Source organism: Nycticebus coucang, chromosome 17 (genome assembly GCF_027406575.1).
Source record: "Nycticebus coucang isolate mNycCou1 chromosome 17, mNycCou1.pri, whole genome shotgun sequence".
Taxonomy (NCBI): Eukaryota; Metazoa; Chordata; class Mammalia; order Primates; family Lorisidae; genus Nycticebus; species Nycticebus coucang.
The window spans coordinates 44,533,520-44,605,608 of record NC_069796.1 but is presented as its reverse complement, the minus strand read 5'-3'; the positions used below and the strand labels follow the sequence as shown (position 1 = coordinate 44,605,608).

Sequence of the window (72,089 nt, the reverse complement as noted above, 5' to 3'; positions counted from 1 at the left end):
GACAGAGGAACATGAGAGTATTTTAGGGAGTGCGTAAACAAATACTTTTTAAAATTAAATATTTCTTAAATTAATGTGGGTAAGTGAGATTGCTTTTTCTACCGGTGGTGATGCAGTATTTCTATTTCAAAGTGAATTTACGTAAATTAAAAAGTCATTCAATTTAAGTAGGATACGAAGTATGGAATAATAATGTGGCACACAGATATGGCAAAATAGCCAAGCTGGTTCATGAAAGACTAAGATTTGGGGGTCACTGAGGTGTGCTCTGCTGCTTTTTAGGGGTAACTCAGCCTGCTGTAAGCTGGGGAGGGGGTAGAGGCAGCTGAGAGATGGCCTGGGCTGGGGAGAGCCTGGGAGGCCTTAGAAGAAAACGTGGATCTTCCTGCTAGTTCCTTGCCTTGGTCTCCTGAATATTATTGCACCCTGTGGCAGGGGAACAAGTTTAGTCTGCTTCACTTTTAAATTCTACGTGACTGGCCACAGCCAGTTTAAGTCCCTTCTCCTCCAGGAAGCTTCCCTCTGAATCCTGACTCCCCTACCGCCTGCACCAGACAACTGGACTTTTTGCAGTAATATTTGGTAATGTGCTGTCATAGTGTGTCTTTGACTGTGACCAGAGATGGCAAATATATTTCAAATCATGTACTAACTCTAGAAGATTGATAGCAACTGTGGAAGTGCTGTGTTGGAAAGGACTTTGAGGTTGCATGCGAGCTTAGCAGGATCGGACACTGTGATCAATAGTGATGTCTGTCGCGGTGCAGGGGAGGTGAGGAGAGGCCTGTGTGCCACACATGTGTCATCCCTGGTTGATGCTTTAAGAAAATGATCCATGGCGTCTTCATGTACTGCACTTCCCTCAGCATGTCACATATGTATAGATTTGCTGATGCTGTTTCTCATTTCTCCTGAAGAGCAAATCTGGAATTCCTGGAGACTTAGAAGCCATTCTATTACATTTCACCACAGTTTACAGGTATAGAATCTGCCATTTCTGGCTTAAAGATTGTCTTAGTCTGTTTTCTGTTGCTTAGAGCAGAATACCTGAAACTGGAAAATTTATAAAGAAAAGGAATTTATTCCTCACACTTTTGGAGGCTGAGAAGTTCAAAGTTAAGTGGCTGCCTCTGCGAGGTGCTTTCTTGCTGGTGGAGACGCTATGCAGAGTCCTGCAGTGGTTCAGGGAATCACACGGTGAGGGGTCTAAGCCTGCTCACAGGTCACTCAGGTCTCTCTATTCTTATAAAGCTACCAGTTCTCTTCCATGACAACTGCCTAATCTGCTAATCCATTAATGAGTGTTAAAGACTCCATCTTCCATGTGGGGTTCAAATTTAAGTATGAGTTTTGGAGGAGACATGCAAACCATAGCAAAGATAGCATAGCTGCTTACCAAAGACCAAATGCCCTTTTCTTTCTCCCTACACTTTAACCTAGCAAGTACTGAACAGGATTTAAGGATGTGGGAGAAGAGCCAGAATGGATCAGAAAAGCAATGCCTTTAGGTCAAAATGAGCTTCCAAGATGATGCTGGGAAGAATCATTTTTCTCATATGCTAATTAAATCTTATGTAATCAGTTTTTTTCTTTGATCTCCTTGGTTTTCTCTATGATTCCATTCTATGTTGCTAAAGAGACTATGGCCAGCAATCCCATTACTGGGCATCTACCCAGAAGGAAAAAAATCCTTTTATCATAAGGACACTTGTACTAGACTGTTTATTGCAGCTCAATTTACAATCGCCAAAACGTGGAAACAGCCTAAATGCCCACCAACCCAGGAATGGATTAACAAGCTGTGGTATATGTATACCATGGAATACTATTCAGCCATTAAAAAAAAATGGAGACTTTACATCCTTCATATTAACCTGGATGGAAGTAGAAGACATTATTCTTAGTAAAGCATCACAAGAATGGAGAAGCATGAATCCTATGTACTCAATTTTGATATGAGGACAATTAATGACAATTAAGGTTATGAGGGGGGAAGCAGAAAGAGGGATGGAGGGAGGTGGGTGGGGCCTTGGTGTGTGTCACAAGTTATGGGGGCAAGACATGATTGCAAGAGGGACTTTACCTAACAATTGCAATCAGTGTAACCCTCAATGAATCCCCAACAATAAAAAAAAAAAAAAAAAAAAAAGAGACTATGGCCAATAGACATAGGAATGTTGACTCATTGATCCTCTTTGTTGGATATTTTAGCAGCATGACAGTAAAGAACAGTAGCTGTCAGGATTTATTCACAGTGGAATATTGTTCCAGACAGTGTTTGCATTGGACCCAGAGATATGAAATTGTAGCTGGGGAAAAAAATGATGTGCAAACAGAATCCTGCATATGTATCTGGCTTAGGCACTCTTGGACATAACTACGAAGCAGAGAGAGCCAGTTCATGCTCGCTCATCTCTCCTTTGCTCTGTTCTCTACACTGTTCTGACCTGTTTGTTACTTTCAGGGAAAGGACCCTTTACTTTCCCAGTTCTCTTCCATGACTGGGAAAGGAAATATAAGCTGTTTCTTATATTATTTTTCCCTTTTATAACTCCCCTAGCATCCTAGGTCATGTTCCTTCAGAATCTTTGCTCTGAGTACGTTGAATATATACCATTTAGAGTAGGCTATTCTCAGGCAGCTAATGTGTTTTCTCTTCTAAATGGCACTTGCAGGAATAAAGCTTTGTTTCTGATGGCTTATATATTTTTCATGTCTTGGAATTATGTCCATGGTGTGAATCTCAGGCAGTGTGACAGGCCAGTGGAGGAAGGACTTTTGGTCACAGGGGCTCCCATGGAGTCATACAGTGATGGGGTCCATTCTGTCATCTGAATACTGAACAGAGCCATGGCTCTCAAGTGGCACCCCAGCAGAAATGAGCTGGCTGTCAAATGATGATCAATAATATTGGATGAACTAATTTTTGCTTTAACTGCGGCTTCATGTGGGGTAAGCCATGTCTATTCAAATTAGAGTTAAGTGGGTCATGCAATGCTTTACGGAGTTGGTTAAGACTTGGATAAAATAAAAGATGCACAGCATGCCATCCAACTGGTGCCAAAAGAGACTGTGTATTTACTGAAACATGAGAAAAATCCAGGCCTTGTTTACATATAAGAAAGGCAAAGTTAAGGCGGCAGTAATCTTTTATTTAAACATTTGTTGAAAATCACTGTACTAGAGTTTTTGGTACCTTTTTCAAAAGACTACTAGCACTCAGGAAGGTTTCATAACTTACAGAATAAGATTGAAGTTAGCTCCTGCTATTTACTCTTACCTGCCCCCCAAACAGGGCAATGTAGAGTTAGGTGATCCTGCCTTTTCTTCAAAAAGAATAAGGTTTGAAAAAAGTTTCTAAGTTCAATTGAACATACACACGTCTAAGTCTATAGATGAAATACTTTAGTTACCAATCTATAAAGAATATTTATTTTATATGTATATTGAGAGGCAATATATAATTTGGAGATATTGCCTTTTCCCCCACTTTTATGTTTTTTCAGACAATTTTATTCAAACTGTTCACGTGCATTTTTTATATCACCGTTATTGTGCTTTTGACACTGTTCACCTTTCTCCCATTTCTGGCCCTTCTGAAGATTCACATTGTTCAAAGGAAACTTAGGCTGTTGCCCAAAGATATTTTACACTTGACAGTATAACACTAAAGTGTGCAGAACCCCATTGGCACCAATTGGCCTGATGCTGATTCTGGCATCCATTAATTCTTTATGTTAAGGGTATTTCTGGTGATGTGGAAAGGAGAGCTGTTAGTGTGGGAGTCACTGAGTGAGTACGTATTTTCTCAGTCTTCCCTGTGAGAAATGGGATATAGCAATGAGCTTTCTTCTTTGTCTTAGTCCATAATGTTGTAAGAAAGGAATACCTGAGGCTGGGCATTTTATAAAGAAAATGGTTTATTAGTCTCACCATTCTGATGTCTGGAAAAGCTCATCATTGGATATCCGCATCAGGGTGAGGGCCTCTGGCTGCCTCCACTCATGGCTGAAGGTGAAGGGGAGCCAGTGAGTCCTGAGAGCACCTGGTGAGAGAGGCAGAGGGAAGGTGCCAGGCCCATTTTATTATAACAACCAGCTGTCTAGGGAACTAATAGAGTGAGAACCACTCACCCAGGGGGCGTTAATCCATTCATGAGGGATGCACCCTCGTGACCCAAACACCTCCCACTAGGCCCCCACCTTTAACAATGGCATCAAACTTCAACATGAGGCTTGAGTGCTGGTGGGCACAGGCATCAAAATTATGGTATTCTTGGATTCACTTTGGGGCTTTATTATGTCTGGAGAATTGGGAGAGTGGGCTGGCAGCTAATGTAGGAGGATCAGAACAGGCAGAGCGGTACAGAGCAGTGTGGCCCTGCTGTGGGCTGTCTTGAGACTGTGAAGCCCTGAGTTGGAAGGGGCTGTGGAGATGATGGAATTCAACACCTCCACGAATTAGAAATGGCACACAAAACCTTTAGGGGAGGCATGTTTCCCTGGATGTCTCTGCCATCAACTCCAAAGGGTAATCACTACCCTGTCTTCCAGAGAAATCGGTATCATTCCTGGCCTTTTTTTTTTTTTTTCCTTTTGGGGTAACAAAAAGATTTTATTTAGGAAGATGAAAGAGAAATTGTAGAGCATGTCCAAAGAGATAATTCCTGGTCTTGCTTACTATTAACTATGAATCCATTGGTAAGAGACTCAGCTTCTGCAAGGTTTGACAATTAAGTTCATGAACTCATCCTAGAAAAAATGCTACATACCTCATTGCTGAATATCACTACTCTCATCTTTGAAGTACTCCCCTTGGGAAGCTTTGCACTGATACCGGCACCTAGTCCACCCTTCAAAGCAATTTTTAAACTCTTTTTCTGGATTAGCCATCACAGCTGTCATACACATATTACCCTTGATGTCATGAATGTCATCAAATGTCTTCCCTTCAATATTTTCTTTACCTTTGGGTAAAGAAAAAAGTTACTGGGGACCAGATCAGGTGAGTAGGGAGGGTGTTCCGATACAGTTTTTGTTTACTGGCTCCGAACTCCCTCACAGATAGCACTGTGTGAGAACTGGTCTACTGTGGTAAAGCCAGAGCCATGGATTGTTGGCAAAATGTTCAGGGCATTTTCATATATTTTTTTTTTTTTGCAGTCTTTTTTGGCTGGGGCTGGGTTTGAACCCAGCACCTCCGGCATATGGGGTCGGTGCCCTACTCTGTTGAGCCACAGGCGCCGCCCACATTTTCATGTTTTTTATTCAGCCCTATCAGTGATAACATGGCTGGAAACATTGTCCTGCCTCTTCAAAAGGTCTTGGCAAACTTTTACTCTCCTTTGATTTTGGTCATGGGTGTGTTCCTTTGGGGCTATGTTTGAACACACCTTACTCGTGCTAAGCTTTTCAGTTAAGATTTTCCTGACTATTCCTCTATCAGTGTGTACTTGGTCTGACACCTTACTCATGCTAAACTTTTCAGTTAAGATTTCCCTGACTGTTCCTCTATCAGTGTGTACTTGGTCTGCTGTGCTACTTGCAATCAGCTTTGACTCACAAGTTCACAAATTTTTGTAATGTTTTTGTCAGTTTTGCTTGATACTAGCTGCCCTGACCTCTTTTTATCAGTGATGCTTTCTCTTTCTCAGAAAAAATGTTTAATCCATTTGTATACTGCCATTTTCCTCATGGAATTATGCCTACAAACTTGTACTAACATGTTCCTGATTCCACTTTCACTCTTGCCAAGTTTAACAAGAAATTTAATGTTTGTTCATTGATTTAATTCAAGATCTAATACTTTCAATGGCACACAAAAACAGTAAACAACAATAATGAATACCACTCAGCAAGACAGCAACACACGTCAACATGAACATAACTGTGAGACACTGATATACCAAGGTTATGAAACCTCACTGTGTTGTTTGTACAGTGCCACCATCATAAGTGCATGGTGGCAAGTTTGCAAACTTAATTGTCAGACCTCATATGAACCTGAGTTTCATTATCTGATTGTAAGCAGAGATGAAAATTACACATGTAAAATGCTTGTCACTGTGTCTGCTACAGTAGCTCAATGTACAGCAGCTACTATTACTATTGCTGGAGTCATTTTCATTTTTATTTAGCATTTTGTAGCTCTTTTTTAGACATTAAGTGCCCTCCTGCCACCCTTTTCTATGGCTTCCCACCTGTACCCACTGTACTTTGATACTAAATATACAGCAAAACAAAACTGGTAAGAATTCAGTTACAATGTTACATGCAATTGTATCAGATTATTCAGGACAGCTCCTTTTCTTATCTTCAGGACTCTTGCTATCCTTCAGGAAGTCAGATCAAACATCACCTTTTCAGGAAACTGCCCTAGCCCCACCAGACTGAGATAGATAGTGATGCTCTGAATACTAGAAACAGGTAGAGGTGAGATGGGGTGTGTGTGTCTTTCTGTGTGAGTTAATTCAAATGTGGAGACTAGCACAGTGTTATTGAAACATTGTGATGTAGTTCACTGACAGTTTGACTTGAAACAAAATTGGGATTTTCTTTCTTGCAGTGTGATAGCAGGACATTCCAAAGCCAAAAGTCTTTTATTTTTCTTCCTTCTCTGGGAAAATGAGCCCAGCTCCTGATAAAAACACTAAATGAGAAATTGTTAAAAGCTCCAACCTATAAATAGCTTTTGCAGCTTTCTCGGGATGTGATTGTTAGAGACGCTCCCCAATGCTACTGGAGACACCAGCCTGGCGTTCTCCAAAATATGGCAACTATCATTTTCTCTTCATACCATTACTGAGACACGTAATTTCAAGACACCGTTTTCTTTTTATTTGAATTGCTCTCTATTTAAAAAATCAATAGTGCATTTTCATGAGGCTAGGTGACCAGAGGCCACATTCTGAAGTCTATGTCTCTCCACCAAAGGTTAAGTGAAGTGACTGAAGAGGCAATGTACCCTACCAGTGGCTCCCACTATGCCTCCCCATCCCCTAATTATGAGCGAGGAGAGTCATTTTCCTTTTTTCTCCTGCTAGTCTGCAGTTTTGAATATTCAAACTTTCCAGCTTCACCTTAACTAGCATTTGTTGAATACTTACTGTGTATAAGGCACAGTGGCAGTTTTTGTGGGCTGTGCCTTAAAACAGAATTATAGAGTGGTGTGGTGAGAAAAATGTGCACATAGGTATGGAGGGGTGAGATGGGAATGAGGAAGTTTCTAATTGTGAACCAAGGAGCAAAGGAACCAGTTTCATGGTTCCAGATGGAATCAATGAGATAATAGTGCTGGCTTTCGTTCTGCTCCAGTACCTGGGATCCAGGGAATAACCAAATGTCATTGCCAGGTGGAGAGCCAAATGGGTACCAGCTTGGCAATTGTCAAGTCTGTGCCACATTCCACTTCTCACGTGATCCAGTCCTCCCTGCACTCCAGCCTCCTCTCTTCTGGGCTCCCTCTGCTGTTGCAGGCTCAAGTCCTCGGCATGCCGTGCTCTTTCTACCTCAAGTACTGATGTTTCCCCCTCCAACATCCCATCTTCAACACCATATTTTCACCGAGGCTTTTCAGAAACACATTATCTACACCTCCTCCTCCTGGATATCCTTTATCCCACTTCTCTGCTGTATTTTCTTTTTAGCACTTAATCTGTAAGTATTTGGCTTAATCATTGGTTTACTCATTCTTTTGTACCTCCGTGAAAATGCATGCTGCATGAAGTGTGGAGCTGAGTGTGAATTTCAGGAGGGGGTCACTTAGGAATATGGGGCCACACTTTGACCCCCGCTTCTTTGTCTTAGGATATTGAATTCACTTTTTTTAAACAGTTTTTTTTCTTCAGAGTCCTAACCATTGTCACATCAACATAGTATAATAAAAGGAGTGTTTTTAGAGCATCTAAGTCTCAGGGACATCGTCTCTGTACTTTTCCTCCTTAGCTTGTCCTTTTTGCAGGGACGTGCCTTGTTCACTGCTGTGTAGCCTCAGTGCTGAACACATTGCTGGGTACATAGCAGGTACTCAGCACTGTTAACCAAGCTGCCTGCCGCATACTGGCCATGTGACTTTGGCATGTTGTGTGACATCTACAAGCCTGTTATATGACTTGTAGAATGTATCGCTAGAAGGAGATGAGGGAATAATGGTACCTCGATTATTGAGATTTTACAGAGAGATAATGTATGTAGGGTGTTTAACATATCATAGACATTAGCATAGAAAATTCAAGAGCAAAGAAAAAAAGAACTTTTAAATCTATTTCTCCCTTTTGGAGACATAATCTTGGATGCTCTGTCCCCGAGGCAGAGTCAACATTTTCAGAGTTCAGAGTTTGTGCCTGATGCATCTGCCAGCCCTTAGGACCTCTTTTCATTTTCAGCTCATGTGTCCTTGATGAGGCCAAAAGGTGGAGTTGTCCAGTAATTTCTAGGGTTGAGCTTTCCTTTTTTTTCTTTATTGGGAAGTTTTCCTTTTCACACTGCTTATTTTAACAAAATTCACAATTGGATCCATTTCAAGGGAAAGAATAGCATAGTTATGCACCAGAATTCCTAAACTAAAACTGACCCCTGTCAGGCGTGCTGGACAATTCTATTGAATCAGCCATTATTATTGTCTGTAAGACCCCTTTTCTTCCAGCAGGTCTGACAATAAGCTTTTGTATAGTAAGAAGAATGGTAAATACTCTCTTATTTCTAATAATTATAATTAAACATGTATTTATTGAGTGCCGACCATCGGTCACGTCAATGTGTTGTAATTAATCTTCCAAATTAACCTGTGAGATAGGTAGAGTGGAGCTATTATCCTCATGTTACATAAGGAGATGAAGGGCAGATAGTCCAGGTCATTTTCCTGAGGGTATCATAGCGAATAAGTTACTAAGGCATGATAAATTTCAAGTTCTACACTTTTTCCTGTGAAGAGCCTCTATATCAACATAGATAAAATTAAGTTTCTTTCTATTTGCCTGTTGTATCATGTGAAAATAGCTGAATGAATTTTTACAACTTTCAAATAATATGTTGGGGTTAATCAAGACATAAATTTAAGTTCTTTGATATGCTCGATATTCATCTTAGAGAAATTCTGCTCTGAACCAAGTTGTTTCTGACCAAAATCTGGATAAAGACAACTAAAAACCTGGATAATACATTTAAAATTATGGTTGAAGGCAACAATCCTATCGTCAAAGCATCTTTTATCCTGAGACAACAAAGTGCCCCCCATTATCCCAAACACAGTCATTTTTACCTTATTCCTTTTTTGAAATCAGCCCTCTGTAACTATGGGTTCCACTTCCATGTATTCAACCAACTGCAAAACAAATATATTTGGCTAGGTGCCTGTAGCTCAGGGGCTAGGGGATTGGCCACATGGACTGGGGCTGGCAGGTTCAAACCCAGCCCCGGCCTGCCAAACAACAATGACAACTACAACAACAACAACATAGCTGGGCATTGTTGTGGGCATCTGTAGTCCTAGCTACTTGGGAGGCTGAGGCAAGAGAATTGCTTAAGCCCAAGAGTTTGAAGTTGCTGTGAGCTGTGATGCTACAGCACTCTACTGAGGGAGATATAGTGAGACTGTCTCAAAAAACTAAACAAAACAACCCCCCCAATACATTTGAAAAAATAACAATACAACAATAAAAAGTAACACAAATGAAAAGGTACTACTGTGTAGCAACTTTTATATAGCATTTATATTGTATTAGATATTTTAATACATCTTGAGATGATTTAAAGTATACAGGATGATATTGATATGCAAATACTATACCATTTTGTATAAGGGATTTGAACATCCACAAATTTTAGTATATGTGGGTGATCCTAGAACAATACCCCACAGATACTGAAGGATGACTGAATTCACTAAATTACATGAGATATTCAATACTTTATTATAAAATTGGCTTTTTGTTAGACAACTTTGCTCAACTGCAGGCTAATGGAAGTATTCTGAGCACCTTTAAGGTAGGCTAAGCTGTGATGTTTGAAAAGTGTATTAAATGCATTTTCCACTTTAGGATGTTTTCAGCTTATGATGGGTAAATCAAGATGTAATCTTATCCTACAAGAAGTTGAGGACAATCTGTACTCTCTTCTTTTTCCATTTTTTTCTTTCTCCTTCCTTGAGTGGTTATTTTCTTCCCTCCTATCCTCCAGTTCACTAAGTTGCTTTTAACCTGTCCACTTAATTATTTATTTCAGTTGTTGCATTTTGGGGCCTCCAAATTTTTTTTCTTTTCTTTTTTTTAATAGTTTTCAGTATTTCGTCAAAATTCTCCATCTTTTCTTTTAATTCCTTAAACATATTAATTGTTTTAACTATAATAATCTGGACCTGCTGTGGATTGATTTTCATTATCTGTGTTTATCTCTTGCTTGTTTGTTTATTGCTTTTTTTCTTTTTATTTATTTATTAAATCATAGGTGTGTACATTAAGTTTATTGTTGTTTTGATCAAATCTTGTCTTCTATGCCTAAAATATTTTGCCTGTGCCATTGTGGTAGATACATCATCACATAAAGTAGATGTGCCAGAGTACATCCTAATGTCCATTTAGTGGGCACTCAGCATGCAGCAGCTTAGACCTTACAGGCTTTCACAGCAGTAGTACTAACAGTAATAATACTAGCAATGGGAGGCTGGTAATCTTAAAGTATGTTAAGAACGTTTTCATATCTGAATCAATAAAGTAGCACTGAGACTTTGAAAAAGTCACCTTTCTCCCTCCTGTCTGTTCAAAGAGGTACTTGGAGCTGATGACCTCTCTGCTTCTTTCCATTCTCTTATCAAAAGAAAAATGTACTAAATCCTCTCCTATGCACCTGGGTTTCTCTTCCAATTGGTTATTAATTATTCATTTCATGTTCATAAAGTTTTCTTCATTTCTGTAATATCTAATAATATTAGTACTAATAATTATCATTATTCATTTCATGTTCATAAAGTTTTCTTCATTTCTGTAATAATATCTAGCAGAAAGCAGGTACTAAATAAAAGCTGTTGAATAAAGGAAGAGAGATAAATGAATGAAGCCATTCTTTCAAAAGATATTTTTACAAAAATTATATTTGTATGTTCAAGGCCATCTAGGATTAAACATTATCCCAATGTTCCGGCCTCTTGTGCAACATCCATCAACACTTTGTGGTATCTAGGCAAACTGAGCCAGCCATTATTTCCTACCCATGTGTGATTCAATCCTGGGAACTGCTATTTTATTTATTTTTTATAAAGTCTCACTCTGTTACCTTGGGTTGAGTGGTGTGGTATCATAGCTCCCAGTCACTTCAAGCTCTTGGGCTTGAGTAATCCTCTTGCCTTAACCTCCTGAGTAGCTGGGACTATAGGTGCCCACCGCAATGCCCAGATAGCCTTTTCATTTTTAGTAGAGATGAGGTCTTGTTTTTGGTCAGGCTGGTCTTGAACTCCTGAGCTCAAGCAATCCACCCTCCTCAACCTCCCAGAGTGCTAGGATTATAGGTGTGAGTCTCTGTGCCTGGCCTTAAGAACTGCTTCCTTTGACAGAGAGGCATCCCAATTGTGGGTAAGACCTTGGGACTTTTCAAGGAAAAAACACAGTATTGAAAATGTGTGGACATTGCGTAGTATAGGAATGAGGCAGGGGGGATCTCCTAGAATTGGAGATACTTGGAGTTGAGTCCTAGTCCTAGTTCTACCATTTGCCAGGCCGAGGGCTCTGGAAAAATAGCTTGGCCTTTCTATGGTTCTGTTTGTGCACGTGGAGGGAATAGTAGTATCTACCTCATTGGATTTTTATGGTGTTTTAACAAAATAATGCATGTAAAATGCCTGTTATGTAGTGCCCAATAAATGTTAGTTGCTAATATTATCACTATTTCAGTATATCTGAAGACCTCTAGACCTGATTATTTTTTCATGGTTGGTTTCTGATCTGAATTGAATGTGAAATAATTCTAGCTGAAAAAGTCCTTGGGTCTAATCTCCTTTCTGAGGCTCCTGGCATTTATTTAGACCTCATAAATGATGAAGGTTCATTCTCTGATTATTTTTTTGCCGCGAGTAGTTCACTTTATCCTTCCATTGATAGAATAGCTTTGATGAGATGATAGAATTTGAAAATAGTGGAAATAGCCCAGAAAAGGAGAAAGGATGATTATCTCATCTCCAAAGGAATTATTTGCCTTTTAAAAATGTATTAATTCAATCATGCTTCTCCAAGGCTATAGATCACCAGGTCAATCCTTTAAGAGTGCACATCTTCAAAGTTTGGGACCTTTGCCCACAAAAGAACTCTTAGGCAATTTTCTGTTGTTTAAGTTGTGAAACTCTGAAAGAATATTTCCATTCACTTTAGATATGAATCTAGCCCTTTTGGTGGGTAGAAACAGATGTTTAATGGCTGCCCAGCAATATTGCTCAGTGGCCAAGGACAGACTGTGTGATGGTTTCACCCAGAAGAACACCCAAGGGCAATTAGGAAGACAGTGTAATTACACAAGTTAGAAATAGGTCAGGCTTTAGGATGAACACCCAGATGCTTGGGAAAGTACCTTTGGGATTTGAAGGCCCCTGGAGTGAGAAGTTATTTGGGTTGGTGTGCCTGGGGGGCTGTCTTAGTTTTGTTCTAAGCCCTTATGCAGAAAAAGAACAATTCTGAGCAAACTCTAGATACAAGTTTGGTAATTCTTGTCAGTGTAAGATAGAGACACAGAGAGAAAGGTATTGGAAGTATTGTTATCAGAACGGCCAGGAGGTGTGCCCTGTAGTGAGACAGGTCTGTGTTTGATTTCTGCTTCTCTACTTCTTAGCCGAATGACCTAAGCAATATTAATAACTACTTTAAGAGTCAGTTTTGCCATCTCTACATTGGGTACAAACAATAGCACTTATCATATGTAGTTGTATGGATTAAATGCAATAATGAATGTAAAGTGCCAGGCAATTAACAGATACCTGAACAGGATGGGATAAATTGCTATGCATCACCCCTCCGTTGTTGCCATGGCAGGGTCTACGGCCTTCCCTCTCATTCTCAACTTCCCATTGCAGAGTCTGCCCTCATGGGTCAGCTGCCCTAAGTGTAGAGGCATTTGTTTATCACAGGTATGACGCTGTGGAAGTGTATAAGTCAGATAGAGGGTTGGTGGGGAAGTAGAGACTAATGTTGTCCAGTTGGTGTATTGCCCAGGGGCATTTGTGCTGGAGCCTGAAGCTCTCCCTAAAAGATCAATGATAGCTTGTGGTCTGCAAGCCACAGTAGGCATGACCCTGACTCTGGAAAAAGCTTTGGGAGGAAACTTTGTGGGCTTAGTTCATTTCAGTCACAAAAGGACCTTAGAGAAAAACAAAAACAAAAACGACACATCAAGCCAGCCTTCATTTTAGAGGTCCACACTGGTGAAGTGATACCAACATTTATTGTCATGTTGTACACTCAAAGTGACCGAAGGCAGAGTGTTAGTGGCAGAGGTTCAGGCACTGGGGCCACACAGGCTTGAGTTCAAATCTTAGATCTGTCATTTCATCACTATATGATCTCTTCAGCTGCTATAAATTAATTTTCATTTTCCTCATCTGCAGGTAAAGATGATGTTAATACCTGCCATGTAATTTTGAACAGAAAAGGTAATGATTACAAAATATTTAACAAGAGCTTGGTGCATGATATGCAGTTAATATCTAATAGGTATTATAATTTTATCATTATATTAAACATTATTATTGCTATGATATATTCTTTCATTCTAAAATCACCTTAAAGCTGATAATTATCTTCCATAAAGTGAACTTTACATTATGTAATACTATAAATACTTATCGAGAACCATGTTAGATTTTGTGATGATTAAACCCATTTTAGAGTCTGTGATAAAAGCACATACGGACTGTTGTTTTCCTTAGGGAATTTATATTTCAGTTGAAGAGATGGACACAGACAATCCAAGACCAAACCCCAAAGTGCTGAGCAGAAGGCATAAATACAGGGCCAAGGGGGAAAACAGAAATTAATTCTGCAACAGGGGAACCAGGTGAGTCTTTACAGAGGAAGTGTCTTGACAGCTCTGGAGTGTGGGCGCTCTGGTTGAGGGAGCAGTGTGGACAAAGGCCTAGCGGTGGAACTGTGTGCAGCAGGGGTAGGGAATAGTAAAGCGTTCAGTCTGACTGGCTGCTACACATTGCTGGTGGATGTTGTATAGGACATTAGAATGCTGGGTTAATGTTTGGCCCTGGGGTGGCCTTGAATATGCAAATACAAATTTTGCAAAAATAAGTTTGAAAGAATGACTTCATTCACTTATCCCCCTTTTCCCTTATCCAACAACATTTATTTAGTGCCTGCTTTCTGATAGATACTGTTAGGGAAGTGACTGGACAAAGCCAGTGAGTTTCCAGTCTGGTGAGGAAGAGAGACCCATCAGAGTATGCTGAGTGCTTCAGTAGCCTGGGAGGAAAGGAAGCATCTGGCTCGGTGTCCTAGCCCACCTGGGATGGGCTGGGGTCAAGGAGGGCTTTGGGGGGGAAATCACTCTAAGCTAAGATTTGAGGAAATGACTCAGAGTTAATCAGGTAAAATGGTAGAGGCAGAATATTCTGATTCTGAGTGGAAGCAACAGTTTGCTTGATAGCTTAGAAGTGAGGCTGATTATGGTGAGGCTTGAGGATTGCAAGTTAGTTCAACATCAGTTGAACAGTAAGTGCAGGGATGAGGGGATCATAGAGCACCTTGTAAATCATCTTAAAGAGTCTGGATTTTACCTGGAAGGCTTACAAGAATTTTAAGGCTTACAAGAATGTTTGCTTTGATGTGGAGAGACAGAGTGTTTGCATGACCCAATTACATTTGCATTTAGAAAGACAACTTTCAGCACATTGATTTCAAGGTGGGGATTGCAGAAAGTGGTACTGGTAACAATTTGGGGGCTGTTGTTATGGTCCTAGCAAATGTGTCTGTTTATCTTGCCCCCAAATGTACCACATTCTGGGACCATCTCCTTATCCTGCTGATATGCAGAACATACTCATTACCTGTGGAGGGAGGGGGCACTAGGTTGATACCATGTTAGCCAATATTTCTCTTATAGAAATTGCTGAGAGGGGAATTGAGGTATTTGTGCTATCCCAGTAGGAGAAGGAAAGGATCCTATCTCCTACCATGGAGTTGCCGGGAATTTGGCCTTTGCAACCATGTGGCAGTGTCTGTACCTCACAAAATTACTCTACAAGTGGCTGAATTACTTTCTAAGAGACCCCCATTTGCCTATAGAGGTGACAAGCAGGGAAAACAGTGCCCATTTCTCTAACAAGACCTAAAGCCAGCAGCAGCAGCAGCAGCAGCTCCAGAGAGACAGAAGTAGGGCAGCCTATTTGACAGCAATTGAGTGCACTTGTGAACTTTTTCTTTTTCCCCTAGGAAATCAAAATAGCAAACAACATGGGACTAGAGTGTGCTAATGCAAAGCCTCCCCGCCCCCCCCCCCCCCCGTCTGAGCTCTGATTCTCTGTCAAATGGAGCAGTTTTGTAGACTCATGGGAGATGAGTACTTTTCTTGGTCTTGTAGGACCGCATGTAGCTTATTCTTTGTTGCCGGCTGTTTGCTTCTGCTGTGGTTAAAGAGAGAGGGAGGGGAAAATGTGAATTAGTGTTTGCTATTCATGGTAAGACAGATTTGGGGGAACTCGAGGTGCATGAAACACATTGGACTCGAAAATCAGTCACTAAATGGTAAGGAACTTGATTCTGGAACATGTTTCACTTGTGTATTGCTTTACTTTTTTATTGCTTCACAACAAATTACAAATACTTAATGGCTTAAAAAAACATGAATTTATCTTGTCAACGTGTCTGTGGGTCAGGAGTCCAGGCACAGGCTAACTGGTCGTTTGCTCGGGGTCTTTTCGGCTCAGATCAAGGTCTGAGTCGGCTGTGTTCTCTTCTGGAGTCTTGCCTAGGGGAACCCCTGAGGGTGACTGTAACAGCAATATCTATCCCATACAGTTTTTATGAGAATTAAATTTAGATGATTCCTGTAAAGTATTTAGCAAAGTGCCTGGCACATATCTCTCCCCCATCATTATTTATCATTAGTGATGGTTACATGCTTCAGTTTTCTCCACTCGCTGGGCCACTGAGTGCTGCTGACGGCACAGCAGCAGGTGCATGTGGAAAGCTCCATCCGTCTACCACTCCCCGTCACTGGCATCATGGCCTGAGTCTGCCTCCTGTCAGATAAACCATCCCCATGCCCCATCCATGGAAAGATTGTCTTCCATGAAACTAGTCCCTGGCGCTGAAAGGTAACTGTTGGACACAGTTGGTTTCTAGATCTGCCTGTCACAGCCCTGCCTGTTAAATGGCCCACTTGACCTTCAAATCCCCAGAGGCAGGCATGCTCCTCTCTTCTCTGGGAAGTACAGAAAGGGAGGCAGCACCCAGCACTCCTTATCTGCCATTAAGTGAGAACCCAAAGTACTGACAAAAATGTCAAGATGTCCCTTGAAAAGAGAAAAGGGTTTTTACCAACTTGCCTGTGGGTGGCGTAAATGTGGATGTTCATATCAGACTACTCACACTCCTCTCCTCTAAAGTGCGGCCTTTCTGGTCTAGAATCTCTTCTTGACACTTGTTTCAAGGACTTCTGAGGCTCCATCACAACGCAGTTCTCGCAGAGCGCCTGGGACTAGGGAACAGGTGCGCGGAGCTGTTCCTAAGTGGAGCGAAGGCTGTCATGGCCCGGCTGGCTTAGCATTAGCACTTCTGGTAGATTACACTTGTGAGCACTGATTGTTACTCTTTGGGGACCCGGAATAAACTCCACCCCAGGTGAAGCACATTTCAAGCCACCTTTCTTGTTTGCCCTCCTACCTTTGCCCCTTTTCAGAGTTGCTTTTGACGTTCTATATGTGCTACAGTCTGTGCTGGGCTAAAAATGTCTTTTCTCTTGCTTTCTGGGAAAAAAGTTCACTTATCCTATGACCATTTTACACATGGGTTGAGGTGGGAAATTGTACTGCTTTTTAATACTGTTTTAATTGAGAGGCCAGATCATGATTTAAATCATGGTTCTCCCATCTTCAATTTCCATTTTCTGCCCGTAAACTGCTTGGTCAAAAGCCAGAATCATAGTTCTTCCTGAAAGAACAGGAGGAGCTGGCTGTGATAAAGGGGTTATTTCTTCCAGTTCAAATGGTCATTCAAAATCTCATTAAGAATATATTTCTCAAGAATACTTCACATGTCTTGAGAAAGAAGCATTTAATACAAAAAAATACATTTCTTCATTGTGGGGGTGGGTGAGTGGGCTGGGAATTGGGGGTTAGAGAATGATATATAGTATCTGTGTGCTTAGTCACTGTAGATTGCTTAATGGCTTTGTAGAGAGATTATATTTTGGGCAATTAGATAATTCTGTTTAAAATATAGTATGTAAATAGTTCCCAAGTCATATGTGTAAAATGTTCCCTAAAATTCTTTGAAAGGAAGAAATTACCTCTTCCACGTCAAGTTTGATAGGGTCACAGGTGTGTAGAATTGGATACATCAGAAACGTTGGATCATGGCACACTCTTATCATTTGTTCATTGGGACCCATTATATTTAGTTACCTATTTAACAGTAGGTGCCGAGGCCCTGCTTAGCACATGTAAGGAAACGCAAAGAGGACAGTGTGACTGGAGCAAGTATAAGAAGATGAAGTCGGTGAAGTAGCCTCGGGCCACAAACGTGCGAATCGCCCACATCACAGTCTCAAAGCCCCAGATGCTGGCGTGGATGTGGAGAGAAGGAACACTTTTATACTGCTGGTGGGACTGCAAATTAATACAACCTTTTTGGAAGAAAGTATGTCAAATCCTCAAAGAACTCAAAGGACATTTGCACTAGGCTGATTATCACAGCTCAATTTACAATCGCTAAAATGTGGAAACAGCCTAAATTCCCATTAACCCAGGAATGCATTAACAAGCTGTGCTCTATGTATACCATGGAATACTATTCAGCCACTAAAAAAGATGGAGACTTTACATCCTTCGTATTAACCTGGATGGAAGTGGAAGACATTATTCTTAGTAAAGCATCACAAGAATGGAGAAGCAAGAACCCAATGTACTCAATTCTGATACGAAGGCAGTCGAGCTAATACAACTGGTGGGAGAGGGGAGGAGGAAGTGGGAGGGAGGCTCACGGTGGATGGCTCACCTCTTGGGGGTGGGACACAATTACAAGAGGGACTTTGCCTAATGATCACAATCAGTGTAACCTAATTCTTTGTGACCTCAATGAATCCCAAACAATAAAAAAAAGAAAAAAGAAGATAAGAAGGCACCAGTGGTGCTGCTGCATGGGTAAGGTTGATTAGAGCAGTGATGTAGTAGAAATGACGTTTTCAGAAACCACTGTAACTACTGCTTTGAGAATGGTGTTGGTATGAGGAAGAGGTGATCAGGGTTGATGTAGAGAAATAAGATGATGGACTTTTCCTAAGGTTTGGCTGGGAGATGGCAGTGGTGTGGACTAGGGAGGTAGTACTGGGAGTCTTAAGACATGGCTGAGTCTGGATTTATTTTTCAAGCGGAGTCAACAGGAATGGTTGGGAAGATGAAAGGAAGTCAAGAATGGTGATAAATTTATGGTCCTTTTTAGCTTTGTAATCCATATGTGCTTTTACTAGTAACCATACTTAATATACACGTTTTGAATAACTGAAGTTTTTCAGCTTTTGACAGTGCCAGAGACTCAACAGTGTTGTTCAGAAATTCTTCCTTTAGTGTGATAATTGGGTCACTCTAACGGCTTGCTTAATGAGGCAAGAGAATTGCAGTTATGTACGTTATGTTTTCTGCATACAGTCAATTCCAATAATTCTTATTAGAGAAACAAAAGATGTTGAATATTTGTTGGGTTTTTTTAATTCACTATTTTTTCTAATGTTCATTCATGATGATGTATACAGCTATACTTCACTCATTTTTATTGGTATGTAATAATTAATTGTATAAATATGTAGTAAATAATTCATCCGTTTTCCTGACAGTGGTCACTTGAGCTGTTTGTAGGTTTTTGTTCTTTGAAATAAAACTGTTATGAATGTCTTAATACATGTTTTCTGTTGCAGGGGGTAAGAGATTCTGTATTTTAGACTGGTGATATAACAGCTGGGTAATAGGGTATAGAAATACAAAAAGGTTCTTATTTGAAAGTTCTTAATTAGTGCCAAATTATTCTTTGGAAATAGTTGTATTAATTCATACTCCTGCCAGCTGTATTTAAGACATTTTTAAGCACTTGCCAACACCTGATAGTGTCAATATTGTATTATCAAGTTTTGCTCATCTGGCTGGTGTAAAATATGTTTTTATGCATTTCCTAATTACTATTGAAATTAATTACCATTTAATGCTTATGGGATATTTGCTTTCCTCTTCTATGAAATTCCTGTCAATATATTTTGCCAATTTTCCCCTGTATTGTTAATTTTTTTTATCATTGATTTGTGGAAGCTCTTTAGATACAGTGGCTACTAATTTTTTATTGGTTATATGTGTTGCAAATATCTTTTCTCAGTTTGTGGCTTGATGTTACACATTCTTTCTGGTTTCTTTTAATGAACAGAGGCTATTCATTTTAATGCAATCAAATTTGTATATCTCTTTTAGAAATACTGTTTTTAGTGTGTTCTTTCGAAAAATCCCGACCTTGAATTTATGGACACATTTTATATTTTCTTCTAGAAGCTTGAAAAATTTTGCCTTTTACCTCAAACCTCTGATCTATTTGGAATTTATTTTTATTTGCAGAATGAGAAAAAATATAATTTCATCCCCTCCCCTCCATGGCATAATAAGAACTATATATTTGGTCTTTGTTCCTGGTCCTTGGCATATAGCTCCTAAAACTCTGGGGATCTGTTGGGTGAGTGTCTTTGTGTGCTAATGAGATAACTGGTAGCTAAGACTCCCTAAATAGTTTCAGGATGGGGGCTGGTTACCAGAAAGACTAAGATAGGATTAGAAGGTTGGATCTTTCAGTCTAATCCTCCTCCCTCAACTTCCAGGGAGGTGAGAGGGATTGGAAATTAAGCTAGTCACTCATGGCTGATGGTTTAATCAGTCATGTAATGAAATCTCCATAAAAAACTTCTAACTATGGGGTCTGGAGAGCTGCTGAGTTGGGGCACACATGGAGGTGCTGGGAGGGTGGCGTGCCAGTAGGAGGCACCAGAGATCAGTGCCTGCTCTTTCTTGTCCTGTGTTCCTGAGTTGTATTCTTTATAATAAACTGAAAATAGTAAGTAAAGCACTTCCTTGAGTTCTGTGAACTCTACTAGGTAATTATCAAACAGGGGGTGGGAGAGGTCACAGGAATCCTGAACTTATAGCCAGTTATTGGAAGTACTGATGGTAACTTGGGACCTGTGACTGGCATCTGAAATGAGGGTAGTCTTGTAGGACTGAACTTTTAATCTGTGGGGTCTGATGCAAACTCCAGGTAAATAGTATCAAAATTGAATTGAACTGTAGGATAGCAAGCATCTCCAACACAGAACTGGAAAAATGGTGTTGGAAAACACACTGTGCTTTTGGTGTGAAGATTGTTGTGAGTAAAAACAGTTCAGATCCTCCTCTCCTATCCTCCCATATGGAGAATAATTGATCCTAGCACCATTTTTGAATAGCTCTTTCTTTACACAATGATCCCACAATGTATAGATATAGGTCAGTATATATCTGTCTCTATCCTTTCTACCTCTGTCTCTCTCAAGTTTCCACAGATGCATGGATCAATTTCTTGGCTTTATATACTATTTTGTTGGTCAGTGCATCTAAATCTGTGCTATTACCTTCTTGTTTTAATTACTGTGGCTTCAGTTTAAAAGAGGTCTGACATCTAGTGGTAGAAGTGATTTCTCTCCTGACCAGTTTGCTTGAACTGACTGCTTTGCTTCCGTGTGTAAAGTACGTATTTACTTGGTAGACCATTTTAGGTTGACAATGACTTTACCTTACCACATTGAAGAAATCATTCAAATAGTGTCTCTATTGAGATGTCAGCTATCAGATTATCTTTTACTTCTTTGGAGATAATCATTGTGTGGGTCTAATGTAAATATATATAAATACATATTTGAATATATTTGAATCATTTTGGAGGTCTAATTTAAATATATATGATATATATATTGTTGGGGATTCATTAAGAGTACAAGAAACTGGGTTACGCTGATTGCATTTGTTAGGTAAAGTCTCTTTTATAATTGTGTCTTGCCCCTAAAAGATGTGTTACACACCACGATCCCACTCCCTCCCTCTTTTCCTCTCTCTGTCTCCCTTTTTCCCACCCCCCTTCCTCCTTCCCTGTCTCTGCTCTTCCTTTCTCCCACCCCTTCCCTTCTTCTCTCTCTCTGCTCTTCCCTTCTCCCACTCCTCCCTCCTTCCCTTTCTCTGCTCTTCCTTTCCCTCACCCCTCCCTCCTTCTCTCTCTCTGCTCTCCCCTTCCCCTACTCCCCTCATTAAAAAAAATTTTTTTTGAGACAGGGTCTCACTATGTTGCCTTAAGTAGAGTGCTATGGTGTCACAGCTCACAGCAACCTCCAACTCTTGGGCTTAAGTGATTCTCTTGCCTCAGCCTCTCAAGTAGCTGGGACTACAGGCGCCCGCCATAACGCCTGGCTATTTTTTGTTGCAGTTGTTTAACTGGCCTAGGCCAGGTTTGAACCCGCCACCTTTGGAAGCTGGCGTGGTAACCACTGTGCTACAGGTGCTGAACCTAAATATTTTTCTTTTTGTCTTTTTCTTTTTTTAGTCACTGATGTGATTAAATGTCTATTTAAATTTACTCTATTTAGCTTTTGTTGGTCTCTCTAAATAGGAGCCTTGATGTATTTCATCAATTCTGAAAAGTTCACAAGCATCACAGGCATTATTTTTTTCAGTGGTGTTTCTGTCTGTTTTTTCCTTTTGGGACTCCAGTTATACATATGTTAGGTCTCCTTGTTGTGTTCTCTATATCCATCATTCTCTTTCTATTTTTCACATTTTTGGTACTTCATTCTGATTTTTTTTCTTCTATATATCTTTCAGTTCATTGATTTTGTTTTCACCTCTATCTAATTGCTCTTAAACCTATTCTTACTTTAAGATTTATATTTTTATACATACAAAATGTGTAACATTTTACTTCCACTTATTTCTCTTTCAAGTTTCTATTGTAGCAGGTTTCATAGTTTTCAATTTCCTGTCAAAATAGGATGGTTGGCTTTTATTTCCTTGACCATAATAAACATAGTTGTTATGTATCTGGTGATTCTATCACCTGAAGTCCTGTGGTCTTTTTCTGTTGTCTGTTGTTTCGCCAGTTCTTCTCATGCTTTCTCTCTATTTTTACCTTGTTTTCTTTTACTGTTTCCTGGAAATTGTATTTTAAAATTTATATGTAAAAATAAGCTCTAAGATAACATTAGATTTGTCCAGCAAAGGTTTTCATTTTCATTTTTCTCATCATTACTTTTAGGAATTCATTACTTCTAGTTCCTAGCACAAAGTAAAGGATGTTTTACTGAGATTCTTGCCCATGGTGTGTTTTGGCTTTGATTTTTATCTTTAACTTACTGCAGATGCTTATGGTGTCTCATCCATATCTTTTTGGGTCTTACTGTTATATAGGGTGGCCATAAAGTTAGTGTGCAGTTTTAAAATTGCATACGATTTTAAATTGCACACAAACTTTATAGCCACCCTATATTTTATATGCCACTGACTTCTGACCATCAGAATCTAATCTTTGTCTGAAGGCTTTCTCTAGTAACCAGAGCCCTCTCTTCATTTGCATGGCAGGTCAGCAGTGCCATGCAGAGAACGAATCCTTCCTTTGGAGTCACAGTCAGTGGCCAATAAGAGTTGGTGTGTAAATATTTCATCTCCTTTTCCCCTGGGGTAAAATAGTTTTTATCCACATGTCCTATGCTACTTCTCTGGGTTGCACAGCAGGATTAAGCTTTAGTTACCTCCAGTGACAACTTGCTTAGTGCTGTCAGTATTTGTTGCTTCCTCACTCCTTTACTGTGTTTTCTAAGATAATATTTCAATAAGTGGTTTACACTAAAATCTTTGCCTTAGAAAACTCAAACTCACTGTGCCATGGTGCATTCAGTTTCTCAAATACCTTGTCTGGATCAGTAAACTCTCTTGACTGCTAGACTCACTTGTCTAGATTCATGCCTCCTTTGGCATCTCAGTCTAATACTTTTCTTGGTCACTTCTCAGCATGATATAGAAGTTCTTCTTAAAAATATTTATTGCCTTGAAAAATTGTTTTTAATGAAAAACTTAGTCCAAATTACCTAGCCCACCATTAACAGATGTAGAAAATCCAACCATTATCTCTCTAAATGCTTTTTCTATTCATTCCCTTATTCTTTTCTCTGGGATTCTACATAGGTAATATTAGACTTCCTCATTCTTCCTTGAACCTCTTTAGTTTCCATTTCTTTTTCTCTCTGTCTTATAGTCTGAAAATTTATCCATTTATTTCAAATCTTCTTTGAATCTTCAAATCTATTAACAGTTTCTAATAGGCTGTAAAAATCTTCTAAATGTTATTTTGCAATTATATTTTTATTTTTTTCAAAATATTTATAGTGCTTGTTTTTCAATATTCAATTTTTATTTGTTTAAACATTTCATTAGTATATCTTCACAATATTTTATTCTATGATCCCATTATCTGAAGTCCTTAGTGATGTATATTTTATTGTTTCTAATGATTTTTACTGATGATAGTTTATTTCCTTGTATGTTTCTTGATCCTTGATTGTGAATTCAAATTTGGTTGTCATTAATTTATAGTAAACTGGGAAGTCTAAATTGAATTTCTTCTTTAAAGGAGAAATTATTTTTGATTCTGCTGAAAGCCAGAGAGTGCTATCTGGCAATAATCACTCTATACCCAATCTTGGGTCCTTGGCTTAATATGTAAGTCTCAGATTAAATTTTTCCACCTTGCTACTGGTTCAAAGCTTAGTTTCTCCATCACAGCTATGATATAAATTCTTTTCCTCAAAGTGATCTGTGTCTTTTGGATGTGCTCATTGTTTATCCTTCAGCAAACATTTTCCTTCTTATTGAGGATTTCTCTTACTTTTAAAATTCCTGCTATGCACAAAGCCCCCAAAGAAACAATATAAAAAAAAAACTCAAAAATGAACAGAGAGAACAAGAGAGATTTTACCCAAGATCTATTTGTTTTGTCACACAAAGGGCCTTCAGATTATCTGTGGTGACATATTTAAAGAAGGAGAAACTCTATTTAGAAATTTTAGGTCTACCTAATTGGTAAAATTGGTCCATGGTAAAAATAAGACTTACTGGATAAAAGTGCTAACTTTGCAAGCTTTTTAGAAAGCTAAACTTCAACTCAGATCCTTTTTCTTTTGTCTATTTAAATCTGTTCTCTGTAAGAACTTTAAAAATGTCACAGATAGTGTAGAATATATTTGTTTGCAAGCCCCTAAACTTGTCATAATAGGCCCACATTCTGTTGATGCTCTAATTGGTTTTCATTTCTGACAAGATTGTTAGATCAGTGGATTTAAAACCTACCACACATTAGAAATACCTGGGAAGACTTTTTAAGAAAAAAAGTCCTTGAGTCTAACACAGATCTGCTCAGATTCTTGGGTGTTGATGGATTGAGAAAGGGGAGCCCATGGATTGGCATTTTGAATCAGCTATCTGTTCATTCTGGTTTGCAAATCACCAATCTAGAAAATATCTGCCTTGCCATGAAAGAATTATTTGAAGTTCATTTTACTAATTAATTCATTTGCTTATTTGTTCCCCCTCCCCCAATATTTCCTGAGTACCTGTTAAATACTATGGGTGTGATAAACATTAATAAAATAAGTTTTCGAGTGGTGTATTGTCTATACATTAAGATTAGGTATACACTCAAATGTCTTGAATATAAGAGAAAGAGCCCAGCGTTAACAAAGCGAGTAACCACAGGACTTTCTCCAGCAGTCATTGTGGCTATTGGCCAGGACAGGAAGTTAAGATCTTCATGGATACCAAAAAGCTTAAGAAAGAAATCAAAGAAACATGGAAAGCCAGAGTCTTCTAAGGCTTTGAGATTAGTTGAGCAAAGATTCAGTGAAGACAACAGAAGAGTTTTCTTTCTACTGATTTCATCAAATGTTTGACTTTTCTGGAATAGTGAGAGTAAATAGCGTTAAAAATAAACCTTCAACCTTGAATGGCTGTGTGGTAATAGAACTCTCACGGGCAGAAATAGGGCTTCCTGTCAATAAATATTTACTGCTAAGGTCTGGATTTATGGCAGCAGTTGCCATCTCCATGTTGATTCTCTCGTGGTAAGTTAATGACCACCTTTGTGTTCCCTAACTACTCAGGTTTATCACTAGTTGAAAAAGGTAGCAACCTACAGGCTGAATCAAGCTTTGACATAGAGCTGGAAAAGATAAAGGAAGGGAAATTTTGTTGCCTTTGAAATATATGGTTGTGGTAGATTTCAATTGTGGAACTAGGTCTAGTAATTCTCCGAGGTTTTCGCTTAACCGCTGTCCCTTTAGCACAGCCTTTCATACTCTCACGAAGAAGATCCCGTTGCTATTTTCTTTTTTTTTTGTAGAGACAGAGTCTCACTGTACCGCCCTTGGGTAGAGTTCCGTGGCGTCACACGGCTCACAGCAACCTCTAACTCTTGGGCTTACGCGATTCTCTTGCCTCAGCCTCCCGAGCAGCTGGGACTACAGGCACCCGCCACAACGCCCGGCTATTTTTTTGTTGCAGTTTGGCCGGGGCTGGGTCCGAACCCGCCACCCTCGGCATATGGGGCCGGCGCCCTAGTCACTGAGCCACAGGCGCCGCCCCCTTTGCTATTTTCTATCATTGCTCCAGTTTGTTTGCTTTGTAACACTTATTACAAGTTGCAATTATGTATTGTTCCTTTTACTTGTTTACTCTTTATCTCTCTCACTGGAATTAGCTCTTTGTTCCTTTTACTTGTTTACTCTTTATCTCTCTCGCTGGAATTAGCTCTTTGAGAGCATAGATTGTGTCTGCTTAGATCATCTTTGTATCTCCAGAGCCTAGAAATGAGAATGCAGGATGCTCATTAAATATTTGTTGAACAAATAAGTGCTACTGTGCCGCAACAGTGAGTGAACGCTAAATAACTGTTAGGTAAAGTGGATCCAAACTCACACTAACATTGCTCACTCTTTCATTTTACTACATTGTAATCTTGTACTCTTAGGGTATAATTTAGTAAAAAATGTATATTTTAAAATATTTAATTTCACACTATTAGGGGGTACACATGTTGTGTTTACATACTTTGTTTTTATACAGGCTGAGGCAAATTTATAAGTGTGCCCTCCACCCAGATAGTGTGCACTGTACCCAATAGGTGCCAATATACCCATCTTCTCTCCCTCCTCCTCCCCAGCTTGATTTTCCCTGAGATTTACTTCCATATGTGTACTTAAGTGTCAATCATTATTTCCAATTTGGTATTGAGTCTTGTCTTTGTTTCTCCATTCTGGTGGTGTTTCACTTAAAAGAAGGGTTTCCAGTTCCATGCAGGTTGTCACAAAGACATTTTTTACATTTACCTGAATGGAGTTGAAACACATTCTTCTTAGTAAAGTATCACAAGAATGGAAAAATAAATATCTAATGTACTCAATATTAATATGAAGCCAATATATAAACAATTACATGCTCATATGAACAATAAAACACAAATATAGTTAGTACGGGGGCAGAGGGAGAAGAGCGGGGGAAGTGGGAGGGAGGAGGATGATTGGCAGAAGTAGGGAGGGCTTGTGGTGGGATCTCACCTAATGTGCACATTGTGAGGGTGTACAACACGCCCTCTGGGTGAGGGGCTCTTTTACAACTGGAACTTTACCCTGAAAGTGAGAACAATGTAATCTAAAAATTTGTACCCTCATATTAATTTGAAGAAAAAAAAGATACTAGATTGCCATTAATTTTTTATGGCTGAGTAGTACATGATGGTGTGCCTATGACACATTTTATTAATTCATTAGTGTATTGGTAGGCACTGGGGTTGTTCCCATGTCTTTGTAATTGTGAGTTGTGCGGCTATAAACATTTGAGTGCATTTTTTTATGTGTTTCTTGACCTAATATTGGACTATCTTCCTTTGAAAAGTTTCTGCTCATGCTTTTTGCCCACTTTTTAAAGGAGTTGATTTTTTTCTTGCTGATTTGTTGAGTTCTTTTTAGATTCTGGTTATCAGCCCTTAATCAGATATATAGCATACACATATTTTCTCCCATTCTATGGACTATGTATTTACTCTATTGATTGTGTACTTGGCTGTGCAGAAACTTTTTAATTTGATCAGGCCCCACTTTTAAATTTTTGTTGTTGCTGTGATTACTTTTGAGGTCTTCTTCATAAAATCTTTCATGAAGCTGATATCTACAAGAGTTTTTCCAACATTTTTTTCTAAAATTCTTATAGTTTCTGCCTTAGGTTAAGTATTCTATCCATCATGAGTTAATTTTTGTGAGTAGTAAGAGGTCTGGATCCTTTTTCAGTCTTTTACATGTGGATATCCAGTTTTCCCAGCACCATTTATCAAATAGGGATTCTTTTCCCCCAGTGTATGTTTTTATCCACTTTGTCAAAAATCAAATGGGAACATAAGGATGGTTTCACCTCTAGGTTCTCTATTCTGATCCATAGTTCTAGGTCTCTGTTTGTGTGCCAGTACCATGCTTTTTGCATTACAATAGCCTTGTACTATAGCTTAAAGAGGGGTAAAGTGATGCCTCCTGATTTGTTCTGATTATGGAAGGTTGCATTGGCTATTGGGGTCTTTGCTGATTCCATATGAAGCCTAGAACTATTTTTTCTAGACGTGCAAAAAATGTGCTGGTATTTTAATAGAGATTACATTGAATCTGTAAATCACTTTGGGTAGTATAGCCATTTTAACAATGTTGATTCTGTTGATCTACAAATATGACATGTTTTCCCACATATTTACATCCTCTGCAATCTCTTTCCTGACTGTTTCATACTTTTCCCTACAGAGGTCTTTTACCTCCTTAGTCAAGTACACTCCTAGGTATTTTGTTTTCTTTGTTGCTACTGGGAAAGTTATTACATCTTTTATTGGATTCTTAGCTTGACTATTCTTGGCCTACATGAAAGCTACTGATTTGTGTACATTGATTTTGTAGCCTGAGCCTTTACTGATTTATCAATTCCAAGAGTCTCTTGGTTGAATCTTTGGAGTTTTCTGATATATGATCATGTTGTCATCAAAGAGCAATGATTTGACCTCTTCCTTCCCCACTTGGATACCCTTGATTTCTTTCTCTTGCCTGATTGCCCAGTTAGGAATTCTAGCCCTGTAATGGACAGAAGTGGAGGTAGTGGGCAACTTTATTTATCTCCAGTTCTAAGCAGGAGTGGTTTCAACATGAAATTGTCTTTGCAGTTTAAAAACCGGTCTGATATTGGCAGTTTTATATTATTCAAACTAATACCTTGAATTTTAGATTATACTATGTAAAATGTCTTGATACTCTTTTTTTGTCCGAATTCATGCCAATAAATTAGTTCAACATATATCCATTATCAAATAGTCGGCAAAATTTCCACATCAGTTAGGTGGTATAACTATGACTAAACATGGCTTGAAGTCTACAGATGGGTAAGTTTGAGTACTACCTTTACTAAGGAGAATAAATACAAATAAAATATTCTGGTACTAAATGGTAGATTTGCTAAATTCAATTGCTAATACATAGGATAATTTTCTATCTATTTCAGTGTTATTTTTAGGATTCTTATAATTAATGAAATGTTGTCATGACTTTTCTCAGAACTGAAAATATTAGATAAAGATTTAGCTCTTTAATTTTCACATCAATATCTGAGCTTGTAGTAGTAACAGTTTCTAATTGCTTATGCTCAGCAAGGTTAACTCTACTAATGTACTTATGTTTTCTGCTATGTAGTATTTTTTGACCAAATGGAGCCCCTAATTTGCATTTGGTGTTCACCATCCATCTTCCCGATGGACTGCAGAGCAATGACAAATGACAAATGACTGAGGGAAGAAAAGTTGGGGCTGAAATCAGGACAAGCCATTAATGAGCAATTTATTTAGCATGAAATATTTTAATTCTGCTTCTCAAGCTATATTTAAGGTGTACAAACAAAGCCCTACATTGTTAAGTGCATTATTCTATATATTTCTTGAATTTCCACTTTAAAACTTCTCTTCAATTTGGGACAAAAAGTACAGGTGTTTCATGTACTAACTCTGGTATTTAGGTTCTGGTCGTCTAGAGGATCATATTGAGAAAAAGTCACAGGCTGTCCCAAAAGTTGCCTAAATGGGGTAGTAAATGAGAATTTGTCGAACCACTTGGTAGAAGCGTGAATGTGTGGAACTGGTCAAAATGGAGCTTTGGCAGTTTCTGCAATTTCATTTCCATGGTTTGGGATGATTTCAGCTCTTTTATTTGCTACTTCCGACCTACAATCCACTTTTACTTCTTTCTTTTGTACAAAATGGCTTTAAAGATTTTGCTTTCTCTTTTGGTGTCCCTATTGGTTCACTTGTCATAGAAAGGTTGTGGTCAAGGCATATACAGGGCAGGGTAATTGGCAGTAAGTAACGTGGCCGATCCGTGATGTGCTATTACTGACTGGTTTTGAAGCGGGGTGTGTGTGGGGTGCATGTTCCTACACGGCGTATGTCTGTTATGACTCTTCTTAAACTTCACTTGTTAAACTAATATGAAATCATTGTTCAAAAATTAGAGAATGTGATAAGCAAAACCTCAAATAACTAACAATACTATCACCTAGAAATAGTCACTCTTAACATTCTTTAATAAAAATTTCATACATTTTCATAACTTTTTAACTTAATGAGTCATAAATATTCTTGTTAATAAATATACATCTATGTAATCATTCTTGTGGCAAAGGTGGACATTTAGGTCATTTCCAATTTTTGCTTTTGTTAATAATCCTGTGATGAATATCCTCATACATACATCAATGAACATGTTACAGAATATTTCCTTTTAATACATTAAAGCAAGCAGAATTCTTCAAAGCAAATTGGGATAAAAGTCAAAAAGAATCAGAAAAACAATAAAATGTAAGCCATATTTCTATAATTAATAAAAAAGTTCATGTTATTTATTATTAATGCATCATGGACTGGATTTACACTGACTCAAAAAAACCCCACGTAATATTCATGGGTTGGCATAGCTGAAAGAAGATAATCTTTTTGTCAGTGAGGGTGTGGGGAAACAGGCATACCGAAACTTTATTTGGGAGACTATACCCTGGTGCAATTTTTCTGGAAATTATTTTCAATTTACATATTCAACTTTTATTATGGAACATTTCAAACATGCAGAAGTAGAGAGAAGGTCACAGTAAAGCCTATGCATATGCATTACGCAGCTTCAAAAATTAGAAACTCAGGTACAGTTTTGTTTCATATCCACCTCATTTCCTGACCATACCCCAAACTGTTTCGAAACAAATCCCCCATATCATATAATTTTATTCACAAATATTTAAGTATTATATCCCAAAGACAGAGATTTCTTAAAAAATATTATGATCCCATAATCAGATCTAAATATTTTAATAGTAATTCCCCAATATCATTAGTGCTCAAGTCCCCAGACTGTCTCATTTGTTTTCCACAGTTTGTTTGAGTCAGGATCCAAATAAGGTCATAGGTTGTAATTAGATGATTTATCTAGTAAATCTCTTTTAATCAATGAGTTCATTTGCCACATATTTTTTTCTTGTAATTTTTTTGGTTGAAGAAATCAGGTAATTTTCTATAAGGTTTCCATATGTTGAATTTTGCTAATTACAACCCAAGTTGTTGTTTAACTGTCTGATTACTCCAAGGTACGGTTCATGTGGTAAAGGCAGGATATAGACTTTCTGCCCGCCCTTTCTCCTCCTCCTCTGTCTTTTCTTCTTTTTCTTTTCTAACTAGTTTCTGTCTAAAGAGTTGGTTTCATAGCATTCAAAAGTCCTATGATTTTCTATTTTAGTCTCGTTGTAAATTCATGGATTAAAACTACTAGGTGTTTTAACTTATTACAGTTATGATTCAAGTTGCCCCAAGTTTGGCCAATGGTTATTTGTTCAGATTGGCTTTTGGGTCTTTTTAAAATGACTTTAGAAGTCTTTTATAGATTCTTTGATCATGAGAAGTGCCAGGCTCATTTTCCAGATTTCCTACCAGAGACTTGTATTTAGCCATTTCTCTAAGGATCACCGATTTCTTTAAATGGGAAATGGCATCTAGAAGCCACAATTTTGGTCTTATAAGTGATCCTTGACATGGGGTCCTTCCTTGTTTATATACTTTTTCAATAGACAAAGGTAGGAAATATGACTTTTTAAAGATAAACTATATTATGAATTTTACTGATACTTCCCTTCTATATTTAGGACTGCAGGCTGTTTTCTTTACCTTATTAATCTTACATTCATTTTCTTTCTCCCATCTTGAGCACCTCAGCTTCAAGAACATAAGCAAAATTACTTTTTATCTTAATCATGCAATACATTCACATTTGCTGTACTGTGAATAAGAATACTAACACTATTACCAACAATGTGATTACTAAAAACAGTTTTTGTTTTCAATTCTTTCTTTCGTAAGGTATATTCTATTATGAAGTATAGTTAGAATGCTGGTTTTTATAGGCCACTCAGAGTAGTTACTCTCTCTGGCATTATTTGTTTCATTTTACTTTCAATGTTTGCAGGTTGCATTTTTATATTTAATTTTATTTTTTTCAAATACCATGTTTTTGACATCAAGCTATAAGGCAAGGTAATTAAATCTAGCTTCAATTCTTAACTCTCAACCCTATTTATTTTCTCTTCTTATAAGGACCATTTAAAAAAATTTATAGTTTTTTTTTAACTTTTTAAAAATACAACCAATGATATAAACACAGAGGGTGCCAAAAATATATACACATTGTAAAAAAGGAAAAAAACTGTATTCCAATTTAATATTCAATATATACTGGTAACAAAGGTGAACACAAGTCATGTTGAGCACCTCTTGCAATTGCAGAAGTTAAATGTGTTACAAATTTAATAGTAGGTATTTACAAATTTAGTATTACACATTTAATACAATTTTTCCTTTCTTAGAATGTGTATACATTTTTTGGCACCTTCTGCATATTTGTGTTTCTTCTTTCTTAGAGGTAGAGCAGCAGAGTTTACATGCTTGTCTCCAACCTGCTTTTTTTCATTTTCTATTTTATTGTGGCGATTGCTCCATAGTAGTATATGGGCCTGACAATGAAGTTTGCAAACTTGCCAGTGTGTACTTACCTTGGCAGCACTGTAGAAACCACTTGGTGTATCAGTGTGTCACATCTGTGTTCGTGTCAATGTGTGGTGATGTCTTGCTTAGTGGCATTCATTATTGTTGAATGTTTTTGTGTGCTGTTGCAAGAACATAAGGGCTTGAATTTAGAGCAATGAACAAACATTAAATTTCTTACTAAAACTGGCAAGAGTGGAAGTGAAATAAGGGACTTGTTCTTAGAAGTTTATGGGGATAATGCCATGAAGAATATGGCAGTGTACAAATGGATTTAATGTTTTTCTGAGGCAGAAAATGCATCACTGATGAAAAGAGGTTCAGGGCAGCCAGTATTGAGCAGAACTGATGAAAACATTGCAAAAATTAGTCAAATCGTGCATTGAAATTGTTAGCTGACTGTGAAAAGAGTATCAGACCAAGTAAATATTGACAAAGAAACAGTTAGGAAAATCATTTTTTTTTTGAGTTTATAATTTTTTCAAATCAATAAGAGGGTACAATTTTTAAGTTAGATTGTTCTCACTTCCAGGGTAAAGTTCCGTTTGTGGAAGAGCCCCTCCCCAGGGGGGGCGTGTTATACACCCTTACAGGGTGCACATCGGGGGAATCCCTGCCTCATGCCCTCCCTCCTGCCAAACGTCCTCCCTCCTCTCCCTTCCTGCTTCTTTCTACCTCTGAATTGGACTATATTAGTGTTTTATTGTTCTTATGAGCATGTAATTGTTTTTATATTGCTTTCATATTAGTATAGAGTACATCGAATATTTATTTTTCCATTCTTGTGATACTTTACTAAGAAGAATGTATTTCAGCTCCATCAGGTAAATGTAAACGCTATAAAGTCTCTCTCTTTTTTTAATGGCTGAATAGTATTCCAAGGTATACATATACCACAGTTTGTTGATCCATTCATGGGTTGATGGGCACTTAGGTTGCTTTCATGACTTGGTAATTATGAATTGAGCTGCAATAAATATTCTAATGCAAATGTCTTTGTGATAAAATGACTTTTGTTCTTCTGGGTAGATACCTAGTAATTGGATTGTAGGGTCAAATGAAAGGTCTACTTTTAAATCTTTGAGGATTCTCCATACTTCTCTCCAAAAAGGCTGCATTAGTTTGCAATCCCACCAGCAGTGTGGAAGTGTTTCCTTCTCTCCACATCCATACCAACATCTGGTGTTTGGGGACTTTGTGATGTGGGCTAATCTTGCTGGGGTAGGTGATATCTTAGAGTGGTTTTGATTTGCATTTCTCTGATGATTAAAGAGGATGAGCATTTTTTCATGTGTTTTTTGTCATCCTCAGAGAAGTTTCTGTTCAAATCCCTTGCCCACTTATAGAGAGGGTTGTTTGCACTTTTCTTATTGCTTAATTTGAGTTCTCTGTAGATTCTAGTTATGAGGCCTTTGTGAGATTCAGAACATGCAAAAATGTTCTCCATTCTGAAGGCTGTTTGTTTGCTTTGTTTGTGATACTCCTAGCTGTTTTAACTGAAAATCTAGGCCTGAGAAAGGTGTGTGCAAAAATGCTGCCTAAGGAGCTCACTGATGAACAAAAGCAAAGAAGAGTTGAAGCTGCCAAGACCTCCTGGAGAAGCAAGACAATGTTTTGGGCCATGTTATGACTGGTGATGAAGCATGGGTATTCCAATATGGCCCTGAAGCAAAGTGTCAAAATGCATGATGGAGGTCAGCCAATTCTCCACAATGAAAAAGTTTACCGAGGGTAAACTTTTACTGGGTTCAAACCCAGCCCCAGCCGAACTGCAACAAAAAAATAGCCGGGCGTTGTGGTGGGCGCCTGTAGTCCCAGCTGCTCAGGAGGTTGAGGCAGGAAAATCGTGGAAGTCCAAGAGCTGTAGGTTGCTGTGAGTCCTGTGACATCATGGCACTCTACTGAGGGCGGTAAAGTCAGACTCTGTCTCTACATAAATAAAAAGAAAAAGTTTCTGTCAGTCAGAATCATCAAGAGTGAAAATGATGTTGCTAACCTTTTTTGATATCAGTGGGATTGTTCATTATGAGTTTATACCAACTGGACAGTTAACCAAATTTACTATTTGGAAATACTAAAAAGGCTATATGAAAAAGCTAGACAGAAACCAAGCTGAACTTTTTGTCAGGAACTCATGGCTCTTGCGTCAATCACAACAATGCTCCAGCTCTTAGGGTACTGTCTGGGGGACATTTTTAGCCAATAAACAACTACTGGAGCACCCTCCCTACTCCTGATTTGACTCCCAGTGACTTTTTTATTTTACCCAAAGATAAAAGAAATTTTGAAAGGAAGATATTTTGATGACATTTGGGACATTAAGGGTAAGATCTGTAGGACAACAGCTCTGATGGCCATTCCAGAAAAAGAGTTCCAAAATTGCTTTGAAGGGTGGACTAGGGCTAGCATCAGTGCATAGCTTCCCAAGGTGAGTACTTTGAAGGTGACCACAGTGATATTCAGCAATGAGGTATGTAGCAGTTTTTCTAGGATGAGTTTGTGAACACAGTTGTCAGCCCTCATATGTAAACAGTCCATTTTTTTTTTTTACAGTATTTCATATTTGACTTAACAAGTCCTCTAAGGATGGATAATATAGTGTTTCATGTCTTTTGCTGTTATAACTCATTTGAATTTAATTTATGCACTATTCTTATGCCAGGTTAAAAGCATATTTCTCCAGGCAGAATTGCCAGCCCTGGAGAAATCTCCGTCTCTGAACTCATTTAGGGACAGTGCAGAGAATGTAGGATGAGGTAGAGGTGAAGGATGTGCATCAACCAGTGAGACTCCAACCGTGTGTCTGACTATAAGCACTGCAGCACGCACTGTCAAGTGGTCTTTAACTCAAGCTGAGGAAGTGCTGTCTTTACTTTGAGGTAAAGGAGATTCAGGGAAAAGTTTGAAGTATGAGACTCAAATGCTCATGTGACCATTAGTAAAGCGGGTCAGAGGTTTCAGCCCAATGACTCTGACAAGGAACAGTTTTCCTGGGAGCGTCCTCACATAGCAGGAATGTTTAGATTTCTTTCGTGGAGTCTTTGATTTAGGGAAGGATATTTGTGATTTTTCTATGAAAAAAATTCTCAAGAGCTTTTGAGTAATCAGTGAGGCCTGAGCACGTTGTCAGCTAAAGTGCCCTGAAATCAATGCCACGGTGCTGCCATGAACATACTAATTTCATTCCAACATTCAAATGACATAGATTGTTACTCTCCATGGAGCACTTACCCAGGAATGGCTGAGTTTTCCCTTTCTTTGTACTATGAAATGGTTTCTTCTCCAAAGTAGAAAAATATTTGAAATTTTGGTTTATTGTTTTTATCCCTATATTTTAAAATAGATTCTTTTTTTTTTTTTTCAAGCCAGTGTTAGCTTTGATATTATGGCCAAATCATGTGAGTCTTAACTTCTTATTTGGAAAGAAAGCAAGTTAATTTTTTCAGATTTGGGAATTCATGTTTCTATGAGCTGGGGCATCAGGTGTTTTCCTATGGTCTTATGAGAACAGTGAACATTTCAATATCCTCATCATTCTGCATAGAGTCAATTTTTCCCAGATGTATTTGGGGGTTTTAATTAAGTCAGTACTTTCTCGGGGTGTGGGCATGAAGGGGGCATATGTGGGGCAAGGAATATAACAAACTGATTTAAGGTTATGGGTGGGGGAGCAGAAAGAGGGATGGAGGGAGGGGGGTGGGGCCTTAGTGTGTGTCACACTTTATGGGGGCAAGACATGATTGCAAGAGGGACTTTACCTAACAATTGCAATCAGTGTAACTGGCTTATTGTACCCTCAATGAATCCCCAACAATAAAAAAAAAAAAAAGAAAATGCAAAAAAAAAAAAAAAAGATTTTCTGGAATAATAGAGGTAATTTTGAAAAAAACAAATGATGAGAATTTTCCCCAAACTACTAAGATACATTTTAGGCTTTGAGTAATTTAGGAAGGCTGGTACTAATACAAGGATAGATTGACATATTGATGAAATTCCTGCAATTCTTCTAGTAGATATTTGTTGGTGTTTCAGGTACTTTCTAGGTTCAGGGAATACAGTACAAAATAAGGCAGTCAAGGTCTCAGCTCTGCCTGAGCTTAACCACTAATGGAGAAGTTAAAAATAAATAAGTAAGCACATGCATACATAAAAAATAAGAAAATATTAGACTGTGGTAATGCTATGAAGAAAATAAAACAGTACAAAAGAATAGAGAAGACCTGAGTATTTTAGGGATGTTTCTCATTGAATGATCAGAAAAGACGTCTCCTGGAAGTGACATTTAGAACAGACCCCAGAAAGGCAAGAAGAAGCCATCTGATATTCTTGAGAAGAACCAGACCATGAAGAGGGAATAGCTTAGTTTTTTTTTTTTTTGGCTGGGGCTAGGTTTGAACCCACCACCTCTGGCATATGGGGCTGGCACCTTACTCCTTTGAGCCACAGGTGCCACCCGGAAACAACTTAGTTTTTAAGAGTGAGAAAAAGCCAGAGAGCCCTCAGTGTAGGGAGAAAGGAGGTGAAGTTAGAAAGATAGACAATAAGTAAGCCTGGTTGTGGAAGTCTCGTAAGTGCAAGCCAAAACTCCCTCCATAATCCTAGCACATAATTCCCATATGGTACATGTCAGAATATCACGCATGTTAAATTATGCATCTCAGACCAATAAAGAGTAGATGAGCCCTTCAAAAAGTGATGATAGATAAATGTGTTGTTTGTATAAAAAATCACATTCTTACATCTAACCAGACAACAAAGTAAGTTACACGCAGATTTAAAAATTTAACATAAAAATAAAAGCATAAAATACTAGATGGAAGTATGGATAAATATGTGTATGACCTTAGAGCAGAAAGAACTTTCTAAATATAAAATCAGAGTGAGAAATCACAAAGGAAAACACCGTTAGAAAAATGTCTGCAGCAGAGGTGGCCGTGCGTATAAAACTCATAGCCAGAAAAACACTAACACCTCAATTAATATGATGAGAGAAAACATGGATAAGCAATTCACATAAGAATAAATGCAAACATCCTCTGAACTTATGAAATAATATTCTGCCTTACTAGGAATAAAATGAGTATTATAGAAAACAAAGGAAATGACGTAATTTTTTTTGTTATGGTGACAAAGAAAAAAATGATAATATTCAATGCAAGTGATGGTGTGATGGTCTGGATATGTTTAGTATAAACATATTTACTTGTATAAATTATACTCTTTTTAACCTTTAATATTTACCTTTTGGGAATATATATCAAAAGTATTAACATGAAAATTCACTTCAGATAGAGTAGTTGAACATTTATGAGTCTTTCCAAAGGGAATAATCATAAATGCGGAAAAAGATTTAAGTGCAAAGACATTTACCAGAGCCTGGCTGGTAAGAATAACATGAGTAACAACCCAGCACCCAGCAACAGTGCAGAGTCGCAAAAATACAATTATGGAACTACTGAAAATTAAGACTAAGCATAAAGAGAGAAGTTGAAACTATTCCTACAGTAGGTATTTTATGCAAAAGTACTAATTTTGTGTTTATAGAGCCAGCCACAGCTTATTCCTTCTCTCTCTCTGGAAATGAATACAACTGATGGTTAATGTGGCAATAAAGTGCAGATAAAGTCATAGATGATTTTTATTTTCTTATTGGTTTTCTATATTTTTGAATGCTTTACACAAGCATATTCTATTTTTATGATCAGGAGAACATGACTATTATCTTAAAAGTACAAGGCATCCCACCAACACAGACATGTGGATTTTAAACAGTCCTGAGTAACAGTCATGGCAGGACTTCATTTCTTTCCACACCTGGCTCCTGTCGGTGTTGCCTTACCCGGAAGAGGGGAAGGAATCATCATTCTAATTTCTGAGAGAGTCCAGTTCTCCCAACTGGGCAAAGGAGTGAGTGAAAGTATAAGAGGAGGCGCTTCAGGGGAGTGTGAGGAGGGCTAACCTGCAAGGCAGTCCATTTTTAACACTGGAATACCCTCATTCTCTGAATTATTTTAATGACACCTTATTGGACTAATTAAAATCCTACCAGATAAAGATTAATTTGAGATAATAATCTCCTCCCTATAAATGTGAAAATAAATTTAAGAGCAATAATCTCTGTGTGGATTACAGCTCTGTTCATTCATTCACACTTCCATAAAATTTGTGACAAGAGCAGTCCGACTGAATACATTTGAGGGAATAGGAGTTTTCTTATGGGAAAGAAAGGTAGGGCTTTTGTCATGTGCTGCTGAGGAGGGCTTGGGGCAACATGAACATGCTGGATAGTTTCTTAGTATCTCTAAACTTCAATTCCCTTACTGTGTCATGGGGAAAATACCCATAGGGTAAAAGTGCCTATAGAACACATAATAGCAAGAACGTTGGAGTGTGCAGAATGGTGGAGATGGGAATGGTGACAGTGGTGGCACTGATAGTGATGAGGAGAGTGGCTCCAAATGCGTGGGAAGACCCCGAGCATCATGGGGCTACTGGAAGGGAGATGGAGTTTTTGCCTTTCACCACCTGGCAGCTTGCGCCTTCCTATACCTAACCTTAGAAATCAGGCAAAAATGATCAATTAAGAAGTTCCTGCTCCCTCCTCCTACATTGGCGGCTGCCAGTATGGTAGACACAAAATCTTCCTTGTTACTCACTTGCTATCATACTTCAAAGCAAATTACTCACTGGTGTCTCAGTAGCCTGCAAAAAAAATTAATTTATCTTCAAAATTTGTTTTCATCCAGGGAGTAGCTGAATCATCCAGGGAAAATCTGAGTCAATTACCAGTGAATCAAGGAAATGGAAATGGCATTTTACAGTTAGGTTGCAACTGAATAAGGAGGACATGATTGGGTTGTTTGTAAAGTTTGCCTGGTGTACCTTATTATAATGTAATGGAAACCCATAAGGAATAGCTAATAACATTGAGCATAAAGTATTACGCTTTCTCAAAGTGCTATAGAAAAGCCAAATTTTACTATTTATGCTCCTATGTAAACATCATTAAGGCTAGGTTCTGTATTGCCCCAAAAGATATATTTTAGTATCTCCTGCAAAATTAGAGCTGAATTTTATGACTCTCTTTCCATGAGTATATGCTCCGTCAGCAGATGTTAACTGAAGATGCATGAAGAAAAGTCAGTCTGACATCAGCCTCTTTCTAGTGCTTGCTGATGTATATATAAAACGTCCCCACCACCCCGGCTCGAAGGCTAGAATAAACTGCTTTGCTACAATGAACAACATAAGTCTCTGGGCTCTCTAAGCTCGAGAAGAACTGTTTTTACATGCAAACTATAAACTGTTTCATACTCTTCCCAACTCCGTGATATCCAGGAGTGGTCAAGTTTAACCACTGATGGGTTCATAATAATGAGTATGTGGCTCAATCTGTATGTTTCCCAACTGTTGCCCAATGCTGTATCTGCATTTTATTGGCACAATTTCCCAATTGTGGGTAATGACTCAGCAGTCGTTCACTGCATTAACCTGAGGCCAGGTCAGCTCACAGCCTGGGATTATTTGTCCTTTACAATAACTAATGATGTCCACTGAATAAAGTGTGTGTGTTTGTGTGTACATGTATGCACATGTGTATTTTACATTGAGTTCCCCCCATCTCTTTGTTATCGTAATTTCTTTCCCTTGGATTAGAGATAACAAGAGTTATTGAGAAACTCTGGATTTATAGTTTTTCTTTTTTTTTGTAGTTTTTGATGGGGGCTGGGTTTGAACCCGCCACCTCTGGCATATGGGGCCGGCGCCCTACTCCTTTGAGCCATAGGTGCTGCCCGAGAAACTCTGGATAGTGAGTCAGAAGATTATGGTTACAATCTATATGTTTGGACTTGAATAAGTTATTTAAATTCTCAAGGATGAGATTTCTTGCCTAGGGAAAGAAACCTGTACTGTCAGGGAGTTGAATTTAATGATCTCTAAATTTCTTTCGTTTTCTAAAATCACATGCTCCGGGATGTGGGATGTCTGGGGACGATGTATGGGGCATGGAAGAGAAGAGTAAGACGCACTCCAGGCCCCTGTTAAAATGAGTGATCACCTGATAAGGAAGCAGCAGATACGGAGTTAATGGCTCTTCAAATGATGATGTCGGTGAGTATTGAGTTGTCATGGAAGGGCAGGCTACTGTGAACTGCACTGGGGGGAAGTTTCACATAGAAAGGACTTCTGTAAGAAGAGATATGGGGTGGCCTTCAGGTCACAGTGACAAAGGGCATTCCTGGCAGGAGAATCAGCAGGAGCAAAGGGGAGGACACAGGATGAACACTGGGTCTGGTTTCTCTCTTCTCTTCTGTCCCTTGCATGTTTTTTCAATTTGCTTTCACTTACAAGGAATCTGCTTTTGTGCATCAAATATTGCTTTTCTTTCTCTTGCTTCAAAGTTCTAAGAAGGGCTTATTAAGAGTCTGCAATGATGGACTCAGAATCTCTGGGTGAGCCTGGAGTTTCTTTAGGTTTCAGGAACACAGATTAATGATATTTTCCACAGCAGAGATTCCTGGCCTCACAACCCTCCCCCTGTGATGATATCTGAGAGAAGCCCACACATGTGGTGCACTCTTCCCACAGGTGCACCAAGGCTTTGAAGTATCACTGGCTCCCAAGCTCAGGTCTCATTCTGTTCTATTCCATAGGAGAATGTACACCAGAACGCAAGTTAGCAGGGGAGACGCTGTTATAGGCATTACTTTAGTTTACTCCATTAAAAGGGTTCCCTTGCAAACTTGGTTAATCTAACCATTTTTAGTCGATAATAATGACAGATTTCATTTATTGAGCGCTTGGTACATGCTGGGCATTGTGCCAAGTACCTTAGCAGACTGTTATCTGGGCCTCACAGTGACCCTGTGAGGGAGGGACAGTTATAATGCTCATCTTTTCGTGTACCTGGCTCTGTGTCAAGTGTTTTACATGGATTACCTTATTTAATTCTAACCACGGCACTGTAAAATGTTTACCAGTGTTATCACCATTTTATAGATAAGGAAACAGACCCTGTGACAGGAAAAGACTGGTATAAATGTTTCCCTGACAGCAAGAAGCAGAGTTAGGCTCTGCACCAAGTTTTTGTGACCCCAGAGACTGTGCTCTTAATTACAATAATATAAATAAAAAATTACCTATAAGCATCTCCCTCAACTGACCATAACCCAAAAATAGGGCTGTCCCTGTAGTTGAGAGATACTGAGGTACAAGATTATTTTCTGTGATTTCTTTTACTTTGCACTGAATATGGATTATTTGAATGAGGCAATCTGGAAAGAAAAAAGATAAATGGTAATACTAGGACACTCATGCCTTGCTCAGCAATAGCATTTACTGTTTGAGATAATGACTTAGAATTGTGATGTTTTCCCAACTAAGTGGTGTGAGACTGGACTTTAACTTATCTTATGGAGAACATAGATGATGTACTCAGGTTTTCTGGAAGCTCTTAGGCTAATGTAAAAATCATGGGAGGACTATTTATAACTGACCCTCAAGCTCCAACATCTGGGCTGAATAATTAATACACCTTTTGATTAAGCACTTTCATCCTAAATGTTCACATGGATGTAATCATGGAAGTCAACACCTACCAATCATGCACGGGGATTAAAAAGGACATGACCTGGCAGGCACCAAGTATCCAGTTGTGCAATAAAGGAGTCACAGAATAGACATGGGGAGACAAGCAAGAGACTTGTCTTACCGCATCAGTGCAAATCTCTCCTGTACTTGTGAATGGGGACACATACTGTCTACCCGCCTCCTTGCCTGAAAGTGATGCCAACTTGGGATAGAACTGCCTTGCATATTTAAGTTAAATATTAAATCAATGAAATTTTTCTGTAGGGTCTGCATAGAGCCAGCCGTTGTGCCAGACAGCAGGAAAATAGAGGGGAAGAAGACACAAAGGGCTTCCCGGCCACTTTAGCCTTATGGAGTGAGCTGAACAAATGTGTGATGACATTGACAATGTACACTGGCCACTATGAAAATAAGAGGAGAGGCTGTTATGACAGCTCTTAGAGGGGAGTAGATCAGGGGTGGGGAAGAGTAGTTTCAGGAGACACATCCAAATTCAGACTAAAACATGAACAGGAGTTGGCCAAGCAAGAGGGAGTTGAGGTTGTAGATGAGGCAGAGGAAAAAGCCATTTGAAGGCCAGCAGAGATGGAAGTCTGGTGTTGTCTCAGTGGTGGAGATAGCGATAGGAAGAGGAAAACAGGAGAGAAGGCAGGTCAAAAGACAAAGTAGGTGAGCTAGGCCAAGTGCTGATTATGGAGTGCTTTGTAATTTGTGCTCAGAATACTGAGATCTTAATCTAAGGGCAATGGGAAATCATTGAAAGGTTTCAAGCAGGCGTCTTGCAAGGCAGGTGTTAGCTGGTGGTAGGGGAACATGGTCATGCTAATTCCATGTAGCTAGTCCAGTAATTTAAGACCAACAGGAATTATCTTGGGGTGGATTTCCTGGATTGTTTGCCTGTATCATCTTTCCCTTGCAATTGCAGAGAACCCCATGTCTAGAATGGCTCCTGTGCTCACAGGACATTTCCCAACACAGGTGCCGGGCTAGATGGAGGGCTTGGTTGACATGAAGTCTGGGTGTTTTCAGCCCTGTCTATCACTGAGTTAGTATTCTCTTGAGGAGAGATCAGAGTGTGAAATGGTTTTACTCCACTCTGCACTGGACAAAAGTGGTCAGTGGGCAGTGTGTACCCTAACAAGTTGTGGTAAGGCCTCTGGGCCATGTACTAAAGAACTATGTGTAGGTAATAGTGATCCAGAATTGGGGATATTAGTCAAAGCAGGCTGACTTCTTGTCCAAATGTCTCAGATTAATTTATTGACACTCATAGACAGTGAAGTGGGCTTCACTCCTGTTATTAAATAAACCAGTTTAATGCTGATCTCAAGATTAGAGGGTGGCTTTTGTTTAACGTATAATGCCTCTCCTGACAATATTTTACACTTGGCCTCCTTCCTCCCTGATTGCTTTTGGGTATCTGCTGTCCATTGTGATATTACCCAAGAATGAATGTATGGTCTTGCCACTGAAATCAGTTAAGGCAACACAAGCTCTTATAACAGGTACTGGGAGTGCTATAGTCTTGGTTGAAGATTTGCCAGAATTTCAAATTGATTCTTGAAATATTTTTGTAGTATTATACTATATTTTTCTATTACTATACAAAAATGTTATACTATATTTTTATACTATTGTACAAAAGGTTTTGGCCTACTATAAATATTTTTGTAATAGTCTATAAGATCCTTGAATCTATTGATAAATCCTTATAGAGGGATAAGGACAATTGGCCTTATTTGGAAAGTTTTCACTCAACTTGGTTAATTATTAATGATTTACCAAATATCTATATTCTGTATGCATTCTAGGTACAATGAACTTAAAGATGAACCAGGTGAAGCTGTGCCTGTAAACTCTGGGGGAGCTCAGGGAAGGTCTGGAAAGAGAGATAATATGTGGCTATAGTGCAATGTGCTTTTCCTTCCCTATTTCAGATAAGAACCAATAACTTAGAAGTGGCAAGTATCCTACAATTTGCTCAGAATTCCTCTTCAGACAAAGAAAAATTTGGCTCAGCCTCTGTCCCTTATACTTTATGTATGAGATTTTGAGAAGTCATTTTTCATAATATTTATTTAGCATCAAAAGATAATATGCAGGTGAATCAATGATACACTCCAAACAGCATCCATAGACAACTCTATTTGCTTTTTCTGACTTTAAATGAATGCAGGCCCAATAGTAAAATTATATAGTCAATAAACCCGATACCTGACTCCTCTTGTCATGGCTCGACAGTATCCTTAAACTTCAATGAGCCAGAAAATACAATTACACAATTATTGCTCTCTCTGCCCAAGAGCAATAAAATTGATGTATGAAATGGTAAGGATTAGCTAAGATGACATAACCAGAGCCATAAAGCATCCGTGGTTAGTCCTAACTCTTTCTTACCAAAATTAACTGCTAACCCTCCCTATCCAGACTAATCCTTTATAAAAATCATATATGCGATATCAATTTTTTCCTTTGGGAAGTTTTCAAATTATCAATTGGTGAATACTTTATGCATGATAATAATCATGTTATATATATTTTCTTGGGTTTCTTTATGTTTTCATACTTTCATAGAGTTCTCAACTGCATTTTGAGACTGGGAAGGCATTAATTCTCCTATTTTTAAAATTAAATAATGGAGTCACAGAATAATTGAATGTGTTGCTCATGTCCATACAACTGATGAGTGTCATACTAGAGTTAGGTAGGACCCAGTTTTCAGACTATTGTATTTTTAGAGTGGTCACTAAAGTCATGGAATTTGTCCACAGAGCAGGTGGCCTGCTCTACCATTATCGATTGCAAATTTGTTCAAAGTAAATAACGATTCTAACTCTGTTTCCTCATTTATAAAATGGGGTTAATTATAAAATCTACTTCTCAGCATCATTGTGAGGATCTAGCAAGCCGATATTTGTAGTGTTTATTTAGTACTGTGACTATCACATAGTAAGAGCTCAAAAATGATTAGGTCTCACTAAAGACTAATTCCCAATGTAAATTACATACTGTGTTGTACTGTGGTCTGTATTATAAGTATGAAGAATTGGAACTTCAGCAAATGAAAAGCACAGTGAAACATCCCCATCTTAGAACTGCATTCACAGCATGCCATTCTCATTCACCCAGAGTGCTTTTCCCACCAGAGACTGCTCAGGAGGTCTGCTTCCTCTTTTCTGTACTCAAAGGTTTTGCTTTTCACACTTCTTTCAGCACAGCAGGCTCTGATGGTTTTTCAAAGGTTGCCATATTTACTTTTGACCCCAGGGAAAAAAGACAGCTAGGTATATCTGAGCATGCTTAAAATGTTGGCACCCTGAGAGTCAAATTGTCCTTTCTTTGTACTCCCACAACTTGTGAGCCCCACCCAACTGTTATTTAAAAGGCTTCACACATTTTTTGAGAAGAGTTGGGCTGTTGAGGAGCACGTGGTTGTATAGGAGGGAGAATGGGCAGCTGTGTCTGTTCACTTGCCCCTGCTCGTGGTTGGTAGAAAAGGACTAGAAATGATGGATTTTGTCATTTGACAAGGTGGGAAATATCTTCCGCAGGGTTCTGTTCTTCTTTGATGAGGTTTGTAATGACAGAGAAGTCAAGTTATCCAGATATTAGCTAAGCTTTTATAGTGCTTGGTGTGTGTTACATCCAAAGTTGAAATTAAAGAATGTTGGGGAAATTAGTTAGGAAGACTTCCTGGATGAACTGAGAAGAAAAGCCCTATATTCAGAAGAAAATTCATACCTTTTGGTCATTTTTTTCCCCTTTGATTCAATCTCCTTTAGTTGATTTATTCATTCATTTAGTCTTTCATTCAAATAATATTTGTTGAGGATGGGAACATAATGAGCAAAAGTAGATATAATACTTGCCTTTAAAAGGCTTTATAACTTAGTATAAGACATAAATATTAAAGAAATAATCACAAAACTTATTGTTATTAGCTATTAAATCCAAAAGTCCATAGTAAAAGACTCAAATGTCCATCAAGCAATTATAATAAATGTCAGGATAGTCTTATTTGTCTTACCTCTGATTGGAGAGCTTTGAACCCCCCATATCTGGATTACTTATATCTTTTTTCAAGTTTGGAAAGTTTTTTTGCTTTTTTTTTTTTTAAATAAGCTTTCTACCCCTCTTTATTTTTCTCTTTTTCTTTTTGGATTCTTACGACTGGACCATTTGCTCTGTTTTCTTATTAAGCATTTGATCTTTTGATGCTGTCCTGTAAGTTCCATAAGCTTTCTTCATTCTGTTTCATTCTTTTCTTTCTCCTTTAATTGTATATTTTCAAATAGCCCATCTTTGAGTTTACAGATTCTTTTTTCTGCTTGATCCATTCTGATGTTGATGCTATCTATTGGATTTTTCATTATGTTAATTGCATCATTCAGCTCAAGGATTTCTACTTGATTTTTAAAAATTATTTCAATTTCTCTGTTAATTTTTTTGTTCTAACCACTTGGAATTTGAAATTTCTCATTTCATTGAATTATTTTTCCATATTATTTTGAAGTATGCTGAGCTTCTGGGGAAGTTTTATTTTTTTATTTTAAAAACTGTAATGAATTTTATTACAGAAAATGAATAAAGCATTTTACAAATTTATTACTCAAAGGGGTATCTCTATTTGAGGAAATCAGGTGTTACACTCAGAGAGGTAAAATGTTATAGCTTGTACACCAAAATTAAAACATTAAATTAAAAAATGAAATGGTTACCAAGGTCATGCAGGTCAGGAGATCAAAGGTGAAGGGTCACACATTATTAAAAAGAAATCCAAAAGGATGGCTGCATCATGATCTCTCTGTGTTCCGACCATACCTCTCTTTTGGTAAACTCGAACATTTCAGCAGACATTCAAGCAGCTCTTTCAGTGAAAAGATTTTTACACGACTACTATTGCTGTTTCCATGATCATCTTCTATAGGAGGCACAGTGCTGAGAACACAGTAGGTGATAATTCTGCAGAATACACTTTGGGAAATGCTGTCCCTGTGTGTTTTGGGCAGCCATTTCCCTCTGCGCACCATAGTCCTCCTCATGACATGGACCAAGCGAGCCTCTCAGACTGCCAATACCCCCTGACAAATTATTTTAAATTCTTTTATTTATTTCTTTATTATTTTTATTGTTTGGATTGATTGAGGAGGGTACAAAGAATTAGTTTACACTGATTGCATTTGTTAGGTATAGTGCCTCTTATAATTGTGTCCTGCCCCCCAAAGGTGTGTCATACACAATGACCCACCACCCTCTCCCTCCTTCCTTGTCTCTGCTCTCCCCTTCCCCTCCCCTACCATGTACTAGATCATTAATTGTGCTCATATCAGAATTGAGTACATAGGATTCTTGCTTCTCCATTCTTGTGATGCTTTACTAAAAAGAATGTGTTCCACTTCCATCCAGGTTAATACAAAAGATGTAAAGTCTCCATTTTTTAAATGGCTAAATAGTATTCCATGGCGTACATATTCCACAGCTTGTTAATCCATTACTGGGTTGGTAGGCATTTAGATTGCTTCCACAGACTGTTTCCATTTTGGTGATTGTAAATTGAGCTGCGATAAACCAGTGCAAGTGTCCTTATGGTAAAAGGATTTTTTTCTTCTGTAGATGCCCAGTAATGGGATTGTATGATCAAATAGGAGTTCTAGTTTGAATTCTTCGAGGATTCTCCATACTTCCTTCCAAAAAGGTTGTATGAGTTTGCAGTCCCACCAACAGTGTAAAAGTGTTCCCTTCTCTCTACATCCATGCTAGTATTTGCAGCTTTGAGACTTTGTGATGTGGGCCATTCTCACTGGGGTTAAGTAATATCTCAGGGTAGTTTTGGTTTGCATTTCTCTGATGATTAGGGATGATGAGCACTTTTTCATATGTATGTTAGCCATTCATCTGGCTTCTTTAGAAAAGGTTCTATTCATGTCTCATGCCTAGGTGATATGTGGCACTGTTGACCTTTTTTTTTTTAATTATTTTGAGTTCTTTATAGATCCTAGTTATCAAGCTTTTATCTGATTCATAATATGCAAATGTATTTTCCCATTCTGAAGGTTGTCTATTTGCTTTGGTTTTTGTTTCCTTAGCTATACAAAAGCTTTTCAGTTTAATTAAGTCCCATTTGTTTATTTTTTGTTGTCGCAATTGCCATGGAAGTCTTCTTAATACAAATCTTTCCTGAGGCTGATATCTTCAAGGTTTTTTTCCACACTTTCTTTGAGGATTTTTATTGTTTCATGCCTTAGATGTAAATCTTTTATGCATCTTGAATCAATTTTTGTAAGTGGTGAGTGGTACATGTCCAGTTTCAGTCTTTTATATGTGGATGCCAGTTTTCCCAACACCATTTATTGAACAGGGATTCTTTTACCCTGTGTATGTTCTTATTTGTTTTATCAGAGATGAAGTGGCTGTAAGAGGTTAGTTTCATCTCCTGGTTTTCTATTTGGTTCCAAATGTCAATGTCTCTATTTTTGTGCCAACACCATGCTGTTTGTTCACTATGGCTTTATAATATAGCCAAAAGTTTGGTAGGGTGATACCCCCAGCTTTGTTTTTATTACTAAGAATAGCCTTGGCTATTTGGAGTTTCTTTTGGTTCTATACAAAATGAAGAATTATTTTTTCCAGTTCTTGAAAGTATGATGATGATATTTTAATGGGGATTGCATTGAATTTGTTGATTGCTTTGGGCAGTATAGACATTTTTGCAATGTTGATTCTTCCAGCCATGAGTATGATATGTTCTTCCATTTGCTAATATCCTCTGCTATTTTTTTCTTAGGGTTTCATAATTTTCTTTGTAGAGGTCTTTCACCTCTTTTGTGAGGTATATTCCTAGGTATTTCATTTTTTGTGAAGCTACTGTGAAGGATATTGTGTCATTGATTAGCTTCTCATCTTGGCTGCTATTGAAATACACAAAGGCTACTGATTTGTGGACATTGATTTTATATCCTGAGATGTTGCCATATTTTTTGATCACTTCCAGGAGTCTTGTGGGTGAGTCTTTGGGGTTCTTTATGTATAAGATCATATTGTTGGCAAAGAATGAGAGTTTGACCCCCTCTGAACCCATTTAGATGCCCTTTATTTTATTCTCTTGTCAGACTGTATTGGTTAGAACTTCCAGCATTATGCTGAATAGTAGTGGTGATAGAGAACAACTTTGCCTGGTTCCAGTTGTAAGTGGAAAATCTTTCAGTTTTACTTTATTTAGTATAATATTAGCTGTGGGTTTGTCATAGATGGCTTCAATCAGATTATGAAATGTGCCACCTAGGCCTATATACTAAAGTGTTCTAATTAGAGGATGCTGAAAAATATTAAATCCTTTTTCTACATTTATTGAGAGAATCATATGGACCTTGTTTTTGCTTCTGTTAATTTGGTGAATTATGTTTAATGGGCTTGTGTATGTTAAACTAGCCTTACACCCCTGGGATGAAACCTACTTGATTGGGATGAATGATTTTTTCAATGTGTAGCTGTAATCTATTGGCTAGGATTTTGTTGAGAATTTTTTCATCTATATTCATTAGTGAAATTGATCTGAAATTCTCCTTCTTAGTTGGGTCTTTTCCTGGTTTTGGTATCAGGGTGCTTTTTACATTGTAGAACATGTTGGGGAAGAATCCTTCCTTCTCAATTTTTTGGAATAATTTCTGCAGTATGGGTATAAGCTCTTCTTTGAAGGTTTGATAGAATTCTGGTGTGAAGCCATCTGGACTAGGGTTTTTTTGGTTGGTGTATTTTTTATTCTTTCTTCAGTCTCAGTTCTTTAAAAATGAATCTGTTCAAGAGATCTATTTCTTCTTGATTAAGTCTAGGGAGAGGGTGTGATTCCAGGTATTGATCCATTTTCTTCCCCTTGTCAAATTTCTGGGCATAGAGTTTGCTGTAGTACTCAGAAATGAGCTCTGTATCTCTGTGGCATCTGTTATTTTCTTTTTATCATTTCTGATTGAGGTTATTAGAGATTTTACTTTTCTTTTTTTAGTTAATCTGGCCAAAGGTTTATTGATTTTATTTATTTTTTTGAAGAACCAACTTTTTGTTTTGTTAATTTTCTGAATGATTCTTTTGTTTTCAATTTCAGTAATCTCTGATTAATTTTGGTTATTTCTTTTCTTCTGCTGGGGTTTGGGATTAGATTGTTCTTCTTTTTCCAATTTCCAATTTCCAGTTCCAAATTCAGGAACAGATGGTTCATGAGTTTGTTGAGATGTTCTCGTTCTGTTTTTTGAATGTAGGCAACTACTATAATAAATTTCCCTCTTAAGAAATAAATTTGCCTCTTAAGACTGCTTTTGCTGTCTTCTACAGGTTTTGGTAACTCGTGTCTTCCTTGCTGTTATGTTTGAGGAATTTAACAATTTCCTCTTTTATCTCTTCCTGTACTTAACTATCATTCAGCATAACATTGTTTAATTTCCATGTCTTTGTCTAAGGATGAAGGTTTTCATTGGAGTTGAATTCCACCTTTATTGCCTTGTGGTTTGAGAAGATACAAGGTATAATTTTTATTCTTTGAATTTTGCTGAGGTTTGATTTGTGTCCTAGAATGTGGTTGATTTTGGAGTACATACCATGGGCTGACAAGAAAAATGTAGATTTGGGATGGTGTGTTCTGTGTATGTCTATTAAATCCCATTTGTTCTAGGGTCACATTTAAGTTCTTTGTATCTTTGTTTAGTTTCTGTTTACAGGATCTGTCCAGTTCTGTCAGAGGGATATTAAAGTCCCCAACTATTATGGTGTTATGGGATATCATATTGCTCAGCTCCATCCAGGTCTGTTTCATAAATCTGGCAGCATTTAAGTTGGGTGCATAAATATTTAAAGATAAAATGTTTTCTTGTTGTGTTGTTCCTTTGACCAGTATAAAGTGTCCATCTTTATCTTTATTATTTTAAAACTCACAAGAATCTTTCAGGGGCTGATCTCACAGTGCCCTCTGACTTCAGTTCCCGTGGGGTGTGGGAGTCCTTTAGCCTGTCTCAAGAGTGGAGTTATGATCCTGGCAGGCAGAATTAAGATGGTGTACTTTAGGCCCTTGCTAAGACATTCTCATGACTTTCTCATAATGGCAGCCAGCCAGACCTTCTCAGTATGGCTTGCTTGCCAGCCAACAAACCTATGGCAAGTCCACTCCAACATCATTTAAATATGGTTGCTGTATACTGTTGAGTTTGCCCACTCTTCCAAGCTTTCCAGTCAATGTGCAGCTCCCCCCAACAACTATAAACATCCGAAAGGCGTCTTCCCATCCCAGACCTCTGTGAGTGGCCAGGTGATCTGAGACAGTCACAATCCATTGCCTAATTCATCAGATTTCCACCACTCTGTATCATATGCTGCATCTAGCTCACCACCTCTTCACTGTGTTCCCTGAGCTATGACTCTGGGTAAGGTCCTGGATCCAGGTGCAGCTGGGTTCTCTCTTTTTACCCACCCAGTCATTCTAGGAGAGCTCAGCTAAACAATCTTTCTGGTCTGCCATCTTGCTCTGGCCTCCTTATTTTAAATTCTTTGTTTGGCAATTCATAGATCTTTCTTTCTTTCTTTCTTTCTTTCTTTCTTTCTTTCTTTCTTTCTTTCTTTCTTTCTTTCTTTCTTTCTTTCTTTCTTTCTTTCTTTCTTTCTTTCTTTCTTTCTTTCTTTCTTTCTTTCTTTCTTTCTTTCTTTCTTTCTTTCTTTCTTTCTTTCTTTCTTTCTTTCTTTCTTTCTTTCTTTCTTTCTTTCTTTCTTTCTTTCTTTCTTTTCTTTCTTTCTTTCTTTCTTTCTTTCTTTCAGACAGAGTCTCATTATGTTGCATCACAGCTCACAGCAACATCAAACTTTTGGGCTTAAGAGATTCTCTTGCCTCAGCCTCCCAAGTAGCTGGGACTACAGGCGCCAGCCACAACACCCAGCTATTTTTTTGTTAGTTGTCATTGTTGTTTGGCAAGACCTGGGCTGGGTTCGAACCCACCAGCTCCAGTGTATGTGGCCAGCACCAAAACTGCTGAGCTACAGGTGCCAAGCCACATCTCCATTTCTTTAAGGTTAGTCACTGGCACCTTATTTCATCTGTTTGGTGATGTCATGTTTTCCTAATTATTCTAAATCCTGTGGCTATGTGTTGGTGTCCATGCATTTGCAGAAGCAAGCACTTACTCTAGTTCTTGCGAACTGGATTTGTCTGGGAATGCCCCTCCACACTAAACTTATCCAGAAAATTGAATCTGGCCAGCTGGCATTGTTCCTAAGCCCAGGACCATTGTGGCTTTTGTGGTGCTCAGAGTGCTCTAAGTTTGGGATGGACCACTGTGGCTGGCATAATCCTTGTCTGGAATGTCATTGCCACTGAGGCCAGTGTAGAGCTGTAGCATTTCTAAAGCTTGTGGCCACAGAGGCTGATACAGTGCTGGGGTATGTCTGAAGCCCACAGGTGCTGAGTTCTGCCTACTGCTAGGGTTAGTTGAAACTCAGGGCTGCTGTAGTCAGCTGACAGTGATGCAGACTGATGATCAAATCTGCCTCACAAGGGCTACAGGATCCTATCTAAAACATCTGGAGGCTTATTTTGTGGGTACAGTCCTGGAGTCAGGGGTTGTAGGGTCTTTCTGGTGCTGAGGCTTACTGAAGTGGCTGTGGTATTAGGGTCCAAGGGAAAGTCTTACACTCATTTCTCTGTCCTTCCCCCAACTGATTGCCTAGGGTAGGGGGAGGGCTGATGCAGGTAATGTAAATTTGTCTTTTCTACCCTCTTTAATGCATAATTTTGTTTATTTATTTTATTGATATATAATGTGATATATAGTGTGTTTTGGAGATACATATGTTACTGTATATGATGTGTAAGGATCACATAAGAGTAATTAAGATATTCATTACTTCAAACATTTGGTAATATCGCAATTATTGTCTTCTAGCTGTTTTAAAATATATAACTGCTTAACTATACTGTCAAACACTAAAATTTACTTCGTCTATCTAATTGTATTTTTGTACTCCTTAATGAACTGAATCTCTTTATTATTATTGTGCTATAAGTAGTTTCTGTGATCTCTCACTTGATATTTTTTAGCTCTTATGAAGGTATGTTTGTGCATGGATAGTTGTTCAAATTGATATTTCTGTGGAAAATAATCACTAGAGAGTCCTGTTCTGCCATCTTGTTTTACCTTCTCATCCATCAAATAATGAATGGACAAATAAAATATGTTATATCCAAACAGTAGAATATTATTCAGCAACAAGAAAGAATTCAGTACTGATACATGCTGCAACATGACTGAATCTTGAAAACATTATGCTAGGTGAAAGAAGCCAGACACAAAGGACCACATTTTGTATGATTCCAATAGCATAAAATGCCAAGAATAGGTAAATCCACAGAGAGAGAAAGCAGATTAATGGTTGCCAGGGCCTAGAAAGGTTGGGAAAAATGAGTGATGATGAATATGGGTTTCTTTGGGGTGGGGGTGGGTGTGATGAAAATCTTTTAAAACTAAATGTACTGATTATTGTAAATTTCTGTGCTGTATTCCCAAACCATTGCCTTGCATACTTTAAATGGTTGAAGTGAATAGTATGTGAATTATATTCTAATAAAGCTGTTATAGTTATAAAAAAGCATTAGAACATATAAGAAGGCAACCTGATCTATTTTACAGAGCCAGAGAAGGCTGCCCTGAGAAAGTGTTATCTAAGATGAATTCTTTTTTTTTTTTTTTTTTTTCTTTTTCTTTTTTTTTTTTTTATTGTTGGGGATTCATTGAGGGTACAATAAGCCAGTTACACTGATTACAATTGTTAGGTAAAGTCCCTCTTGCAATCATGTCTTGCCCCCATAAAGTGTGACACACACTAAGGCCCCACCCCCTCCCTCCATCCCTCTTTCTGCTTCCCCCCCATGACCTTAATTGTCATTAATTGTCCTCATATCAAAATTGAGTACATAGGATTCATGCTTCTCCATTCATGTGATGCTTTACTAAGAATAATGTCTTCCACTTCCATCCAGGTTAATACGAAGGATGTAAAGTCTCCATTTTTTTTAATGGCTGAATAGTATTCCATGGTATACATATACCACAGCTTGTTAATCCATTCCTGGGTTGGTGGGCATTTAGGCTGTTGCCACATTTTGGCGATTGTAAATTGAGCTGCAATAAACAGTCTAGTACAAGTGTCCTTATGATAAAAGGATTTCTTTCCTTCTGGGTAGATGCCCAGTAATGGGATTGCGGGATCGAATGGGAGGTCTAGGTTGAGTGCTTTGAGGTTTCTCCATACTTCCTTCCAGAAAGGTTGTACTAGTTTGCAGTCCCACCAGCAGTGTAAAAGTGTTCCCTTCTCTCCACATCCACGCCAGCATCTGCAGTTTTGAGATTTTGTGATATGGGCCATTCTCACTGGGGTTAGATGATATCTCAGGGATGTTTTGATTTGCATTTCTCTAATATATAGAGATGATGAACATTTTTTCATGTGTTTGTTAGCCATTCGTCTGTCGTCTTTAGAGAAAGTTCTATTCATGTCTCTTGCCCATTGATATAAGGGATTGTTGGCTTTTTTCATGTGGATTAATTTGAGTTCTCTATAGATCCTGGTTATCAAGCTTTTGTCTGATTGAAAATATGCAAATATCCTTTCCCATTGTGTGGGTTGTCTCTTTGCTTTGGTTATTGTCTCCTTAGCTGTACAAAAGCTTTTCAGTTTAATGAAGTCCCATTTGTTTATTTTTGTTGTTGTTGCAATTGCCATGGCAGTCCTCTTCATGAAGTCTTCCCCCAGGCCAATATCTTCCAGTGTTTTGCCTATGCTTTCTTTGAGGATTTTTATTGTTTCATGCCTTAAATTTAAGTCCTTTATCCATCTTGAATCAATTTTTGTGAGTGGGGAAAGGTGTGGGTCCAGTTTCAGTCTTTTACATGTAGACATCCAGTTCTCCCAACACCATTTATTGAATAGGGAGTTTTTCCCCCAAGGTAAGTTCTTGTTTGGTTTATCGAAGATTAGGTGGTTGTAAGATGTTAGTTTCATTTCTTGGTGTTCAATTTGATTCCAAGTGTCTATGTCTCTGTTTTTGTGCCAGTACCATGCTGTCTTGACCACTATGGCTTTGTAGTACAGACTAAAATCTGGTATGCTGATGCCCCCAGCTTTATTTTTGTTAGAAAGAACTGCCTTAGCTATACGGGGTTTTTTCTGGTTCCATACAAAACGCAGAATCATTTTTTCCAAATCTTGAAAGTACGATGTAGGTACTTTGATAGGAATGGCATTGAATAGGTAGATTGCTTTGGGAAGTATAGACATTTTAACAATGTTGATTTTTCCCATCCATGAGCATGGTATGTTCTTCCATTTGTTAATATCCTCTGCTATTTCCTTTCTGAGGAGTTCATAGTTTTCTTTATAGAGGTCCTTCACCTCCTTCGTTAGGTATATTCCTAGGTATTTCATTTTCTTTGAAACTATGGTGAAGGGAGTTGTGTCCTTAATTAGCTTCTCATCTTGACTGTTATTGGTGTATACAAAGGCTACTGACTTGTGGACATTGATTTTATATCCTGAAACATTACTGTATTTTTTGATGACTTCTAGGAGTCTTGTGGTTGAGTCTTTGGGGTTCTCTAAGTATAAGATCATGTCGTCAGCAAAGAGGGAGAGTTTGACCTCCTCTGCTCCCATTTGGATTCCCTTTATTTCCTTGTCTTGCCTAATTGTATTGGCTAGAACTTCCAGCACTATGTTGAATAGTAAAGGTGACAGAGGACAACCTTGTCTGGTTCCAGTTCTAAGAGAAAAAGCTTTCAGTTTAACTCCATTCAGTAAAATATTGGCTGTGGGTTTGTCATAGATAGCTTCAATCAGTTTTAGAAATGTGCCACCTATGCCTATACTCTTCAGTGTTCTAATTAGAAAAGGATGCTGGATTTTATCAAATGCTTTTTCTGCATCTATTGAGAGGATCATGTGATCTTTATTTTTGCCTCTGTTAATATGGTGGATAACGTTTATGGACTTGCGTATGTTAAACCAGCCTTGCATCCCTGGGATGAAGCCTACTTGATCATGATGAATGACTTTTTTGATGATAAGCTGTAATCTATTGGCTAGGATTTTGTTGAGAATTTTTCCATCTATATTCATGAGTGAGATTGGTCTGAAATTCTCCTTTTTGTTTGGGTCTTTTCCTGGTTTTGGTATCAGGGTGATGTTTGCTTCATAGAATGTGTTGGGGAAGATTCCTTCTTCCTCAATTTTTTGGAATAATTTCTGCAGTACAGGAATAAGCTCTTCCTTGAAGGTTTGATAGAATTCTGGAGTGAAGCCATCTGGACCAGGGCATTTTTTAGTTGGAAGCTTTTTTATTGTTTCTTTGATCTCAGTGCTTGAAATTGGTCTGTTCAGGAGGTCTATTTCTTCCTGGCTAAGTCTAGGGAGAGGATGTGATTCCAAATATTGATCCATTTCCTTCACATTGTCAAATTTCTGGGCATAGAGTTTCTGGTAGTATTCAGGGATGATCTCTTGTATCTCTGTGGGATCAGTTGTTATTTCCCCTTTATCATTTCTGATTGAGGTTACTAGAGATTTTACTTTTCTATTTCTAGTAAGTCTGGCCAATGGTTTATCTATTTTATTTATTTTTTCAAAAAACCAACTCCTTGTTTCATTAATTTTCTGAATGATTCTTTTGTTTTCAATTTCATTGATCTCTGATTTGATTTTGGATATTTCTTTTCTTCTACTGAGTTTAGGCTTAGATTGTTCTTCTTTTTCCAATTCCATAAGATCTCTTGTGAGACTGTTGATGTGGTCTCTTTCTGTTTTTCGAATGTAGGCATCTAAAGCGATGAATTTTCCTCTCAAAACTGCTTTTGCAGTATCCCACAGGTTTTGGTAGCTTGTGTCTTCATTGTTGTTATGCTCAAGGAAGTTAATGATTTCCTGTTTTATTTCTTCCTGCACCCATCTGTTATTCAACAGAAGATTGTTTAATTTCCATGCCTTTGGGTGGGGTCGAGCATTTCTGTTAGAGTTGAGTTCCACCTTTAGTGCCTTATGGTCTGAAAAGATACAAGGTAAAATTTCAATTCTTTTGATTCTGTTGATATTTGTTTTGTGTCCCAGGATATGATCAATTTTGGAGAATGTTCCATGGGGTGATGAGAAGAATGTATATTCTTTATCTTTGGGGTGGAGTGTTCTATATGCGTCTATCAAGCATAGTTGTTCTAGGGTCTCATTTAAATCTCTTATATCTTTGTTTAATTTCTGTTTAGAGGATCTGTCCAACTCTGTAAGAGGTGTGTTAAAGTCCCCTGTTATGATGGTATTATCAGATATCATATTGCTCAGACTGAGTAAGGTCTGCTTCAAGAATCTGGGAGCATTTAAATTGGGTGCATAAATATTTAGAATTGAAATGTCTTCTTGTTGTAGTTTTCCCTTGACCAATATAAAGTGACCATCTTTGTCTTTTTTGACTTTAGTTGCTTTAAATCCACATGTATCTGAAAATAAGATTGCAACTCCTCTTTTCTTCTGAATTCCATTTGCCTGAAAAATTGTCTTCCATCCCTTGACTCGGAGCTTTAATTTGTCTTTTGAAGCCAGGTGTGTTTCTTGCAGACAGCAAATGGATGGCTTGTGTTTTTTAATCCAGTCAGCCAATCTATGTCTCTTCAGTGGGGAATTCAAGCCATTAACATTTATGGAGATAATTGATAAGTGTGGTAGTATTCTATTCGTCTTATTTGGTGAGAGTCCATTGCTTAGTTTTATCTTTTGCATCAGTGTGGAGGTTAGGCTCTGTCCTTTAATTTCTGAGTTCTTACTTTGCTGCTGATCCATTGTGGTGGTCAGTGTGCAGAACAGGTTGAAGTATTTCCTGTAGAGCTGGTCTTGTTGTGGCGAATTTCCTCAATGTTTGTATATCCATAAATGATTTGATTTCTCCATCAATTTTGAAGCTTAGCTTAGAAGGGTACAGAATTCTGGGCTGAAAATTGTTCTGTTTAAGTAGATTAAAGGTAGATGACCATTGTCTTCTTGCTTGGAAAGTTTCATTAGAGAAGTCTGCGGTCACTCTGATGGATTTGCCCCTGTAGGTCAACTGGCGCTTACTCCTGGCAGCTTGCAGAATCTTTTCTTTTGTCTTGACTTTGGACAGGTTCATCACAATGTGTCTTGGAGAAGCTCGGTTAGAGTTGAGGCGACCTGGGGTCCGATATCCCTCTGAAAGCAGTGTGTCAGAATCTTTGGTGATGTTTGGGAAATTTTCTTTTATAATATTCTCTAGTATGGCTTCCATTCCTCTGGGGCATTCTTCTTCCCCTTCTGGAATTCCTATAACTCGTATGTTGGAACGCTTCATAAAGTCCCATAATTCTGATAGTGAACGTTCTGCTTTCTCTCTCTTCTTTTCTGCCTCTTTTACTATCTGAGTTATCTCAAAAACTTTGTCTTCTACCTCTGAAATTCTTTCTTCTGCATGGTCTAACCTGTTGCTGATACTTTCCATTGCATCTTTAAGTTCCCTGATTGACTGTTTCATTTCCTTCAGCTCTGCTATATCCTTTTTATATTCTTCATATCGTTCATCTCTGATTTGATTCTGTTTTTGGATTTCCTTTTGGTTATTTTCCACTTTATTAGCAGTTTCCTTCATTGTTTCCATCATTTCTTTCATTGTTTTCAACATGTGTATTCTAAATTCCCTTTCTGTCATTCCTAACATTTCTGTATAGGTGGAATCCTCTGCAGTAGCTACCTCATGGTCCCTTGGCGGGGTTGTTCTGGACTGGTTCTTCATGTTGCCTGGAGTTTTCTGCTGATTCTTCCTCATGAGTGATTTCTTTTATCTGTTTCCTTGCCCTAATTTTCCTTTCACTTCCTCTTGCTCTTTAAGATCTTGTGCCTGTGGAAGTTGTGGGCGGGTTTAGACGGATTGAACACACGCGACCACTTGCCGGTTTTCCACTGTTTTAGTCCTCCTCTTGGGGTCCAGAAGTCTCTTGCTGACTCCCTGTAGCCTCATAGGAGTGATGATAGGCAGTTCCCACCAGCCAGAGATGCCTGGAGTCCTATCTCCCCCGACTCACGGTGCCCAGATGCAAGGAAGCTGTTACGCGGCTGCCATCTTGCTCCGCCTCCTCCTAAGATGAATTCTTAAAGGCAGGTAGGAGTCATCTAGAGATTGGGAGGATAAGGGAAAAGTGTTAACAGTGTAAGAGGGTCTGTAGAACATAAGAAGAGGACAGAAAAGGCCAGTGCAGCTAGAGCTTTGAGAGCAAGGAGCAGAATGATGCAAGTTAAGCTGGGAAGGCCAAAGGACGACTACTTTCTGTGGAAAGATTCTGTTCCAGTTGCAATATATGTGTCATTACATCCATACAAATTATATCTAATGTAATCTTTCCCATGATCCTTAAAAGTAACAACAGTTTTAGTGAGGAACCAATAGTGTGGAGCTTTACAGATGATGTTCAAATTATTTTTCTTGGTCTTTAGAGAAATTGGAGAGCAGTGAAGAGAACACTACAGAAAGCTCTGTTTGCATGCCAGTTTCTTCCACCCATCATCTGTTAATTTTTGTAGAGTCACTGGATGGACAGCATGAAGAAATGGAACTATTTAGAAAGCCTATCACAGTGTTTTGCACAAAACTTGAGAACTGTTTGTCAAATGCATGAATCAGCTCCTTCATTCAATCAACTTTAAATAAATTAGCTGTCTCCAATGGGACAGATCGTTGAGTCTCTCAGGTATCACCTGTGCATGTCAGGTTGATGAGAAGAGACTTGTATCATTTTACTTTATTGATCTGGATACTTGATCTGGTAGTGAACTACTGCAGGAGTTCTGGGTATGGGTGTTAGAGTCAGACGGACTCTCCCTTGGATTATGGGCTAAGCATTTGTCCTGAGCCAAGCCTGATGAGTCAGCAGCAGAAAAGAGCCCAAGGGCTGGCTAAGAGCATCACTAGTGGAGGGTTTCATAACATTTCCTGTTACTTAGAGGCCTTACTAATTAATTAAGCATGAGATGCATCATATAACTCATTACCAGTACAATCAGACCTTTGTATCCATGGCTTTTACTTCCATGAATTTAACCATCTGAGGATGAAAAACATTTGGGGAAAAAAGGATGGTTACATCTGTACTGAACCTGTCCAGACTTTTTTTTTCTTATCATTATTCCAAACAATACAGTAAGACAGTACAGCTATGTTTACATAGCATTTCAATTATATTAGGCATTATAAGTTACCTAGAGATAATTAAAATATACTGGAGGATGTGTGTAGGTTATGTCCAAATGCTACTTCATTTTTGTAAGAGACTTGAGCAGGGAGTCCTGATACCAATCCTCTGTGGATACCAAGGGGTGACTGCATGATGGTAAAGAGAACTGGAAGTGATGGAGAAGGTGCTCAGTTGAGAACAAAAGTCAGTGGAGATCCCACGGCATAAGTTTAAAGAACTGATTGTTGGTGAGGGCAGCTTCCAGCTCACACTGCTGAGAGGACTCATTTTAGCAGTACTGTGCTACCACCTCAGAGGTGGCAGCAAAGTAGAGGGTTATGTTTGGGGGGTATATTAATTTTCTAGCTGCCATAACAAATTACCACAAACGTTGTGGCTTAAAGCAACACACATTTATTATCTTATGGTTATGGAGGTCAAAAGTCTAACATGAGTCTCATTGGGATTAAAATCAAGTTATCAGCAACCCTGAATATGTTTCTGGAGGCTCCAGGGAGAGTCCATTTTCTTGCCTTTTCTGCTTCTAGAGACTGCCTGCATTTCTGGGCTCATTGCCAGTTTTTTACATCTTCAACACTAGCAAAGTTGGGCTGAGTTCTTCCCCAGAGCAGTAATCTTTCTGTTTCTCTTTTCTGATCCCCTATGCTATTGTTATATTCCCTGTGACTGCATTGGGCTCCCTCAGATTATGATAATCTTCCCACTTTAAGGTCATCCGATTAACAACCTTAATTCCATCTGTGCTCTTAATTCTGCCTTGCCATGTAACATCACATAACAAATTCAATATTCCCGTGGATAAGACAGAGACATTTTTTGCCTGCTACTGAGGGAATGAAGACCTTATGGAATGGTAATCATATCTACCCTCCCCTCTTGTCTTGGAGATAAGGTCATACTACTTTTCTAAAAGATTGAGGGCACCTGAAACATTGATTTCTCCAATTATTTCAGGGTTGTTTATTATCTTCTCTGTGCATGTTGCCAGGAGACTGGAAGGATAGAGTACTTGAGGCTGTTGGAATGTGGAGAAAGGGGTATTGGGGAGATGGTGGAGTGATACAGACAATTATATATATATAATGAAGGGTAAGCGGGCAGCCCCTGTTCTCACTATCTGGTACGAAGACTATGTGAATTTCCCTTGGGTTGAGTTAGGGGCCTCATAATATAGCCTGCTACACCCTTTCTATCCCCTTGTCTAAGGGCGGATAGCTTGTGCTATTAATACATGAACAGCAAAAGGTTGTGCTGGTACTGGAGTGAGAGGTTGAATGGGTCTCTCATGCGGGAGTAATAATTGCACACCCGAGGGGTTGACTTCCAGATAGCCTCAGAAAAGATGGTGGGGTGGGAAAACCCCACTCAGAGGGATTATACTGGAGATAAGATCTGCTTTCCACCCCATACCAGACAGCATAGGCCCCAGAAAGGAGGCAAGTGCATGATGGACCACACTCTTCTCTGCCAAACTGAAAACGCCGTGAATGTTTATTTAGCACTGGGAATGGTAATGGGGGAGTAGAGGGCTTTGGTAGATCACAGTCAGTAGCAGTTATTGCAAAAATAAAATCATTTGATGTTTGAACGCAATCCAAAGAGGAGACTTCTCATAGTTAAAATAACAGTGACAATGATAGTTAACGCTTATTCAGCAATCAGATGCTATACATTGAGTGCTTTTTATGTATTAATTCAGTTAATCCTCAAAAATTCCTATGATTTAGGATTATATCCATTTTACAGTTGAGTAATGTAAGGCACAAGGAGAATAAGTAATATATCTATTACATATAGATGTAAGGGGTAGAACTAGGATTTAACCTGGAAAATGAGGCTTAAATATTAATGGTTTCAAAGAACTAACTTTTTAAAAACATCTGAGTACATTTATGGGTGAGTAGCATAAAAAGGCTTTCTGTAATCACTAGGATTCTGCTCTGCCATTTTGATTCATTCATTCAACTATGATTCTTAATACTGACTAAGAGCCCAGCATGTTCAAGGAACAGCTGGAGTGAGGAAGCAAGAGAGAGAATTGCGGGAGCTGAAGCAAGAGAGGCAATGGGCCAGCTTATGCAATGTCTTGGAGTTTTTGCAAGGACTTCAATTTCACTCTCAATAAGATGAGGAACCTTGGAAAGGTATTTATCAAAAAAATGATGTGACTTGACTTATGTTTCAAAATATTTAATCTGGGATTTGGTTTTAAAATGGGCCAGGAGCATGGGAAGACCAAAACAGAAACATCGCCAGCCAGGAGATGTCGTAAGAGTCCATGAAAGAGGTAGTGACAGCAGAGGAGGGGTGAGATATGGATTCATTCTGGATCTATTTGGAAGGTAGAGCTAATTTATGGATTGGTCTGAGATCTGAGATAGAAGAATAAAATTACTGCTAATTCTAAGGATTACTTACAATTTGAAGCTCATCTCATCAGCACCAGAGCCCTTAATAGTTGAGGCTGTGCCCCTTATTATAATGCTTGTGAACTGTAGTTTCATTGTGTTAAAAAATATACAAGTGCAAATTTTTTGATAAGGGAGAGGGCAGAGATAAAGTATAAGCGATTAACAATAGCTTTGTGAAAACATCCCATAGGAGTATGCTCATCATAGTGGGAAAATGATGAAAACCTGTGCTTTAGAGACCTGTTATATGTTGAGATGTGTCCTCTAAGAAAAGATATATTTGGGTCCTAGCCCCCTGTATCCTAGACTATGACAGAGGTAATTAAGTTAAAATGAGCTCATTAGGGTGAACCCTAATCAGTATGACTGGTGTACTTATAAAAAGAATAAAAAATGGTTATAGATGTGCACACAGGGGAGACACTGCATGAATTATAAAAGCAGAGATCTGGGTGATGATTCTGCAGGGCAAGAAATGACAAAATAAACCACTGGAAGTGAGGACAGAGGCCTCCAGATATCTCTCACAGACCCCAGAAGGAATCCACCCTGTGAACACCTTGATTATGGACTCCTAGCCTCCAGAACTTTGAGATGATAAATTTATGTTCTTAAAGCCACCAGGTTGTTGTGCTCTATAATGGCAGCCCTAGAAAACTAATGCAAGGTCTCTGAGTGAAGACTTTCAAAAATCATAATTGACTATGATAGAGAACTGCAGAAACACTGGGAGCCACCCATGACCAGACACTGAAACAAATGCTGAGCTGTCTGCTGATGGCCAAGCAGGTACGTCACCACAGCACTGTACCCAGTGTCAGGCACACAGTTCAAATCCTCAATAAATGTTTGTTGCCTGACAGAATGTCTAGTGTATGTAACACCTAATATGTCATAGGTACTCAACAAACACTGCTTTCTTTCCCCATTGATGTGGGCACTAAAAACTTTTGCAAACTGCAACAGGAATTAGATATCTTTCAGAGGAAACCAGCTGTGCCAGTGTCAACACAGCCGGATGTTGTTGCCAAGGGGCCTCTGGTCTCTCACGCCATATCACTGTGTCAAGATGCTGTAATCCAGGTTATGTGTGTTAGTAGTGTTTAGCAAGTCAGAACCCAAGTCTCCACCTTCGTGGACCATGATAATGAGAAAAATAGAGAATGTAGTTATGCAAAGTGAAAATTGTAGCAACATTACAGTTCTTTAAAAATAATTAAAGGCTAGAAATACCTGGATGTGTTTTAAGTTGAGAATTTCTCTCTAGCAAAACCATGTTTTCTTCTGACCTCCAATCATACGTCCTTCTTCATTAACTCATCTGTAACAATGAGATAAACATTTTAACCACTATCATTTGTTGGCCTGTCTCTAAATTATTTTAAACTTTATTTTACAAAGTTCCATTGCTTAGATGCAAACTGTTCCTGACAGTTTTTCAGTCTTCTTTTCATCACTCAATGGCTCATAACTGGTGAGGATGCTGTTTGATGTTTGAGGTGATGATGTAATTGATAACCTTTGTAAAAATCTTTACAGTGTTTCTTTGAAACAGCATGAAGGAAGCATGCAAATGGGAATCGTTCCAAGCAGCAGTAGAGCAGAAGGAGCAGACGGCCATGCTTCTCTATGACAGCAGCAATAAAATAGAGTGCTGATTCCGGTAGGCTGAATAAATCTTTGGTCTGCGGTGGTAGTGGGGTGGCCGGCTCAGTGTGTAACAGCCTGTCCCAGGTTTTCCCAGTGATGTGATGCCTCTTCTTTGAGACTAATATCATGCTAGCACACAGGCAATGATTGGCTGCCCAAGTTGTTCATAAATAAAAGCAGCTGGCTGCACCAAAAGTCTAAGTAGCTAAAGTTTCATCATTATTTACGGGGCAGACCAAGGGGAGGAAGAAGGCTCTGAAAGTGCAATAGCAAGCACCATCCTTCCCCTGAGAAAATAGCTGGCTTGGTGGGGGGTGGGGGGCGGGGAAGCGGAGCCTGAAAGAGAAAAGAAGTACATGTCACATTTATTTTCATGTCATCATCTACTTAATCTTGTAGGTGGTAAATAATATAAAATTATTATCATAATGCAGACCTTGCAGTTTTCTTCTGAAGTAAAGCTTATCCATTATGTTGCTGGTCTAAATGGTTGGTTGGTTTAGAAAAAGGCTTCTTATTGACTTTGGTCATTGAGAATAAGTATGGATAACCACATACTGAACATTTTTTAATCTTAATTCCACTGGCAGGGATAATAATTGATATATGATAGCTGGCTTGCAATGGACCGTGCCATTTTAGGAGGACAGGGGGAGCATTCTGTGGACATGGATTCCATGTGGAGGGGTCTCCAGGGTGCACATGGCCTTTCTCTCTCTCCATCTTTCACCCTTTCCCAGGGGATCGAAGCATGCATGGCTCAACTCTTTCCTTTCTGTCTTTGGAGGAGCTCTGCCAGCAGGAGGCATCCCTTCTGTGTTTCTCCTTTCTACCATAAGTATTATAAGAGCAGACTTCTGGGGGAGGCTCAGTATTATCCAGAATTATCAGCAGCAATCACTAAGTCAGTCGATCTAATGAGGAGCTAAGGGATCAGTGAGTCCAATTGTCTTGGAAACTTAGTAATTTCTTTACTCTCAGGTTTATCGGTAACAAAGTTGATATTTTACTCTTCCTTGGCTTGACTTCTGTGATTATCTCTCAAATGACTCTGGATTGTGGTAGAGGAAATAAAGAGATTTTACTTATTGTTATTTATTGTCATCATTATTAAAACCCCAACATTATACATGAAAACGGTACATATATACATGCTCTGGCCATAGAAGAATAAAGTCTTAGAAGAAATTCTTTTATTTATTAAAACTATATTTGCTGTAAATAATACATGTTCATGGTAGAAAAATCAGAAAACATAGATCAGCAAAATAAATAGAAAAAGAAACTCATTCATAATCCCACCACTCAGATATTTTTTAACTTCTTTCAGTACGTTTATCGATTACTCTTCTTTTTATATCTTCTCTTCTACCTCTCTGTCCTTTTTAGAACTTTTCCTTTCTTTTCCTCTTCCTTTTTCACTTTTGTGCTGTTTTTGCTCTTGTTTCCCTGAAGAGCATATGAATGGAACAGGCAGATGCTGGTGTTGGGGGCCTTCTCACTGTGTTTTAGTCTAAGCCCTGGGTTAACTGTTATTTCTGATGGAGTCACAACAGTGGACGTGTAGCTTACCAGGCACAAAATAAGTGAGAAAGGTAGATGTGTTTTAGTCAGTACAGCATTCCGGCTATGTCGGTTATACAGTCTTCTGTATCCCATAGTCTCTAGCCCCTTATTTCTCTCCGGTTGACCTGGGCTTGGTAGGGATACTGGGGCTAAGTGGCTGTTGGTATCACCATTGCCAGGAGAGTTGTGAGGCTTACTGACTTGGGTTGTGTAGTAGAAGTCTTTCTTACTTTAATCACCCAGTTTTCATTCTCACAGTTTCTTCTTCTCACAGTACCTGGATTCCTCCTGGAGGAATAATCTGCTCTTTGTTCTTTTTTTTTTAATTGTTTATTTTTTTGAGACAGTCTTACTCTGTTGCCAAGGTTAGAGTATCATGGTGCCAGCCCAGCTCACAGCAACCTCAGACTCCTGGGTAAAAGGGTTCCTCCTCCCAGAGCCTCCCGCGTAGCTGAGACAACAGGTGCCCACCACGACACCCAGCTAATTTTTCTATTTTTAATAGAGGCAGGGTCTTTCTCTTGCTTAAGCAGGTCTTGAACTTCTGAGCTCAAGGGATCCATCTGGCCCAGTCTCCCAGAGTGTTAGGATTATAGGCATGTACCATCACACGCAGCCTGCTCCTTATTCTTTAACCATATACTCTCCAAAGCTCTAAAAGTGGCCATCTGATTAATCCACATGCATTCCGAGCATTTTATTCCCCTAGACAGAGTGATTGTTTCAGGAATGAACATGTGGTTCTGTGAGAACCAGTAAGACTTGATAGAAATGTTTGCTTAGACTTCCACCTCTTAGCATGTAGGCCTGGAGAACTGCTGTCAATCATTTTGCCACAGTGAGGAGCCTACGAATGAGGTATGTGAACCGGCTGCGTTGAGGATGACATCATTTGAAACCCTGAATCCGGGCAAACAGATTTACTCCTGGAGTTTTCAGTTAAGTGACCCAGTAAATTTCTATTTTTGCTTGAAACATTTATTTTTGTCTCTTAAAACCAAAAAGATCCTAACAAAGCCTGCATGAGCTGGAGAGTTGATGCATAGGCCAACTGACTAGAAGTGACCAAGCTTTTTGGCTGACGGCTGCCTTCATTACTAATTTAGCAACTGTCTGCAGTACACGGGAGGTTAAATACATCTTTTCTTAAGGCTTGGCTTACGAGATTTACACCTGAATTGGATGAAAATATAATATTTAGCTATTCAACCTGGCAGCAGAGACACTTGGTTTGATGCAGCAAGCAGTGCCAATGTCAGAATTAATATAATGGTTCCATGTCAAAACAATAACAGGGCAAATCACCTGGAAGGGCAATTCAATCACTGAGGCCTGATCGCCACTGGCAAAGGGAGCATTGAGACACCTGCCTTCCTTTTCTAGACACAGATTTGGGTGAAGCCAAGGTGCCAAGCAATTTAGGTTTAGAAAATCGCTTTGGGAAATCACTGCTGCCTAAATGGAAAAAATACCTTAGGCTGGTTTTCTAAGAGGTAATGGAAGCATCCTGAAGCTTTTAGATACTGGAGATAAAGGAAATGAAGGCCTTTTTTTGTGAAAAAGCTGTGAGCTCACTCTAGAAGAGGGGACTTTTAAAATGTATTTCTTACATCAATTTGAATATTTATTCTATGTATTCCAAGTACTGGCACTGGGGTTTAACAGTGGTCTGTACAGATATGACTGTGTCCAGGAGGGAGGCAGACAACAGCCATGTAAATGGTGAGTAAAATAATAATAAACAATATAGCTAAAATTCAAAACAGGTTTCTGAGTTAGAGTTATAAGGAGAGAGGTCTGCTTTGATCGAAGGCCTCCCTGATGGGGGGACACAGAAACTGAGAGCTAGAGAGGAACCAGCTGTGCTGAGAGTTGAGGACAAGCATCTGAGCCAGAGGGAAGGCTGGTGGGACATTCAAGGGCTGAAGGAAAACCACAGTGTTGGAGCACAGTGACAGAAGGAGAGCGCTGTACACTCCTGAGGTTATAGGAGTGTCAGGGGCCCCATCAATCAGGTGTGTGATGACTGTAGAGAGGAGTTTGAATTCCACTCTAACAACAATGGGAAGCCCTGGGACATTTGCTGATCCTCGATGCTTTTTAGTGCTCTGAGAGAAAATGGGTAATATGCAGGGGCAGGTAAACCAATGCTTCTCTCTAATGGCTTTTGCTTGTAAGTGACATCTCAACTTTGGGTGTCTAATTGTTTCCAAAGTGAATCATATTTTTAAACTAACAGTAGACCATGCTTTTATTCTTTTTTGTTTTTTCAGTTTTCTTTTGGAATAATAATTTATATACTTAAAGTGCACAACATGATGTTTTGATATACATGTACATAGTGAAACGATTAGTACAGTGAAGCAAATTAATATATTCACCTCCTCACATAGCTTATTTTCTTTCTTTTTCCTTTTTCTTTTTCTAGTGAGAGCACTTGAAAACGACTCTTTTAGAAAATTTCCTATATACTTTACAGTGTTACTAACACTTGTGGTTCTCATGATGTACATTAGATATGTAGACCGATTTATTCTATGTAATTACAACTTTGTACTCTTTGACCAACATCACCCCATTTCCTCCACCTCCCCACCCTTGGAAGCCACCACTCTACTCTCAGATTCAATGCATTTAACTTTTTTGGATTTCACATATGAGTGAGATTTGCAGTATTTTTAGTTTTGCATCAGTCTTTTCACTATCCAAAATGAATCTTATTGACAGTGTAAGGGAAAGGCACTAGATCGAGACCCAAGGCATTTGCATTTGTGCCTAGATTCGCCTCCCAACTTCCGTGCAACCTTATGTAAGTTTATCCCCCTCTCCAGACTTCATTTCCTCCTCAAGAAACTTTTTTTTTTGGCCAGGGCCGGGTTTGAACCTGCCACCTCTGGCATATGGGGCTGGCGCCCTACTCTTTGAGCCACAGGGGCTGCTCCTCCTCAACAAACTTTAAGGTTGGATTGAATGTTGCATTTATCATGACTTTTTGTTGAAATTGACAGAAGCTTGGTTCAAAATGGCTTAAGAAGAAAGGAATGTATTTGTGCAGGTGTCTGAACAATCCAAGGACAGTGGCTCTAGACAGGCATGGAGCTCACATTAGGTCTGGAGGGGGATATGATTCACCATCTCATGGCTCTTCATTGACTTTCCTTCCTCTCCAGGAGGTCTCAACTATCATCATTTATAGAATTAGAAATCCTTATGCAAAAGGATATTTTCTTCTAACTGTGATAGCAAAAGTTCCAGAATTGCATGTTGACTTGGGGCATGTGCCCATGGCTGAATTCTTTCTAGAGCATGAGGCATAAGATCATTGGCCGAGCCTGGATGGTGTGCACAGCCCTGGAGGCAGTATGAGCCACATTAACATGAATAGAAACAGAGGAACAAGGAACGGATTCAAATAGGTAAATGGGACATGTCTGTGGGCTTTCACAGTCTCATGAATTCTTTAGAAGAGTCAGTCCTTTACATCCTCTTCCTTGTTAAGATTAGCCATTGACTTTAGAAAAAAATTTCTACTTTGACCTGAAATACTAGGATTATATATTTACATTTTATACATTTATGATATAATCATGAATCCTGTCTTTCATTTTTTTCTCTCCTTTAATTTTTCCTCTGTGTATCTAAACTCAGTTCAGACCTAGACTATCTCCTACAGTTCTTTTTCATGATTCATAAAACTTGTGTGTATATGTGAAGTATTTTGCCTTGGTGTGTCCATCAGCTTCCTGGCTATGTTAAGGATCCAAAGCCAAAATTTGTTTCCTCACTTATATTTTTTTAAATTGGATTATTTGTTGAATTACTAGGAAAAGTTAACAACTGGCATATTGCTCAGCACTATTCCTGGAGTTATTTAGATCTAATAAAACTTGGAAAATCTTTAAAAAAATGCAATCCACCATGTATTTCCTACAGTAATATCTTTTCCCACAAAGAATGTGAAGCAAAGTATCTGTGTTACACTCGCCTGCACTCCTGCCTTTGATCTTGTTAGTCCCACCAGCCAAAATGTCACATTTCCTGAAGTTCTTGCTTTTCCTTGACGAACTTGGCACCAGCTAGTCAGCCTACCTGATTTCCACTTAGTACTATAAGCCATCTTTTGCTACTAGATTCTGACCCATTATTAATTACTTGGAATTTAGAGAAAATGAGATGCAATTAATATACCATAAAATCCTCCCTTTGAAAGCAGATAAGTGCTTTTTAGTGTATTCACAAGATTATGCAACCATCACCACTATCTCATTCCAGAGCAGTTTTGTCACTCTAAAAGGAAAATCTGTACCTATTAGCACTTATCCCCCTATTTACCCCTCAGAAATGCATGACTTTTGTCTCTGACAAGTCAGCTTCTTGAGGGAGGTGGCTGAGACCTATACTTTTTGTGTGTCTCACAAAATTCTACCCCTATTCTGGGGACATAGAGGCATTAATAGAAATAGAAATAGAAATGTATTGAATTGAAATCATATTATGTTGATTGCTGTTTCAATTCAAGGCAAGACAGACACCATGTGCGATAGTGGCAAAAGTACTGAGCAGGGAGTCAGTTTTGGATTTTCTTCTTACGACCAGCTGTGCCCTTAGGGAACTCTCTCCCTCTCTTCAGGCCCTCTGTAAAAAGGGGGTGTGGACTCAGTGATTTCTGTAGTGTCTTCCACTTCAAACTGGCATCAGGTACTGTTGACTTGAGGCATAAGACCATTTATTGAGTGAAAACAGCAGGGTTTCTTTCCCTGTTCATTGGGGTTTACAGAACATATTAAATAATAGAGCTCCTCTCTTGGGGCTGTGCTTGGGGACAGAATGTGGTCTGGCTCAGTCGTGTCTGAACTCAATTGAACTAAGGTGGCATACACCAGCCAAAACAGGAAAAACTAATGTGCTGTTGTTGGTCAAGGTCTCAAGGTTAGCCTTAGTTATTTGTTTGGAAGATATTATAAATTTGCATTTAGTGGCTTTTTTTCTGGATACTATGACCCAAAATGTATAAAATGTACTTCAACTATGTGGAAGTAATGGCACAGAAAAGACATAAGTAGGTAGATTGTGTACTGTATGTATTTTATTTTTAGAAACTTTGAGATTGAAAACATCTTTCTATTTCTACCTAACAAACATTTGTGGCATAAAATTTCAATCATCTTTGAGCTTACCCAGTGTCCAGTGTCTTCAAGAACATTTTGGAGAAAAAAAGTAAATCAATCCTATTTTTCATGTTTCCCAAATGAGTGTTTCAATGTCACAGAAATGAGGTTGGAATGGTAAACAGTCAGCTGTTCTGTAGTTTTTCTTCCAAGGAGATGAAGGTCAAAGACACCTTCCTTTTGGTTAACAGGCCCATCCCAAAAGGGTTGTAAACACATTGCAGTGTTGCCCTGGCTGTGCCGGGAAAGAGGCATCTTGGAACAGCCTTGAGGTGTTGGGCAGATATACCTTTGATTCTATTTTCTCATCTCTTCGTGGTGCCTTCTTTCATGACATGAAGCCATTGATTGAATGAAGTTAGTAATAACTTTTGACATAGCTAACCAAAACAGATAGCAAAGGGACTGGTTGCTAAGCGCAGCTCTGCTGGGCTCCCTGGCTGACAGCCTGCGTTAGCATGGAGGGTTTGCAGAAGCAAGTCCTTAGTCATTGGCAGTTGGTTGTTGACTGTTTAAAGCTGCTGTTGCCGCTCAGGTGGCAGTGCATCAGCAGCACATATTGAGGAAGAATTACTTAATACCACCAATTATAAGCTTCCCTAACGGGGTATAAGCTGTATGAAGGAATGACTGGTTCAAATTATATTCAACAAACATTATTGAGCACCCATGATGTATTGGGTATGGGGTAGGGGTTTGGGGGCTATAATAATGAAACGGGAGTTACTGCTTTCATGGGACTCAAGCTTAATAGGGGGGGGAGAGAGAGAGATATGATAGATGATGGAACAACACTTAGTACTGACAGTCCTCAACTTACAATGTTTCAGCTTAACACATTAGGATGGTGGAAAAGTGGCACATTCAGTAGAAAGCATACTTTGAGTATCCATTACTACCATAGTGTTTTTCACTTTCAGCACAGTATTCAATAAATTACATAACATAGTCAACACTTCATTATAAAATAGGCTTTGTGTTAGATGATTTTCCCAACTGGAAGCTAATGTAAGTGCTCCGAGCATATTTAAGGTAGGCT

At 38.6% G+C, this 72,089-nt stretch overlaps 1 protein-coding gene across 1 annotated transcript; it reads right to left on the bottom strand.

Annotated features, from left to right (window-relative positions):
- Window positions 1–46,779: 46,779 nt before the first annotated feature.
- LOC128568528 (calmodulin-binding transcription activator 1-like) lies at window positions 46,780–47,016 on the bottom strand. Its single transcript, XM_053566206.1, has one exon. The coding sequence runs from the start codon at window positions 47,014–47,016 to the stop codon at window positions 46,780–46,782; it is 237 nt and encodes a 78-aa protein (XP_053422181.1).
- Window positions 47,017–72,089: the final 25,073 nt, after the last annotated feature.

Bases quoted from the DNA above. Each gene is read 5' to 3' on its own strand.
- LOC128568528 (XM_053566206.1), bottom strand. From the start codon at position 47,016: ATGGTGCGCAGAGGGAAATGGCTGCCCAAAACACACAGGGACAGCATT.